The sequence below is a fragment of the Arachis ipaensis genome, chromosome B10, assembly GCF_059453495.1.
Source record: "Arachis ipaensis isolate K30076 ecotype BB chromosome B10, ASM5945349v1, whole genome shotgun sequence".
Lineage (NCBI taxonomy): Eukaryota > Viridiplantae > Streptophyta > Magnoliopsida > Fabales > Fabaceae > Arachis > Arachis ipaensis.
The window spans coordinates 19107375-19179463 of NC_142435.1; the positions used below are offsets into that span (position 1 = coordinate 19107375).

The 72089-nt window shown below is 35.5% G+C and overlaps 1 protein-coding gene and 2 non-coding genes across 4 annotated transcripts; 1 reads left to right on the plus strand and 2 right to left on the minus strand.

The window, feature by feature from the left end:
* The first annotated feature begins 1212 nt into the window (after window positions 1-1212).
* TRNAY-GUA (transfer RNA tyrosine (anticodon GUA)) lies at window positions 1213-1309 on the plus strand. The gene is made up of 2 exons: window positions 1213-1249; window positions 1274-1309. It is a non-coding gene; the product is annotated as a tRNA-Tyr (tRNA).
* Window positions 1310-1702: 393 nt separating this feature from the next.
* Window positions 1703-5022, minus strand: LOC107624143 (uncharacterized). Of its 2 annotated transcripts, none has more exons than XM_016326608.3 (5): window positions 4352-5022; window positions 3378-3693; window positions 2600-2692; window positions 2413-2480; window positions 1703-2142 (listed from the first exon to the last, which is right to left on the minus strand). In XM_016326608.3, the coding sequence occupies exons 1-5, from the start codon at window positions 4669-4671 to the stop codon at window positions 1977-1979; spliced, it is 963 nt and encodes a 320-aa protein (XP_016182094.1). In that variant the 5' UTR covers window positions 4672-5022; the 3' UTR covers window positions 1703-1976. The 2 variants fall into 2 exon arrangements, with proteins under 2 accessions (XP_016182094.1, XP_088362733.1); XM_088506607.1 differs by having other exon boundaries at window positions 1761-2142; window positions 3444-3693; window positions 4352-4810.
* A 20966-nt stretch (window positions 5023-25988) lies between these two features.
* On the minus strand, window positions 25989-26096 carry LOC148579321 (small nucleolar RNA R71). Its single transcript, XR_015895638.1, has one exon. It is a non-coding gene; the product is annotated as a small nucleolar RNA R71 (small nucleolar RNA).
* Window positions 26097-72089: the final 45993 nt, after the last annotated feature.

Below are 72089 nucleotides of genomic sequence, written 5' to 3' on the forward strand. Positions count from 1 at the left end.
TTCAGGAAATGGGGCAGCGCCAGCTGGGCGCGCTTCATGATTTTTTAATAACAACTCATTGTTGCGTTCAGCAACAAGAAGGCAAGAAATTAACTCAGAATATTTTTTAAACCCTTTCTCTCGATACTGCTGCTGCAGGAGCACATTCGAGGCATGGAAGGTTGAGAAAGTTTTCTCCAACATATCATGATCAGTTATTTTTTTCCCACACAATTTCATTCGTGAGGTGATTCGAAACATTGCAGAATTATATTCATTTATAGATTTAAAATCTTGTAAACGCAAATGCGTCCATTCATATCGGGCTTGAGGAAGTATTACCGTTTTTTGATGATTATACCTTTCTTCAAGGTCTTTCCAAAGATCTGCAGGATCTTTTAATGTAAGATATTCATTTTTCAATCCTTCGTCAAGGTGACGACGAAGAAAAATCATGGCTTTGGCTTTATCCTTTTGGGATGCATTATTTTCAGCCTTAATGGTATCTCCAAGATCCATTGAATCAAGATGGATTTCAGCATCTAATATCCATGATAAATAATTGTTTCCAGATATATCAAGAGCATTGAATTCAAGATGAGAGAGTTTTGACATAATGAAAAATTTGTTACCTGAGTCTTCCTAAAGATTTGATCAGAGTCTCGTGCTGATAACGTGTTGTAAAATAAAAGATATATAAAATAAAGATGTATAAATAGAAGACTCTAGTATTAAAATAATTAGCTCAATAATAATTTATATATATATAATAAAATTATATGTTGTAATGTGTATATATATATATATATATATATATATATATATATATATACAAAGATAGAAAGGAGTATAAAAAGTAAAGAGAGAGAGAATTGCATAAATATATATATAAAGATAGAAAGGAGTATGAAAAGTAGAGAGAGATAATAGCATTTGTTTATAGTAAGAGAAAGAAAGAGAATATTATTATATTGCTGTTGTTTTTGTATGTACGAATGTAAACAACATTCTGCTATTTATAATGGTAACATACTTTACTTTTTCAACATTTCTTTAATGCCATTTACCATTGAGAAGCTGAGCCGCCCAGACATTAATGGGCATCCAACTCAACTTTTATACTTATCACAACAAAACAATCAATAAAGCCCAGTAATAAATGGACAATTAGCACCAAATAAAATGGGATATATATATATATATAAACTTGTTTATGAATTAAATTTACTACAACCGACCTTAGCTCAGTTGGTAGAGCGGAGGACTGTAGTGGGGTTTCCTAGCTGGTATCCTTATCCTTAGGTCGCTGGTTCGAATCCGGCAGGTCGGAGTATTTTTCTTTATTTTCCCCCTTGCTTTATACGCCAACTGCGCTGGTTCAGAGAGGCTAAAATAGTCCAATTAATATTATTATTAATTTATTAGGTTACTTATTGTGGTCTATGGAAACATAGAGAGGCTAAAATAGTCCAATTAATATTATTATTAATTTATTAGGTTACTTATTGTGGTCTATGGAAACATAGGCACTGATCAACACTTAACTATTAAAAGAAATTGTGCTCCTAGACTTTCTCTTATTTTATATTATCATTATGGAACATTCTCCTTCATTTCTTCTCGTCTCAGTTATTCTATCTGAATTATTTCCCTCTCAAGTCTCAATTATACTATTTTCCCATAGTCATGGTTTCAACATTGTTTCAAACAGCCAGCCAAAAACTGAAAGGGAAAACATTTCAATAAATAAACATTGTGTTGTAGGTGAACCATGATGGGCAGATACATAATTGACCCATGATATCATATGGCCGTAAGTCATTCATATATATCCATGGAATCTGATTGTCCATATATATAATCCTTAACCTACATCCTACATATTCATAGTGAATGATCCGCACAGATTAGATTGGCGCAGAAATAGTAAGACAAAAATATCTACAACGTTGAAAGGTCTCTTTCTTAGGCCAGGGGTCAAACTCTCCTTCTAGTTTCTAGTCCACTTTATGACCATTGCTGTGGTTTTCTTGATTAGATGGTGGAGTTAGGGGATCAATGAGGAAGGACTTTATGTTTTTGTACGTTTCCTTGGGCTTCTCCACATTGATTGCATGCCCTGCATTCTTAAGTACCACCAGATTCGCCTTCTCTCCGATATGCCTACAGAGAAGTAACAATAATGTATAACCCGAAATTCAGATCAATGGGGAACAAACTGAAAATAACAAAGCTAGTTACAACTTACAAGAATGAATTGTATTAGCTTCATCTTAATGGTTTGATTCTACATAGGGTCCAATTGTAGAGTCGAGTCTAAACTATAGAGGACAAATGGTTTTGCTAAGGGCATGGGTTAAACGTAACCCGTTCCTTTTGGTTGACAAAACCCAAGATAAAATTATCAGAAGACTTGGTTTCTTAAAACTTTACCGTTTGAGTCTGTGAGCTAATTCCAGTGGGAATATCTGGTCTTGCTCCCCCCAGATAATTTGTGTGGGCTGCATCAATATTGAAAAGTCATGATTTCTAACAAGTATTTGGAATGCAAAATTGCCATGTGGTAAAAATAAAACTGAGCATACAAAATCAGTTTCAGAAGCAAACAAATTAACCAAACCTTGGAGATTTTAGGAAGATTAGACATCTTTCTATCCTTATGCAGTGCTTGGATTAGTTCTTTCCTCTCTTGGCGGTATTCAGTACACATCACCTGCAAGTACATAAGGCCATTTTCAGATGAGTTTTGGGAGGCAACAAAATTTTACTTTAGTTGCCACAAGCCTAACACAACCCTAAATATATCCAAAGAGTCATTGCAGCCATGCAAAGGGATGTGGCTAAGTTTTACATGGATGTTGCAAGCCTAACATGACCCTACATAGATCCAAAGACGTCACGTCGTGGCCATGTATTAGAATGTGAAGAAGTATTACATATCTGTCGCAAGCCTAACACAATCTTCCTTGTTTTTCAGGGATTAGGACAGATTATGTAAACATAGCCGAGTTAATTTATCAGTTATTGTTTATTACACAAGAGCTAGCTGATTGATGTTGCAAATAATCAATGCAACATTAATGAGGCAAGTATAAATATGTATACGCAGTTATGCACATGCCTATGAAAGTATGAATCATGATTGGCCTGCTATTATTCAGTCCAATACTCGAAACAAAATTGTAAACTTTACAAAGTCAGTGAGATTTCTTACAAACAATTCCAAGTAAACCATTCCGGAAATTATTTAAAATCAGAGCAACCTGTAACTATAAACCAAAGGATAAGATTACAATAAATAAAAAAAAAAAAAAAGTATAGGTAGACAATGAGAATACTAAATAATGTGAACAATGGATATGTCGGATGTTTAAAAAACAGGAAACTAAGCCACTTACATCAATGAAATCATTGAGGAAGCAACTAGGCAAAACTTTGATAGGCTTCACAAAAGTAAGCTTTACCAGCTCCCTAATCTTCTCCGGCGTCTGCGGCAGCAAGAGGTTCACGGCTTCATCCACAGTCCTCACCTTGAACATCCCTTCATCCATGTCCTTTTCCTCCAAGCACACACCAGCACAGCATAACACCAGCCTGTCTACACTCTCCGGAAACTGCGCTGCCATGCTGTACGCCACAAATCCGCCATAGCTCAACCCAACAATGTTCAATCTGCTGTGAACACCATGAGCCTCCAGCATTGCCATCACACACCTGGTATTACAACTCAAACAATTGGGGAACAAATGAGTTTCTTGATCTCCATTTATAGCGATTCATCGTTTCAACTAAATATAGACAACAGATCATCACATATATCAGCTGTTACCAAGAGAAAATCTTATACATTTTCAGAGAAATTCTTATACGCGCTCAAAAACAAGAAAGTAGAAAATAAATATACGATCCTGCCTTACACCATTTATACTATTCATGACAAAACACATCTATGATATTCTCCCACTTCTTGTGTTAAGCTTTTCAATATATACACCAGAATTTTAGCTATTATTTTGTCATTTCTTGTATAAGAGTTAACTTTATGAGCTCCAATATGCAACATAGCTGTTGCAAACAATTTTTTAAAATAGACGTGCTATTGACGCTGGCCAATAAAAATTCGAACGAACACACTTCCTTAAGCGACTTGCGAGCGAGCTAACCACGAGTTGGTCGTATAAATCTCGTACTTGCTCTTGGAAAACATAATTTCTAGTGTCATCAATTCTTTTGTAATCTGCACAACTGAATAACTAACTCTTTGGAGGGAAGTAACTAACTTACAACTAACTGAGTTAAGCGTAACTGTCATACGAGCTGTTTTAGTCTTTACAGTTATCAAAACAAAAAGAAAAAAGGAAAAAGTAGGAACCTGGCTTGGAAGGACTCGGATCTCTCGGGTTTGGTGGTGTAGGAGTCACCGAAGAAGACGAGGTCAGGGACGAAGACATTGAATCGAGACGTCAGAGACGAAACGAAGTCGTTCCACTGCCACATTGCATTGGCGCCGATGCCGTGGATCAACACCAGGAAAGGCTTCGAAGCTGCCATGCTCTTCGGCACCCAGCAGTGCATCACTGTGCCGCCGTCGCCGAGGTCGGTGGTCGCTGATTTCAGCCCTGCCGCAGAGAACGACCGCCGGAAGCAGCGGTCCTGGAAAGCCGTGAAGCTGAAGCATCTAGCGCCAGTCATTGAGCCTTTCTTTTTTCTGTTTTTTTTTTTTAATTATTATTATTATTTGACCTTTGTGTGTGTTAGAGCGGAGAAATTAAAAGTGCGTTGAGGAAGAGGAATAGGAAGTAGTATTGGAGTTTCAAGTTTCAACAATGTGTGCGCGTTGCAGAGTGTGGAAGTGGAGATTGATATTGCAGAGAGCCAGAGATATAGTTCACTTGTTCTCTTCTTCATTGGCTAAAAGAAAACGCTGAAGAAAGAGAAACTAACCCGTGATGGAAATGGAAGCAATAATTTTAGCATCATCTTTTTTTTCTTATTATTATTATTATTTTTTTCCGTTATGCAATGACAACGAAGTTTGAGTTTAGAATTGAAATTGATGCATATATGTATATATAAAAAAATTCAATCAATATTGTCTAAATCAACTGTTATTTATTTCTATAAACAAAATTTGTCATTAGATTAATTATATAAAATATATGTTAAAATATCAAATATTTAATATTGAATTTTAATATGCACTTAACGATTTTCTTTTAACTAAATATTTTGTTCACGTTGTGAACGAATTATAACTCAAACTTCAAATAGCATAATTTCTTCATGCTCATTTAGAGATTATGAGTTCGAATTTTTCTATCTTGAGTAAAAAAAAATGAATGTTTAGACTCAATGAGTACAATAAAGAGCACATTCAATAATAAATTAAAAAAATAATAATTATAACTAATTCCTATAAATTATTAAAAAAATTCATTATAAATTATAAATAATTATTTATTAACTAATTTAATCAAAATATATTTTTTCCTTTTTTGTAAAAAAAATATAAGTAATTAATTATTAACTAATTTTAGTTATGTATTTTTCATAAATAACACACATATAATTTATATAATTTTTGTGTATACATTATGTAATTATTTTTATAATGTATCTTTTATTTTATAATAATAACATTTAAAAGATAAATAAAATCAGTTAAAATAGTTTAAATTTATTTTATTTAATATTTATTAATTATCGTTACAATTAATAAATATTAAATAAAGTAAATTTGGTAAAGTTAAAATTTTTAATTAGAAAATTTTTTTGGTAAAGTTATAAAGTTGAATTTTTAACGATTTGTTGAGTATTTATTAAAATAAAAAATTTAAAATTTTTATTAATAACAATTTTAGTATGTATTCTTAAAAATTAGAACACATAATAATTAAATTTAAAATTAATTGATGTTTTACCAAAATTAAATATTAAATAGAATAAGAATATTTTTATATAAAAATAAATCAATGACTTGACATTATGGTTAGGGGTGACAAGTGGGGAAGCTCGTCCCGCCCCACCAGAAGCCCGCCCTTTGGTCTCAGAATCCCAACATGCCCTGCTTAACGGCGGGCTGGCGGGCCGGCGGGCTAAGGCCACTAAATATCTTTTTTTTTTTTACTTTTAACTATTAAATAATATATATAAAGGTATAAAAAAATCTCTTCTGTTTTTTTATTTTTACCTATTATAATTTCTAAAAGTATAAACAAATTATAATTTTTATATTCACAAACATTAAAGTGTTTGTAATTATAAATATCTAATAAACATAATTATAAACCAAGTTTTCATCCAAAACATAATTATAAAATTGTTCCCAAAGCAAAATAAACATAATCCAAAACATAATTATAAATATTGTCTCTAAAACAAAATAAACATAATCCAAAACACTCAAATTTCATCTTCATTCTCTTGTAAGTTGGGTTAGGGGAAGTTGAGTTTTGACAAAAAAAGGGTAAAAATACCGCTTGCCAAAAAATACTAAGTTCGATGGAAAAGCCCGCCCCGCCCCGCTAAAGCCCGCGAAGCGGTGCGGGTTAGGTGGGCTTTTGCTATTTGGTGATCCCAATTTTCCAGCCCAACCCGCCTTTTTTGGCGGGTTACACGGGCCGGGCTGGCGGATTTAGGCCTGTTTGCCACCCCTAATTATGGTGGTCAATGGATTTAATGCTAACTGACCAACAAAATGTAATATTTTTGGAAAATATTTTACTAATTTTAAATATTAAAGACTAAATTTTAAATCTTAAATTTTAAAATATAAATTTTAGGACTTGTTTGGGTGAGCTTTTAAGAAAAGATATTTTTGGAGTTATTTTTTTTAAAGATCTTATGAAAAAATAAAAATAATTTAATGTTTAGGTATTTCATGCAAAAAGATCTTTTTATCTATCAATTATGTTTGTGTATAATAATATAAAAGTACTTTTTTGCCTATTTAATACATGAAAAATATCTTTTTTTTAAAAAGAAAAAATATCTTTTAAAAAAATATGTAAATTACAGCTTCTCAAAAAAGATATTTTTTTTAATTTTTCTAATACTTTTACTTTCACTACTAGAAATTTGTCCAGCATACTAAAAAAAATTTCATTGAAAAAAAGATTTTTTTTATCAAGATAATGGCGCCCAAACAAGCATTTAATAATATAAAAATAAGGGCTGCACATGGATCGGATAATATCCGCATCCGATCCGAATTTTGCGGATATTAACCGATTCGCACTATGGTAGGATTGGATTGCGGATTTGACAGTGATATCTGCATATTCAATCCGCATATCCGCATATCTCATATAAATAGCATAGTTTGAAAAAGTAAATCCTAATGTGATATCAATTTTAGTGCGTTGTTTTATGAATTTTATGATATTTTGTTTTTAATTTTTTATGTTGTACTTCAACTTAGAACTTTTATTGATAATATTTTACGAGTAAATAGGTTTAAACAGGTAAAAAAAATGACTTTTTTGACATTTTTTATAAAAACAACCAAATAGGATCTTAAAACAGTTTTTTTTTTAATTATGAGGATATATCCAATATCCGATCTGATCCGATACGTAAGTAGGCGGATCGGATCGGATAAGATCCGGCCTAAAAAAATGTGGATATCTTATCCAATCCGATGAATGTAGTGCGGATCGGATAGAATTATAAGCTAATTCGATCCGATCTGTGTGCAGCCCTAAGATTAAAATTAAGTTATTAACTCAAAATATTAACTAATATTGATAAAAAGTGTTAACTCTTAGTAATTTTTTTTGAGGATGCTAAAAGATCAATAGAACTATAAATAATTATTTATAATTTATAATAACATTTTTTAATAATTTATAAGAAATATTTATAATTATTTTTTTAATTTATTACTGAATATACTTTTTATTGTATTTATTATGGATATTATTAAATGTACTCTTTATTATACTCTTTATATATGTTTGTACCATAGTAAATCAAATTAACATACATCCATTTATATATCTTAGTGAATACATAGTAAATCGAATTGCATTGTGTCGATTTATTAATGGTTTATGTGCATGTAAATCGAAGCAATCTCAATCGATTTATTTAGTTAATAATAACAGAGTAAATCGAATTATATTTATTTGATTTACTAGGGGTATAAGCATTCATGCATAAATCAAAGCAATTTGAATCGTTTTACCATATTCTCTACTAAATTGCCTCATTTGATTTATATAGAAATACGAAGATTGACATGCGTAATATTTTTAGTTTTGGGTGATATATGTAATATTTATCATGCTTTAGTTAATTTATTGGAGTGATTTACCCTTAAAATTTGTTAAAAATTTAACAAAATAATGTTATGTATTATTCTTTTATTTTTCACACAAAATCTCTGATTTCTAGCAAAAACTAAATAACAATTCAGACTTTCATAAAAAAAATAATTGCAAACTAACTACATTAATTTTTATAAAACAAGATATAAAGTGTTTCAATTTTTTCTTTTTTCTTTTTATATAACTCAAAACCAAATTGTATAGAATAAATTTTCAAATTTAAAGATCTACGTGACACGATAAACTTTTCAAATTGAAAATCACCACACAAAAAACGGCAGATTGCGGCGGTTTTTTGGCGGCAGTTACCAAAAACTGCCGCCAAATAAAATATTGTGGCGTTTCATGCGGCGGATAAGAGAAGGGCTGCTATTGTTTATAATTTTGCGACGGTTTTGGTATAACCGCCGCAAAATGGATTATTGTGGTGCTAAATAAGTTATTAGCGGTGGTTTTTTAACCGCCGCAAAATACATCTAGCTCTTTTTAAAAAAAATAACCGGGTATGATCTACTTACATTTTTATTATTTTATTTGAGAAATATGTTTGAATCACTGTTACTTAAATCGTTATACTGTTTTTATATTTGTTTTACGAAAAAAAATTTTAATCACTTACAAAAAATATATTTTGATTAAGGTAATCAACCTAAGAGTTAAAATAAAGGAGGCAAACAAAGTTCAATCAACCATTAAATTCTTAAAATTTTTTATTTTAATTAATTAAATTATGTATAAATTATATATATATATATATATATATATTATAATCCATGCCTTTATATATATATATATGTAATATATAAGGGCAAAATATACAATTAAACCAAAGAGATGACCAAATTATACAATTTTATCAAACTGAAAAACGTTACCTGGATCTCTTAAAAGAACATTCTTATATAATTCGAATCAGTCTCATTCGAATTAGACAAACTAACACTAATTTAAATTAGTCCTATTCAAATTAGTAGTGATGTTTGTAATTCGAATTTGAACAATTCGAATTATGTTTGCATCATTGCATGCAGTCTTAGGATAGTTCGAATAAGGATGATTCGAATTATGCATGTTAGGACGTCCTTAGTAATTCGAATGGGTCTGTTTCGAATTAATTTACATCTATTTATATATGGTCTAAAAGTATATAAAGATTACAATAAAGAGTACATTTAATAATACCTATAATGAATACAATAAACAGTACATTCAATAATAAATAAAAAAATATTAATTATAAATATTTTTTATTAATTATTAAAAATCAAACATTTTCCAAAAATAATAATTATAAATATTTTCTATAAATTATTAAAAATAATAATTAAAAATATTTTTTACAAATCATTAAAAATTAAAAATTTTATAATTTTACTAAAATTATAATTTTACATTTTAAATTTTTTATTATAATGATTTGTTGAGCATTTATTAAAATAAAAAATTTAAAATTTTTATTAATAACAATCTTAACCTGTATTTTTAGATATAAGAATTCATAATAACTAAATTCAAAATTAATTAATATTTTACCAAAATTAAATACTAAATAGAATAAAAATATTTTTAAATGAAAATCAATTAATGATATGTGTATTATTGTGGTTAATAGATTCAATAATGCTAACTGACTAACAATTATAATATTTTTGGCAAATACTTCACTCATTTTGAATATTAAAGACTAAATTCTAAATCTTAATAAATATTTTTAGAAAATGTTATATTTTTAAAAATTTATAAAAAATATTTATAATTATTATTTTTTTATTTATTATTGAATGTACTCTTTATTGAATTCATTATGGATATTATTAAATATACTCTTTATTGTACTCTTTATATACGCTTGGATCATATATAAATACATGTAAATTAATTCGATCTTCTATGGTCCAAAATTAATTCGAAATAGACCGATTCGAATTACTAGGGACGTCCTAGCATGCATAATTCGAATCACCCTAATTCGAACTCCCCTAAGAATGCATGCAAGCATAATTCGAATTGGATAAATTCGAATTACAAGCATCACTACTAATTCGAATAGGACTAATTCGAATTAATGTTGGTTTGTCTCATTCGAATGTGACTGATTCGAATTATATAAAAATGTGCTTTTAGGATATCCTGGTAATTTTTTAATTTGGTAGAATTGTGTAATTTGGTCCTTCATTTGGTTAATTATGCATTTTGCCTAATATATAAGGTGTCTATAATAATTACGATCAGATATAAAGTATATAACAAAAAATTGTGTGGCAATCAAATGTGTTCATATGATATATATAATTATTAGAGCTATATATATCGAAGAGTCATTTGGCTTGGTAGTAACATGACATTATTAAAGCTTTTCCTTCTTCCACTAAATACTGAAATTTGGTGGCGGGTTAGAACCGCCGCAAAACAAGTGTTATTTTCGTTTATTTGCTATTTAGCAGCGGTTGCAAATCGCCGCAAAATTGATAGACATTTAGCGACGGTTATTCCAGCGATTAGCATAAACCGCCGCTAACCGTTTGCTCGCGACCCATCTTTCAGCGTTTGGTTTAACTGCCGCAATATGTTTAGCGACGGTTAAAAACCGCCGCAATATAAGCCCCACAACTGCCACAATATGCCATTTGTGTTGTAGTGGATTTACATGTTGACGCTAATTTGTGTTTTTATTTTTAATTTGTCACATCAATATTTTAGTTTAGAATTTTAGTTAATATAAAAAAATTTTTTAATTAATATTTTAATAAATATAAATCAAATGTATTAAAAACTTAAAATTTATATTTTTATTAAAACATCTTAATTAATGACTTGAATATATGTACTAAAAACATATATTCACTAAATACTTTAATTTATTATATTGCCATTAAGTTGTTTCATTATCATTTTTTTTGGTGAACTGTTTCATTATCATTTAACATAAAACTAATAGCAATTATTAAAATAAATAATTTTTAGGTTTTACGTATAGAATCAAAATCTAAAAATAAATAAGTTATAAAAACAAAAAATGTATGTAAATCAGACATTTTATTTTTGTATGAATTATTAATAATAAAGTATGTATAAGATGCAGATTCCGATAAGATAAATAAAATATTTTCTTTCCTCAATAAAATAAGAACTTAAAAATGATTATAAATTGAAAATTGAAAAGCGGGGCGCGGCACGAGTCAAGGTGGCAATTATTTTATGTTCCTACCTTTATTGGTTGACACCTTTAGACTTTAGGACGGACAAATCTTGATTAATTAAATAAAGTTATAGTTAAAATCTTCTAACTAATGACAAATTACTCAAGGACTAAAGTCCAAATGAACCCGAAGAGTCGAAGACAATGTGAGGAATGAGAAATGTTTTCACTTTTCTGTGACATATTTTCTTAATCAATGTATCATTTTGTTATTGTAAGGATGAGCACGAGTAGCGGGTACCCGATTACCCGTTTGAATCCGAATCGAACTAATTAAATTGGTTCTGAAATCAACAAGTAATTGGGTTTAATCCGAACCAAATCGATAATTTTTGTTAGTGATTGGTTCGGGTATCGATTTTGGGGGTGTAAAACCCGAACCAATTCGCGAATCTGATTATATATTAATTAAATAAAAAAATAAAAATATATATATATGACTTTTTTATTAGACAATGATTATTTATTATTAATATGTTTGGATTTTAATGAATTTAGTTTTTAATGTATTTGGTGTTTAACATGTTTGGATTATTTCTATTGATGTTACATGTTTATTGTACTTGTTGAATTTTTAAGATAAAAATTTGTTTTTATGAATTTCAAAGTCATCGGGTATCCAATTATCCGAACCGAACCAATCCATTCTTAATCGGTTTGGTTTAGTTCGAATACATGTACAAAAAAATACAAATCCAAACCAAACCGAACCAATTATATTTTGATCGGTTCGGTTCTAATTTTACCATAAACTCGAACCAAATCGATCCGTGCTCAACCCTAGTTATTGTTACAAGACGGAATGCGTATTTATTTTGAAGATTAAGGCTCAGTTTGGGTAAAAATAGTTTAATTAAGTTTTTTTTAAAAAAAAAAGTTTAAATAATAAATAATTATATTAAAAATAATTTATAAATAAGTTATTTTGTATTTGAATTTTTAGTTCTAATAGTTCTTATTTTATAGAAATATAATAAAAAGTAGTAGTATTATGAGAGAAATTATTTTTTTAATTTCTCTATAAGCTCCTAAATAGCTGCTTAGAAAGCTATAATTTAGTTTTAAAAATTACACCAGACATTATACTACTACTTTTCATAAATCAAAGCTAAAAAAAATTACTTTTAAAACTTCTCAAACAGACCCTAAACCACATACAACTTTCACATTTGAGTTATTAGAATACTCACAAAAAAATATTTTTATTAACAATAAAAATATTTTAAAATAAAATAAAAATATCTAATATTAAATATATTTTTAAAAATTATTTTAAAAATTAGGGGTGTACATAGCCGAGTGAAACTGAGTTCGTGTTGATCCGAATCTGATCCTAAATAATGATTGGGTTTATTTTTTAGACCTTTATTCGGGTCTAAATCCGATGAAATCTTATTACTTTCGGTTTCACACTAAAGCTGAATTTAAGTCAGTGAAGTCCGAATTTTGATAAACTTTATGTCAAAAAATTATGATGCATTTATTTATAAAGAAGAAAAAACTTGTTATTGAGAAGTTGATATCCATATTTGAACTAAAATTTGTCCATAAATTTTAATTTCATCTTCTTTGATCTATTTTCTAATCAACACGTGTGATTAAAAATAAAATAATAAGCTTATAATTAATATAATGTATTTAAAATATATATACATTTTTTAGTCCCCTTATGATGCACATGGGTCAGGTGAAGCCGGGTTCGCCTTGACCGGGACCCAACCCTAAATAATAACCGTGTCTATTTTTGAGACCTTTACTCGATCCTAGATCCGGTAAAATTACACCAAATTAGCTCTCAAAGTGTTCAAGTCTATGTAGGATTTTCGAGTCGGATCGGACCATGTACACCTCTATTAAAAGCATAAGACAATTTTATTTTTAAAATTTAATAATTTTATGCTAAGTAAATTTTTTTATATTACGATTTTTTATTAATGATCAAGAATCTTTTTAAAAATAAAAAATTATAAAGATCAAATTTTTATCCAATTTTTTATATGTAATTTCTAAATAATTATTCAAATACTTTTACAAAATTTTGAATCAAATGCATAAGCAATTTGTAAAATATAAAAATTGTTTGTCACTTATAAAAAATTATTTTGGTTATTTTTATGTATTTTATAATATTTTAAAGACATTTTGTTGTTATTAAAAGTGTGAGTTATTTTTGTCAAGATCTCTATAAAAGTAAAAATTGAGTAATTTACCCTATTTTAAATTTGGGTAAAACATTTATATAAACCAAAGGAAACTCAATATTATATGAATCACCCAAAACAGAAAACGTTATGTTAATGTCTTCATCCATATTACTATATAAATCGAATTCACTAAATTCGAATTACAAATTATAGTAGTAAATCGAATTAAAGTGTATCGAATTAGTAGGGTTTCATATAAATCGAAGTAAGTATCTACGATTTACTAAGAAATGCACATGGTATTAGACATCATCCATAATAAATCAATACAGCCTATCTCGATTTAGCCCATGGTATTTGTACATAGTAAATCGACACACCTTGATTTGATTTATGCATATTCGCGTTCCAATGTAATTCGACACATCTTGATTCGATTTACATACATACCTCTATATATAGAATGAATTCGAATTGACTTGTTTCGAATTATATTTCATCATACCATACCCAACCAAAACAAAAAATCCAGAGCAATTAAGGGAATCTATAGTAGAAGATTGAAACTGCGGAGATGAAAGACGCTCCAAATCGAATCTATCGGTTGGATGGAGTCACCCATATTGTTGGTAACGTGCATAAAGAGGTTAATAAATGAAATTTATCTTTTTTTTTATTTTCTTAAAGAAATAAAGAACTGTTAGTGATATTAAATTGCTTAAAACTTGATTATTAGAATTATTAGAATCTTTAAATTTTAAATAGTAGTCAGAGTATTGATTTACAGATTTAAGGTGTTAGAAGATTGAAATCACAAATGCATGTTGGATGAGGGGTAACTAAGTATGTTGACGAGTAGATTTAACATGTTTGGTTAGAGTTTGTACATTTTTATTGTTAGAAGTTTAACGAGGTTAGAAATTTTGTTGGAGTTTAATTTAATTTAATTTAATTTAATTTAGACTTCAAGTGTTGGATTAACTAGGCAGTAGAAGATTAGCAAGAATTTAGAATTATTTAATTTATTTAAAAAATTGAATTATTAAATGTTAGATTAACGAGGAACTATAATTTTAGTTATATACTAAAGGTTTTAGCTTTCCGTCGTGAGTTATCAAATGTTAGATTAACGAGGCACTACCCGGCATCATCATCTGCACACCTTGTATCTATCGTTGCAACTCATTATATGACTTTTTTCAATCTTTGTAAATTTGAGCCACGGCCTTCTGCTTAGCCAACCAAACCCTCCTGTAAGTCGGTCTAAAATCAAAATGTGCTCACCAAATAGTCGGATATCACCTATTTCTCCGTTATGATTGTGGTTTAGATCAGCTGCAAAGGACGAGGAGGCAACTAAAACTGCCTCAGGTGCAATCACGGGCATAGATGAAGAGGCACCAAAAGGCATTGAACTAGAGCAGGCTGCTATTGCTGAAGATTGAGTATTCCGGTTCGAACCTTCTGAACCTCAGACCACATCTACAAGCTTGGCCAATAGTTCAGGGGTCCTCACCTCGAAAAACTGCCGATAACAATGGAACAGAACTTACAAATTCTTGTCACTGCTTATGACGAAGGAATCGTACTTCACATCATTCTGCAACACTAAAATCGAAATTCTATAGAATACTTCTCCACCCGTTTCACGCCTTTCATCCCCAGTTTATAGATTATAATATTATGAAACTCGTTAAAAGTTTGAGAAAAACACTAAGCGGATCATTATTAGTTAATTTAATTCGAGAACGCATTTTGTTTTAATCGACCCTCTATAGTGCACCAGAACTAAAAAACTATCATCACTAGCCATTGTGACTTCTACTATCATGAAGAATTCACGTTCAGCTCTTATTTATATACATTGATTTCATACTAAATCGAATTCTTTAAATTCGATATACATACTAATTTGAGAATAGTAGATTTGATTTATCCCTAACTACTATTGAGTATAAATCGAATTTGTTACATTCAATTTAATAAGGGAATGCAAATTGAATTGACTTAAATCAGGTTGATTTGATTTAGTGCCATTTAGTGCCACGTAAAGTAATTTAAATTAGGTCAATTTGATTTATACTTAAAATAATGTTCTCATGAAATTCGAACCCGTATGTTTTGATTTACTACTATAATGTGTAATTCAAATTAGTTTAATTTGATTTATATAAAAGTATGATTGGAGACATCCACATATTTTTTTTTTTATTTTGGGTGATTTATGTAATATTGAGTTGTCTTTGATTTATATAAGTATTTTACCCTTACTTGAGTCCATATTCAATTCTATAATAATTTAGTGAAAACTCATGAACATATCTAACACTTTTTAATTAGAATAGGATAAATGTATCATTTTAAATAATTTTCTATTTATTATTATTATATATATTTTATTTAATTTTTTTAACAGTATTTGAATAACTATTAAAAGATATATTAAAAAATAAAATAAATTTCGATTTCTAAACTTACTTTTTTAAGTTTCAAAAAAATTTGTCAATCACAAAAAAAATTGTAAAAAAATTCAATTGAAATAATCTCAGCAAATTTTAAAGGATAAAAATGTCAACTTTTTTAATCATACTTATAAAATTATATTAAAATCTAATCTTTAAAATTATTTTTGATAATATTTGATCTTTTTATTTTTTTAAAATATTTTGAGAATATTTTTTGTTTTGATTTTTTAAAAATATTTTTGTTAATGCTTAAATTTTAATGAAACGATCAATATTTTTTGTTATTCATTTTTAAATGATATTACGATTATGATTTTAAATACATTGTGATTAAAAAAAAAAACTTACTTTCTAAAGCTCACTAATTTACTATATATAAATTGTTGGCGCATCTTACGCAAATCATCTAACTTTATCAAATATTAAAAGCTAAAATTTGTTGTCCGAAATGTTTTTTAGAAAAATGATATTTGTATTATTTGTGTTGTATTCTTTTTGTATAATTTTTTTCGTAATATAAAAAAATTATTTTTTCTCTTTTTTATTAGTTATTTTTAATTCTATATATATATATATATATATATATATATATATATATATATATATATATAAAATGTGTACAAAAGTTTTGTTTTAATTTTTTTATTGTGTTCCAGTTGGTAAAGCACATACTTATCGGTCAAAACGGAATTTTACAGGACTATGGGACATTGGTGACACAAATTCATGACAGTAGTTTCTTCCCTTCTCCTCTTCATGTAATCTCGTGATCATAGTTATTTTTCAATTTATACATATTTTAAAAAAAAATTAAAATTTATTTTAATAAAGGTACCTAATTAAAAACATACAATTAATTTAAAGAAGAATGGATATTAAAGTATTAATTGATGTATAAAATAATAAAAAATAACTTAGCATAATTATTATGGTAAATTTTTTAGAAGGTTAAATTTCACGGTGTTTATATAATTTTCTGGAGTTTTGAAAATGCTTTAAATGGTTTCGGAACGTTTTAAAATATCTTGAAAGGTTCCGGAATATCCTAAAAGATTCTAGAAGGCTTTGGAAGGTCATACAGTATTCTAGAAGAGTGTGGATTTATATAGAAGAATGAAGAGTAATATGAAATAATCTATAAGTATTTAGAAAGTTGTGATACGATAGATAGTTGTAGAGAAAGTTTTGGATGATAAATCTGGAACGTCAATTAGATTTAATCCTAACCATCCATTTAGGAGGTGGATGACTATAAATAGGGGGTGAGAGTTAGAGCTTGGGTGTATGAGTCATTTGTAACAAACTCTTGAGTAATAAAGTGTTCTTTCCATTAAAGCTTTCTTTCTTTTATGTTCTCTTGTGTTCTTATCTTTCTTGCTAAGTATTGAAGATTAGGCTGACTTGGTCTTAGCTCAAGAGGTTGAGTAAGTTCGAGTGCCGGCACGGTAGCGTTAGAGTGTGTCCAAGGCTGTGACAATTTGGTATCAGAGCAAGGTTCGAGAGAGAGCACAAGTGATTTGTGGGTATGCCTTCTAGTGTAACCGTGGAGCATGTTGAATCTCAACGAAAAAGGGATACTATTCCTTCTCAATGGGGAAGCAAGAAGGTGCACTCTTCAAGTGAGTCTAGAGGTAAAAACTCTAACTTCTTAGAAGAGAGAGTTTCAATATTGGAGAATGTTCTATCCTCTATGGATGAGCGCTTCTAAAAGATAGAACATGACAAGGAGACCCTTGAGGCTCACGTATTGGAAGAACTAGATGCTTTCAAAGAATGAATGCTCCAAATCGAAGAGAAGTTTGTGAATCCTTTAAAGCTATTTAAGAAAGTTCGAGGAGGCAAAATCTCGACCAACCATTATAAGGGAGAAGACAAAGATTGATCTCCTAAAGTCGAAGGATTTCAAGGGCGTGAGGGATGCTCGAGAGGTGGAGAACTTTCCATGGTAAATGGAGAGGTACTTCGAAGGCCAAGGGGTGGTCAAAGAAGCAATAAAGATACACACTACAGCTTTCTACCTTTTTGATAATGCTACTTTATGGTGGAGGAGAAAATGTGTAGATATGGAGAATGGTACTTGTAACATACGCACATGGAAAGATTTCAAAAGGGATTTGAAAAGACAATTCTTTTATGAGAATGTAGTCTATAAAGTAAGAAAGAAGTTAAAGCACAAGAGTACGATTAGCGACTACGTAAAGGAGTTCACTACTCTCACGCTTTAAATTCCTAACTTAGCATCAGAGGATGTGTTGTTCTTCTTCATTGATGGACTCCAACCTTGGACAAAGCAAGAATTACAAAGGAGAAATGTTAAGAATGTCGAGAGGCCATCGTAGTGGCCGAATCGCTCACCGAGTATTATCGGGGAGACTCTAAACTCAAGTCTTCCTCCAAACCTAGTTTCACTAAGGGTGGAGAGACAAGAAAAAAGTTTTTCAACCAAGAAAGAAAGAAAGTACTCTTCAAAGAAAGAATATGAGGAAAAGAAGAAAGCTTTCGTGCCTAAACGAAGATGTTTCGTGTGCAAGAGACCACACCAAAAGAAGGACTGTCTTAAGCTAAGGACTCTGGCGTCTATTGCCAAAGAACGAGAGGCTCAATCGTAAGTGACTGAGTGTGTTAAATCTGTCCAACTCATGAATGGTGTGAATGGAAAAGAGGCAAGTCCTGTAGAAAAGAAAGGCTTGATATATGTCAAAGTCTTTATCAAAGAAAAATCCGTCATGGCTATGATCGACATCGATACTATACACAACTTTATCACGCCTGATGAAGCAAAGAGGCTTGGGTTGAAGATCACCGAAAAGAATGGCTGGTTCAAACCCATGAATACTAAGGGTAAACCTTTTAAGAGAGTAACAAAAGAGGTAGAGATGACTCTTGGTTCTTGGAAGGGTCTTGTGGATTTTTAGTAGCACCCATGGATGATTTTAAGATAATCATTGGACTCAACTTGTAAAGGAAGGAAAATATAATACTGATGTCATACTACGACATAGTATGCGTCATAGAGAAAGGGTCTCCATGCATGGTCCCTACAGTCTCTACAGCTAGAGGACTACCTATGCTCTCTGCTATGCAACTCAAGAAAGGATTCAAGAAGGGAGAGATTACATGTTTATCTCTATTACGAAAAGAGTCAACATCTGAAAGAGAAGACGTCTCTCCCGAAATCAAGGAAGTCCTTGAAGAAAATAAGGATGTGATGCCTTTCGAGTTTCCAAAACAACTACCACCTAGGAAGAAGGTGGACCACAAGATTGAATTAGAGTCAAGAGCAAAGTTGTTTGCCTCAGCACCTTATAGGATGGCACCGACAGAAATTGAGGAGTTGAAAAAGTAACTCAAGGATTTGATAGATGCTGGATTTATCAAGGCACCCTATGGTGCACCAGTCCTATTCCAAAGGAAGCATGATGGTCCGTTGAGACTATGCATCGACTATCGTGCACTTAACAAAGTCTTGCGACAGAATAATCTATATGTGAAGAAAGAAAAATATTCATTTGCAAGGGACGAAGTCCACTTCTTAGGACACATCGTAAAAGTGGAACTCTCTGCATGGATCAAGAGAGGGTGAAGGCTATCAAAGAACGGGAGCTACCAAATAAGGTAAATTGAGATCATTCCTCAAGTTGGCTAACTACTATTGGAGGTTTATCAAGGGATACTCTGCCAAGGCTTCACCATTAACTGAATCTTGGGAATGGTCAAAGGAATGTTAAAAGGCCTTTGATGAATTGAAGGCTGCTATCACAGAAGGACCAATACTAGCATTGTCCGACTACTCAAAGGTGTTTGAAGTCCACAATGATGCTTCTGACTATGCTATTGGAGGAGTTTTGATGCAAAAAGGACATCCCATTACCTTTAAGAGTCGCACATTGAATGATACAGAGAGGTGATACACTATCCAAAAGAAGGAGATGACTGCGGTGGTGCATTATTTGAGAACTTGGTGCCACTACTTGTTTGGTTTATACTTCATCGTCAAGACAAATAATATGGTTATAAGCTACTTCTAAACTCAGAAGAAGTTATCCCCTAAACAAGCTAAGTGGAAAGATTTCTTAGATGAGTTTGATTTTAAATTTGAATACAAGTCATGTAAGACTAATGTGGTAGCAGATGTGCTGAGCTGCAAGGTTGAGTTGGCAGCCATTTCCATGGACGAAGGAGATATTGTGCATGCCATCAAATAAGGGTTGCAACATGATCCATTGGCCAAGAAGTGATTGGATTTGTCTAGAGAAGGTAAGACAAAAGATTTTGGCTAGAAGACGACCTTCTCTACACTAGAGAGAGAAGACTATACATTCCTAAGTGGGAAAATCTAAGGAGAAAATTAGTGAAGGAATGCCACGACATTAAGTGGGTTGGTCATCAAGGACAACGAAGGACCTTGGCGCTCATTGAATCTTCCTATTATTGACCTCAAATGAGAAATGAAGTGGAGAGATATGTGAAGACTTGTCTCATATGCCAATAAGATAAGATTGAAAACAAGACATCAAGTGGTTTGTTGAAACCTCTGCCTCTGCTAGAGCAACCGTGGAAAAGTGTCTCTCTAGATTTCATCTTTGCCTTACTAAAGTCTGAGGGGTTTGGATCTATCCTTGTAATAGTGGATCTATTCTCGAAATATGCTACCTTTATACCTGCCCCTACTGACTGCTCTGCAGAGGAAGCAGCACAACTATTCTTTAAGAATGTGGTGAAGTACTGGGGATTTCCTAAGAGAATCATTAGTGATCGAGATCCACGCTTCACAGGACGACTATGGACAGTGCTATTCAAACTCCATGGGTCGGAGCTTCATTTCTCAACAAGCTTCCATCCTCAAACTGATGGGTAGATGGAGAGAGTGAATGATTTAATCGAGTGTTACTTGAAGCATTTCGTAAGTGCTAATAAGAAGGACTGGGCAAAACTCCTAGACGTTGCGCAGTTCTCATACAATCTTCAAAGGAGTGAGTCCACAGGGAAGAGTCCATTCGAGATTGTGACTGGACAACAGCCGCTTACATCACACTCTCTTTCTTCCTCTTACTCAGAGAAGAGCCTTGGAGCTTATCATATGATTAAGTCTTGGAAAGAACAAGCAGATATCACTCGTTCTTACCTTGACAAAGCTGCAAAGAGGATGAAGGAATGGGCAGATAAGAAGAGGAGGCCTGTAAGTTATCAAGTGGGAGATAAGGTAATGATTAAACTTCTTTCACAATAATTCAAAGCCTTTCGCAAGGTTCATAAGGGCTTGATCCGCAAATATGAAGGGTCATTTGAGATCATTAGATGTGTTGGGAAGATTGCTTACAAAGTACAACTCCCTCCCTCTATAAAGATCCATCCCGTGTTTCATGTGAGTATACTTGAGACGAAGAGGAACTGAGTAGGGGTGACTCGAATCAAGCTCCGCCCGTGGTAATTAGGTCATTCGACAAAGAGATTGAGGAGATACTAACTAATCGGATTGTGCGTCGAAGAGGAGTACCACTAAGAATTCAATACTTGATCAAGTGAAAAGTACTTCCGATAACCGAGTCTAGATGGGAAGCTCCTGAAGATCTGTGGCAATTTCAAGAACACCTAGAGCGCTATCATGAATAGAACACGACGGGGATGTCTGCACAATAGGTGGGTGAGAATGTCACGGTAAATTTTAGAAGGTTAAATTTAACAGTGTTTGTATAGTTTTTTAGAGTTTTTGAGAATGCTATAGATGATTTCAAAATATTCTAGAATATCCTAGAAGGTCTCCTGATGAGCGGATAATTTATACGCTTTTTGACATTGTTTTTAGTATGTTTTTAGTAGGATCTAGTTACTTTTAGGGATGTTTTCATTAGTTTTTATGTTAAATTCACATTTCTGGACTTTACTATGAGTTTGTGTGTTTTTCTGTGATTTCAGGTATTTTCTGGCTGAAATTGAGGGACTTGAACAGAAATCAGATTCAGAGGTTGAAAAAGGACTGCTGATGCTGTTGGATTCTGACCTCCCTGCACTCAAAGTGGATTTTCTGGAGCTATAGAACTCGAAATGGCGCGCTTCTAATTGCGTTGGAAAGTAGACATCCAGGGCTTTCCAGCAATATATAATAGTCCATACTTTGGCCAAGAATAGATGACGTAAACTGGCGTTCAACGCCAGCCTTCTGCCCAAATCTGGCGTCCAGCGCCAGAAAAGGATCCAAAACCAGAGTTGAACGCCCAAACTGGCACAAAAACTGGCGTTCAACTCCACAAATGGCCTCTGCACGTGCAACACTCAGGCTCAGCCCAAACACACACCAAGTGGGCCCAGGAAGTGGATTTATGCATCAATTACTTACTCATGTAAACCCTAGTGACTAGTTTATTATAAATAGGACCTTTTACTAGTCTTTTTGACCATCTTTGGATTACCTTATGATCCTTTGATCACGTTTTAGGGGGCTGGCCATCTCGGCCATGCTTGGACCTTCACTTATGTATTTTCATACGGTAGAGTTTCTACACTCCATAGATTAAGGTGTGGAGCTTTGCTATTCCTCAAAGATTAATGCAAGTACTACTGTTTTCTATTCAATCCATCTTATTTCGCTTCTAAGATATTCATTTGCACCCAAGAACGTGATGAAGGTGATGATTATGTGTGACGCTCATCACCATCTCCCCTATGAACACGTGCCTGACAAACACTTCCGTTCTACATGAAATAAGCTAGAATGAATATCTCTTAGATCTCCTAACCAGAGTCTTCGTGGCGTAAGCTAGAATGATGGCGGCATTCAAGAGAATCCGGAAGGTCTAAACCTTGTCTGTGGTATTCTGAGTAGGATTCAATGATTGAATGACTGTGACGAGCTTCAAACTCGCGAGTGCTGGGCGTTAGTGACAGACGCAAAAGGAGGGTGAATCCTATTCCAGCATGATCGAGAACCGACAGATGAATAGCCGTGCCGTGACAGGGTGCGTGAGCATATTATTCACTGAGAGGAGGGGATGTAGCCACTGACAATGGTGATGCCCTTGCATACAGCCAGCCATGGAAAGGAGTAAGACCGATTGGATGAAGATAGCAGGAAAGCAGAGGTTCAGAGGAACGAAAAGCATCTCCATTCGCTTATCTGAAATTCTCACCAATGAATTACATAAGTATCTCTATCCCTATTCTATTATTGAATTTCGAAAACTCCATTATCACTTTATATCTGCCTGACTGAGATTTACAAGGTGACCATAGCTTGCTTCATACCAACAATCTCCGTGGGATTCGACCCTTACTCACGTAAGGTATTACTTGGACGACCCAGTGCACTTGATGGTTAGTTGTATCGAAGTTGTGACAATTATGAATTAAGATCAAAGCACCAAGCCTTGGAGCCATTACCAGGGATTGTTCGAGCCTGGACATCACAATTTCGTGCACCAAGTTTTTGGCGCCGTTGCCGGGGATTGTTTGTGTTTGGACAACTGACGGTTCATCTTGTTGCTCAGATTGGGTAACTTTCTTTTCGTTTTCTTTTCAAAAATCTTTCAAAAATATTTTCAAAAAAATTTTCTCTTTTGTTTTTGAAAAATATAAAAATGTTTTCAAAAATTTTATTCAAGATTTTTAAGAATGAATTCTAGTGTTTCATGAAGCATGTGAAGCCTGGCTGGCTGTAAAGCCATGTCTAAATTCATTTGGACTGAGGCTTGCAATTTGTTATCAAGAGCAAATTAGTTGCTGCTCATCCACCTGCTGCTGATCCATGATCACCTGCTGAAGCTTGGCTGGCCATTGGCCATGTCTAGTGTTTTGGACTGGAGCTTTCTTTGAAAGCTTGGCTGGCTAGTGAGCCATGTCTAATTCCTGGACTGAAGCTTTAGACTAACAATGCAAGATTCCTAGAATTCATATTAAAAATTTTGGAATCCTTATTTTTCTTTTTCATATAATTTTCGAAAAATATAAAATAAAAATCCAAAAAAAAATTAGAAAATCATAAAAATCAAAAATATTTTCTGTTTCTTGTTTGAGTCTTGAGTCACATTATAAGTTTGGTGTCACTTGCATATGCATCTTGCATTTTTCGAAAATATCATGCATTCATAGTGTTCTTCATGATCTTCAAGTTGTTCTTGGTAAGTCTTCTTGTTTGATCTTGATGATTTTTTGTTTTGTATCTTTTCATGTTTATCATATGCATTCTTGAATTCTTAGTGCGTAAGCATTAAAGAATTCTAAGTTTGGTGTCTTGCATGTTTTCTTTGCATTAAAGGTTTTTCAAAATTGTGTCTATGATGTTCATCTTGGCATTCAAAGTGTTCTTGGTGTTCATCTTGACATTCATAGCATTCTTTCATGCATCACATGTTTTGATCTAAAAATTTCATGCATTGCATAATTTTCATATTTTTCATAAAAATTTCAAAAATCAAAAAAATATCTTTCCCTTTTTCTCTCATCAAATTCGAAAATTGAGTTGACTTTTTCAAAAATTTTTAAAATCAAATTGTTTCTCATGAGTCAAATCAAATTTTCAATTTGAAAATCTTATCTTTTTCAAAATCTTTTTCAAAAATCAAATCTTTTTCAAAATTCTTAGTTATTTTCGAAAATTTCAAAAAAATATTTTTCAAAAATATTTTTCTTATTTTTATACCAAATTTTCGAAAATAACATAAACAATTAATGTTTTGATTCAAAAATTTGAAGTTTGTTACTTGCTTGTTAAGAAAGATTCAAACTTTAAGTTCTAGAATCATATCTTGTGATTTCTTATGAATCAAGTCATTAATTGAGATTTTAAAAATCAAATCTTTTTCAAAACTAATTTCAATCATATCTTTTCAAAAATATCTTCTTATCTTATCTTTTTCAAAAATATCTTTTCAAAATATCTTTTCTAACTTCCTAACTTCTTATCTTTTCAAAATTTGTTTCAACTAACTAACTAACTTTTTGTTTGTTTCTTAACTTTTTCAAAACCACCTAACTAACTCTCTCTCTCTCATTTTCGAAAATATCTTCCCTCTTTTTCAAAAATTTCTTTTTAATTAACTAATTATTTTTATTTTTTATTTTTGATTTCAAAAATTTTCGAAAATTACTAACATTTTTCAAAAACCATTTTCAAAAATCACTAACTCCTTTTCAAAATTAATTTTCGAAAATTCCCTCCTTCTCTCTCATCCTATTCTATTTATTCATTCATTAACTAACATCTCTTCCTCACATCATCACCAAATTCGAACCCCCTCTTCTATCTGTGTTCGAATTTCTTCTTCTTTTCTTCTACTAACAATAAGGATCCTCTTTACTGTGACATAGAGGATTCCTCTTCTTTTCTTTTTCTCTCCTCTTTCTTATGAGCAGGGACAGAGAAAAAGGCATTCTTGTTGAAGCTGATCCAGAACCTGAAAGGACTCTGAAGAGAAAACTAAGAGAAGCTAAATTACAACAATCCAGAGACAACTTGATTGAAAATTTCGAACAAGTAAAGGAGATGGCAGCCGAACCCAACAATAATGCAAGGAGAATGCTTGGTGACTTTACTGCACCTAATTCCAATTTACATGGAAGAAGCATCTCCATTCCTGCCATTGGAGCAAACAACTTTGAGCTGAAACCTCAGTTAGTTTCTCTGATGCAGCAGAACTGCAAGTTTCATGGACTTCCATCTGAAGATCCTTTTCAGTTCTTAACTGAATTCTTGCAGATATGTGATACTGTTAAGACTAATGGAGTAGATCCTGAAGTCTACAGGCTCATGCTTTTCCCTTTTGCTGTAAGAGACAGAGCTAGATTGTGGTTGGATTCTCAACCTAAAGACAGCCTGAACTCTTGGGATAAGCTGGTCACGACTTTCTTAGCCAAGTACTTTCCTCCTCAAAAGCTGAGCAAGCTTAGAGCTGATGTTCAAACCTTCAGACAGAAAGAAGGTGAATCCCTCTATGAAGCTTGGGAAAGATACAAACAATTGACCAAAAAGTGTCCTTCTGACATGCTTTCAGAATGGACCATCCTGGATATATTCTATGATGGTTTATCTGAACTATCAAAGATGTCACTGGACACTTCTGCAGGCGGATCCATTCACCTAAAGAAAACGCCTGCAGAAGCTCAAGAACTCATTGACATGGTTGCTAATAACCAGTTCATGTACACTTCTGAAAGGAATCCTGTGAGTAATGGGACGCCTATGAAGAAGGGAGTTCTTGAGGTTGATACTCTGAATGCCATATTGGCTCAGAATAAAATATTGACTCAGCAAGTCAATATGATCTCTCAGAGTCTGCATGGAATGCAAGCTGCATCCAACAGTACTCAAGAGGCATCCTCTGAAGAAGAAGCTTATGATCCTGAGAACCCTGCAATAGCAGAGGTAAATTACTTAGGTGAACCTTATGGAAACACCTATAACTCAACATGGAGAAATCATCCAAATTTCTCATGGAAGGATCAAAAGCCCCAACAAGGCTTTAATAATGGTGGAAGAAACAGGTTTAGTAATAATAAACTTTTTCCATCATCCACTCAGCAACAGACAGAGAACTCTGAACAGAATACTTCTAATTTAACAAACTTAGTCTCTGATCTATCTAAGGCCACTGTAAGTTTCATGAATGAAACAAGATCTTCCATTAGAAATCTGGAAGCACAAGTGGGCCAGCTGAGTAAAAGGATCACTGAAATCCCTCCTAGTACTCTCCCAAGCAATACAGAAGAGAATCCAAAAGGAGAGTGCAAGGCCATTGACATAAGCGCCATGGCCGAACCTGTGAGGAGAGGAGAGGACGTGAATCCCAAGGAGGAAGACCTCCTGGGACGTCCAGTGATCAATAAGGAGCTTCCCTCTGAGGAACCAAAGGACTCTGAGGCTCATCTAGAGACCATAGAGATTCCATTAAGCCTCCTTATGCCCTTCATGAGCTCTGATGAGTATTCCTCTTCTGAAGAGAATGAGGATGTTACTGAAGAGCAAACTGCCAAGTTTCTTGGTGCAATCATGAAGCTGAATGCCAAATTGTTTGGCATTGATACTTGGGAAGTTGAACCTCCCTTGTTCATCAATGAACTAAGTGATCTGGATCAACTGACATTGCCTCAGAAGAGACAGGATCCTGGAAAGTTCATAATCCCTTGTACCATAGGCACCATGATCTTTAAGGCTCTGTGTGACCTTGGTTCAGGAATAAACCTCATGCCCCTCTCTGTAATAGAGAAACTGGGAATCTATGGGGTGCAAGCTGCTAAAATCTCACTAGAGATGGCAGACAGCTCAAGAAGACAGGCTTATGGACAAGTAGAAGATGTATTAGTAAAGGTTGAGGGCCTTTACATACCTACTGATTTCATAGTCCTGGATACTGGAAAGGAAGAGGATGAATCTATCATCCTAGGAAGACCTTTCCTGGCCACAGCAAGAGCTGTGATTGATGTTGACAGAGGTGAAATATTCCTTAAATGGAATGAGAAATCCCTTGCATTCAAAACTCAAGGATCTCCCTCTGCAACCATGGAGAGGAAGCAGGAAAAGCTTCTCTCCAAGCAGAGTCAACCAGAGCCCCCACAGTCAAACTCTAAGTTTGGTGTTGGGAGGCCACAACCAAACTCTAAGTTTGGTGTTGAACTCCCATATCCAAACTCTAAGTTTGGTGTTGGAGAGTCTCAACAAAGCTCTGCACATCTGTGAGGCTCCATGAGAGCTCACTGTCAAGCTATTGACATTAAAGAAGCGCTTGTTGGGAGGCAACCCAATGTTTATCTAATTCTTATTGTTTTTCATGTTTTCTTAGGTTCATGATCATGTGGAGTCACAAAATAAATATAAAAATTGAAAACGGAGTCAAAAACAACAGAAGAAAAATCACACCCTGGAGGAGCATCTGTCTGGCGTTCAACGCCAGAACAGAGCATGGTTCTGGCGCTGAACGCCCAAAATGGGCAGCTTCTGGGCGCTGAACGCCAGAACAGGCATGGTTCTGGCGTTCAACGCCAGAAATGGCACACAAATGGGCGTTGAACGCCCAAAATGGCCACCAACCTGGCGCTGAACGCCCAGAGTTGGGTACAAAGGCAGTTTTACATGCCTAATGGGTGCAGGGATGTAAATCCTTGAACACCTCAGGATCTGTGGACCCCACAGGATCCACTCAGGATCTGTGGACCCCACAGGATCCCCACCTACCTCCACTCACTTCTTCTCACCACTCTCTTTCACACAACCCCACAAACACTCTTCCCTAAAAACCCCTCACCAATCACCTCAATCTCTATTCCCCACTAAACCTTCACCACTCACATCCATCTCCTCTTCCCCATAAACCTACCTCATAAACTCCACCTACCATCAAAATTCAAAACCAATTTCCCACCCAAACCCACCCATATGGCCGAACCTTAACCCCCCCTCCCTTCCCTATATAAAGACCTCCATTCTTCATCAAATTCACACAACACACCCCTCTACACTTCTCTTGGCCGAAACCTCATCTCCCTCTCCCTCTCCATATTTCTTCTTCTTCTTCTTCTATTTCTTTTGTTTATTGCTCGAGGGCGAGCAATATTCTAAGTTTGGTGTGGTAAAAGCATAGCTTTTTTGTTTTTCCATTACCATTGATGGCATCTAAGACCGGAGAATCCTCTAGAAGAGGGAAAGGGAAGACAAAAGCTTCCACATCCGAGTCATAGGAGATGGAAAGGTTCATCTCCAAAGCCCATCAAGACCACTTCTATGATGTTGTGGCCAAGAAAAAGGTGATCCCTGAGGTCCCTTTTAAACTCAAAAGAAATGAGTATCCGGAGATCCGACATGAAATTCAAAGAAGAGGTTGGGAAGTTCTAACAAATCCCATCCAACAAGTCGGCATCCTAATGGTTCAAGAGTTCTATGCCAATGCATGGATCACCAAGAACCATGATCAAAGTAAGAACCCGGATCCAAAGAACTATGTTACAATGGTTCGGGGGAAATACTTAGATTTTAGTCCGGAGAATGTGAGGTTGGCGTTCAACTTGCCATACATGGAAGAAAACGCACGCCCCTACACAAGGAGAGTCAACTTTGATCAAAGGTTGGACCAAGTCCTTATGGACATATGTGTAGAAGGAGCTCAATGGAAGATTGACTCCAAAGGCAAGCCGGTTCAACTAAGAAGATTGGACCTCAAGCCTATTGCTAGAGGATGGTTGGAGTTTATTCAATGCTCAATCATTCCCACTAGCAACCGGTCTGAAGTCACTATAGACCGGGCCATCATGATCCATAGCATCATGATTGGAGAAGAGGTGGAAGTTCATGAGATTATACCTCAAGAACTCTACAAGGTGGCTGACAAGTCCTCCACTATGGCAAGGTTAGCCTTCCCTCACCTCATTTGCCACCTATGCAATTCAGCTGGGATTGACATAGAGGGAGATATCCTCATTAAAGAGGACAAGCCCATCACTAAGAAAAAGATGGAGCAAGCAAGAGAGCCCAGTCATGGAGCTCAAGAGGCGCAAGAAGCTCACTTCCATGAGATCCCTGAGATGCCTCAAATGCACTTTCCTCCACAAAACTATTGGGAGCAAATCAACACCTCCCTAGGAGAATTGAGTTCCAATATGGGACAACTAAGGGTGGAACATCAAGAGCACTCCATCATGCTCCATGAAATAAGAGAAGATCAAAAAGCAATGAGGGAGGAGCAACAAAGACAAGGAAGAGACATAGAAGAGCTCAAGGACATCATTGGTTCCTCAAGAAGGAAACGCCACCATCACTAAGGTGGATTCATTCCTTGTTCTTGCTTTCTCTGTTTTTCATTTTCTATGTTATGTGCTTATCTATGTTTGTGTCTTCATTACATGATCATTAGTAGTTAGTAACTTTGTCTTCAAGATATGAATGTCCTATGAATCCATCACCTCTCTTAAATAAAAAATGTTTTAATTCAAAAGAACAAGAAGTACATGAGTTTCGAATTTATCCTTGAACTTAGCTTAATTATATTGATGTGGTGACAATGCTTCTTGTTTTCTGAATGTATGCTTGAACAGTGCATATGTCTTTTGAAGTTGTTGTTTAAGAATGTTAAATATGTTGGCTCTTGAAAGAATGATGACTAGGAGACATGTTATTCGATAATCTGAAAAATCATAAAAATGATTCTTGAAGCAAGAAAAAGCAGCAAAGAACAAAGCTTGCAGAAAAAAAAAAGAAAAAGAAAAAAAAAAGGGCGAAAAAAAAATAAATAGAAAGAAAAAGAAAAAGCAAGCAGGAAAAGCCAATAACCCTTAAAACCAAAAGGCAAGGGCAAATAAAAAGGATCCCAAGGCTTTGAGCATCAGTGGATAGGAGGGCCTAAAGGAATAAAATCCTGGTCTAAGCGGCTAAACCAAGCTGTCCCTAACCATGTACTTGTGGCGTGTAGGTGTCAAGTGAAAACTTGAGACTGAGCGGTTAAAGTCAAGGTCCAAAGCAAAAGAAGAGTGTGCTTAAGAACCCTGGACACCTCTAATTGGGGACTTTAGCAAAGCTGAGTCACAATCTGAAAAGGTTCACCCAATTATGTGTCTGTGGCATTTATGTATCTGGTGGTAACACTGGAAAACAAAGTGCTTAGGGCCACGGCCAAGACTCATAAAGAAGCTGTGTTCAAGAATCATCATTCTGAACTAGGAGAATCAATAACACTGTCTAAACTCTGAGTTCCTATAGATGCCAATCATTATGAACCTCAATGGATAAAGTGAGATGCCAAAACTATTCAAGAGGCAAAAAGCTATAAGTCCCGCTCATTTGATTGAAGCTATGTTTCATTGATAGTTTGGAATTTATAGTATATTCTCTTCTTTTTATCCTATTTTGATTTTCAGTTGCTTGGGGACAAGCAACAATTTAAGTTTGGTGTTGTGATGAGCGGATAATTTATACGCTTTTTGACATTGTTTTTAGTATGTTTTTAGTAGGATCTAGTTACTTTTAGGGATGTTTTCATTAGTTTTTATGTTAAATTCACATTTCTGGACTTTACTATGAGTTTGTGTGTTTTTCTGTGATTTCAGGTATTTTCTGGCTGAAATTGAGGGACTTGAACAGAAATCAGATTCAGAGGTTGAAAAAGGACTGCTGATGCTGTTGGATTCTGACCTCCCTACACTCAAAGTGGATTTTCTGGAGCTACAGAACTCGAAATGGCGCGCTTCCAATTCCGTTGGAAAGTAGACATCCAGGGCTTTCCAGCAATATATAATAGTCCATACTTTGGCCAAGAATAGACGACGTAAACTGGCGTTCAACGCCAGCCTTCTGCCCAAATCTGGCGTCCAGCGCCAGAAAAGGATCCAAAACCAGAGTTGAACGCCCAAACTGGCACAAAAACTGGCGTTCAACTCCACAAATGGCCTCTGCACGTGCAACACTCAGGCTCAGCCCAAACACACACCAAGTGGGCCCAGGAAGTGAATTTATGCATCAATTACTTACTCATGTAAACCCTAGTGACTAGTTTATTATAAATAGGACCTTTTACTAGTCTTTTTGACCATCTTTGGATTACCTTATGATCCTTTGATCACGTTTTAGGGGGCTGGCCATCTCGGCCATGCCTGGACCTTCACTTATGTATTTTCATACGGTAGAGTTTCTACACTCCATAGATTAAGGTGTGGAGCTTTGCTGTTCCTCAAAGATTAATGCAAGTACTACTGTTTTCTATTCAATCCATCTTATTTCGCTTCTAAGATATCCATTTGCACCCAAGAACGTGATGAAGGTGATGATTATGTGTGACGCCCATCACCATCTCCCCTATGAACACGTGCCTGACAAACACTTCCGTTCTACATGAAATAAGCTAGAATGAATATCTCTTAGATCTCCTAACCAGAGTCTTCGTGGCGTAAGCTAGAATGATGGCGGCATTCAAGAGAATCCGGAAGGTCTAAACCTTGTCTGTGGTATTCTGAGTAGGATTCAATGATTGAATGACTGTGACGAGCTTCAAACTCGCGAGTGCTGGGCGTTAGTGACAGATGCAAAAGGAGGGTGAATCCTATTCCAGCATGATCGAGAACCGACAGATGAATAGCCGTGCCGTGACAGGGTGCGTGAGCATATTATTCACTGAGAGGAGGGGATGTAGCCACTGACAACGGTGATGCCCTTGCATACAGCCAGCCATGGAAAGGAGTAAGACCGATTGGATGAAGATAGCAGGAAAGCAGAGGTTCAGAGGAACGAAAAGCATCTCCATTCGCTTATCTGAAATTCTCACCAATGAATTACATAAGTATCTCTATCCCTATTCTATTATTGAATTTCGAAAACTCCATTATCACTTTATATCTGCCTGACTGAGATTTACAAGGTGACCATAGCTTGCTTCATACCAACAATCTCCGTGGGATTCGACCCTTACTCACGTAAGGTATTACTTGGACGACCCAGTGCACTTGCTGGTTAGTTGTATCGAAGTTGTGACAATTATGAATTAAGATCAAAGCACCAAGCTTTGGAGCCATTACCAGGGATTGTTCGAGCCTGGACATCACAATTTCGTGCACCATCTCCGAATATCCTAGAAGGTTCTAAAAGACCTGAAAGGTCATAGAGTATTCTAAAAGAGTGTGGATGTATATAGAAGTATGAAGAGTAATATGAAATAATCTAAAAGTATTTAGAAAGTTGTGGTAGGATAGATATTTGTAGAGAAGGTTCTAGATGATCAATCTAAAATATTGATTAGATTCAATCCTAACCATCCATTAAGGAGGTGGATAGCTATAAATAGGGGGTGAAAGTTAGAGTTTGGGTGTGTGAGTCATTTGTAACATACTCTTGAGTAGTAAAGTGTTCTTTCTACCAAAGCTTCTTTTTTCTTGTATTCTCTTGTGTTCTTAGCTTTCTTGCTAAGTATTGAGGATTAGGCTGACTTGATCTTAGCTCAACAGGTTGAGTAAGTTCGAGTGCCGCACAGTAGCATTGGAGTGTGTCCAAAGCCTTGACATAATGGTCATTCTTCGTGGCTTGTAGTCTGATGGACTTAGGTTCAAATTTTCTCTTTTATTTTGGAGTAATTCCAAAATCTCCTTAATTCTTTAGTCTAGTGTCCCACATCGATCACTAGAGAAAAGCCTTTATAAGGCTTATGTGAAAAGAGATTGGTAACTCGGATCACCTATACCGCTATTCTATTGTATATGTGGTTTTTAGCAAATCGGTTCTGATCTAGTATGGTTTGAGTTGAACTGTAAATTTTTACCAAGTTTGACTAAGTTAAACTGATTTGATCGGTTCAATTACATAATGATTATAGACCTACATTAGACCTATTTAGAGTCGAATTTACTAGTTTTTCAGTTGAAACGATCAGTCTATCTCGGATTTTGTAACACTACCCGCGACACTCTTTCTTTTCTCTCTCTTTATTTGTTATTTCTACGCTCTTCAGAAAACACACACACTCTTTACGTTTTGCTTTCACACACACTTTACCTCTTCTCTCTTTCAATTTTTAGTTTTTTTCTCTTTCAAACACACTCTCAAGTCTCTCTTTCAATTCTCGGCTTCTTTTCTCTAGATTACACACATACAAGCTTCCTCCAAAAACAAACTATTTATATTAAAATATATTAAATATAGAATCTTCATCTTCATCTACAGTTAAACCAATGATATTTTAATTTTTGAGTATGAGATTATGTTAATTATGAATTTGGGGGGTTGAAATTGATGAAATTGTGTATTGATGGGTTATGGATTGAATGAGAAGGGCTGAGATAGAGTTTAGCTTGTTATGGTGTTGTTTAAAAACTTGGAATGTTGATTTGGAGTTGGAAAATTTGGTAAAATTAGAGGTTGATGTTTTGGATGAAAAATCTAATTTTTGACCGAACTTCGGCGAGCCATAACTTGGCTTTCGGACCCCCAAACATTTCCAACTTGTCTTAAATAAAATTGGGTTCGTGAAGTTTACGTAGTTCGAGAATTGAGGAAAAATAAATTTTAACGAAAAAGTTATGCACGTCGGAAGTTCAGTGTGTAAAATGAAATTCTGCAGCATCTAACAGCTTTTTGGCATTTTTGGGAGGCTCGCATACGCGAGTGTACACGCAGCTGTTTGGTTCGGCTAGTTGTGCTCACGTACACGAGAGTATGCAGCGTATGCGAGATAGTGAAAATTTATATGCTCGCATATGCTAGCACATGCACGCGATGCGAGCAAACCATTCGGGCCAAGGAGACTTGCGTACGCGGGCAGGTGTTGCATACGCGAGCTGGAAAAAATCACATTTCCGTGTACGCGAGACATGGTTCGTGTATGCAGGGCCCTATTTTACAACAACTTGAGTTTTATGATTTAAACATGATTTTGAACCTCTAAATCTCTATTTTTTCCCTCTAAGACCCTAAAACTTAATCCTAAATCATAGTGTGGGGGTTTGATCCTTGAGAGGGTGGTAACTTAGGAGTAAGAAAAATTCTGAAGTAATGAATTATGGTTGAGGAAGTGCGGAATCAATGAAGATGTATGAAATGTAACTGAATTGAGATGTGAATGTTGAGATTGGCGATGAGTGAGTATGGCCGGAATGGCCGAGATGGCAAGGTCTGGGTGTGATCCTGCTTGCGTGTTAACTTGAAAATTTTATCGAGTGACAAGTTGAGGATGGAGGATTCCCTCTCTTTTTGTGATGTGGATGTGGGGAAGGTAGAAAGACACTCTCCTTCATATTGTTTCTCTCACATTCTTCTCTGGTTGCAAGGTGGAAAGGCACACTCCTTCGATGTGAAAAGGCACCTTCCTTCGTTAAAGTTCCTCCTGGGGATGCGCAACCTAGAGACAATATCCGGGTTAGCTGCCGGATATGTTGGGTTCTAGCGATTTAACCGACATGTGAGCTCACGGCCAATAGGATAGACATACATCATGTGCATATGTGTGTTTTGTTTGATTGTGCATTAATTGGGCTTGCCTATATGATTATTATTCCTAACTGCTATATTTGCTACTTGCTGTATCTGTATCTTACCTGTGTTTGCTTTGTCTATATTGCTTGTCTGTGCACAAGAGTTTGGAAGGTTGGAGGAAGGCAAAAAATCAGGGCTTAAGTTAGCAAGTAGAATTGGGTTAGACTTAAGAACCTTAGATAACCTTCCCTGTTTATGGTTTTCAAATTTATAAAATTTAATATTTGAATCTGTGTGTCGGAGTCTTGGTCACAGTGGAGCTGGGATGTTATGTTTTAGGTTACTCTGATATATATATATATATTGTGTAGACTTCTCCTTATTTTGTTTAGCTCTTGTACCTCGCAGAGGCTTGTAATAAAGAACTAGGGTATTTTGAGTACTTCGATCTTGGGTTGTATGTATATATATATGTGTATGATATTCTCCGGCCAGCCTTGCCTTCACGGGTTGAGTCTGGAACTCGAGATTTTGTACCTTTGGCACTCTCTATTTTTTTATGCTTATGTCTTTTCTTTTTTTCGTACGCAAGTTAACATTGTTTTTTAGTGTTGCGCTTTTATTTTCATGTCTTTGCTTTAACCAACCTTCAAGGCTCCTCGAATATTATATTCTTTCAACTATATTATGTATGTATATTTTATTTTAGAGGTCGTAATACCACACCATCTCTGTTTTACGGCTTAAGCATAAAGCTTTGTGTGGTAGGGTATTACATTTCTCCATTTTTTATGAGTGAAACACGCTGAATTGAAGAAGAGAGGAAAAAGAGAGAAACCCCAACCCTATTTAATCTTCAAAACTCCATAACTTTTGATCCGGAGCTTCAATTTGACGTGTCATTTGCGGCCACGCGTAGCTCTTCTCATCTTCTTTGATTCTATCTAGGTATTGTGGTAAGTATCTAATTGTCCTCTGTCTAGTTTTGTTTTTCCTCTAATTTTAAGTTTTAGTTTGGGTTTTGAGAAAATCTTGTGATTTTGGTTGTTTAGGGGTGCTCAAGTATGAGCTATTGATGAGTTTCATCAACTATTTCCATGGGTTAAGGTAAGAGATCCTCAAACCCTTGTGATTTATGAGATTTTATAAACCCTAGGTTGATGTATGTATGAAATTATGTATATTAGAGTATTGAGTGCTTTTGACTACACATTTGGAACTTAGAATTAGCTTGTGAAGCTTTTAGGTGAGCCTTGAAGTGGAGAATTCAAGTGTTGGGTATGAACTGCCGTCACTAAAAAGGTATGGTTTAAGTTTCATTTAATTACCGTGTGATGTGATGAGACTTTATAGGTTAGATGCTCCTAGGATTACGTTTGAATTGTATATTTGGATGGATTTAGTATGTGTAGAAGATATGTTGTGATAATTGATGATTTGGATGATGCATAGTTGTTGTGTTGATTGTAATTGGTGTTGGATGATGAATTATGCATTTATGAGTTATATATGCATTGAATTAATGAATATTGGGCCAGAGGCCATGAATTTTGGGCCGGAGGTAAAAAAAATGTAAGGACGGTAAGTGATGATTGAATTGTGTGATAGTGTATGAGATTGAATAAAGAATTGGTATGGAATGTATGAGAATTTAATTGATTGATGGAATAGCGAAAAATGAGATTTTTGAAATGTTAAATGGATGTATTTGATTGGAATGTATAGATGGAGTATGTTTGGATTTGGTTGAGGGTGATATGTGAATTGAGTTAGTTTGGGTTCATTTTGTTGGTTGAAAATTATTGAGGCTTGTGAACCTTTGAAAAATTGGTAAATATGTGTTTTTAGTAAAAATAGATTTTTGGCCAACTTCAGTGGGTCGTAACTCAGTCCTCGGAGTTGGAAAATTTTCAAAATTGAATTTTTATGAAAATTAGATCTTTCCAACGATTCAAGAATGGTTAAAAAATAAATTTTGTACAAAAAGATATGAAGGTTTGAAAATTGGGTTCAAAAACTGATTTTTACACTTAACATCTTTTGGTAATTCTGTAATACTTGCATTCACGGAGGTGCCACGCGACTCGGACACTGGGCGCTGTCCAGTGGTCCCGTGTACGCGGAAGAAGACATACATATGCGGCAATGTCAAAGTTGTCTACTCGCATACGCGGACGTAGTACGCGATAAGGGGAAGCTCCTGTCTTCAACACTCGCGTATGCGAACAGGGACTCGAGTACGCGATACCCAAAATTTCAACCATTTGTACGTGAGCCACATGCATGCGTACGCACAACCCCTAGAATTTGAAAAAGTGTGTTTTTATGTCTTTTAACCGTTCTTTTGGCCTTCTAAATCTTTATAAACTTTGATAAGAGTATAGAGACGATGTCATTAAGGATGAAAGAGTTAGAGACCAAATCTAAAGGGTTGAGTTAGTGAAATTGAAAAAATTGAATGAGGTGTGAAGTGATGATGCCTGATGAGGATGAATGTGATGACGAGTAATGATTGAGTATGATGGGAATGGTGATGATAATGAATGAAATGAGCGATGAGTGTAAGTTATTGATAATTAGTGAATGATGACAGATTGGGGATGTTGAGGATTCCCTTGGAGTTATATATTGTATAAGTAAGTGAAGTTTCGAACAAGATAATGATGGTGAAGTGTGATGGGCACTATATCCCGGAAATGAATAGGCGAGTTGAGGTAGAGGATTGATAAACCCCAATTTTAGGGTTTATCTTGTGTTGAATTTTGTGGATTTTATCAACTTTTTTCATATTTATTTATTGAAATAGAATGGTTTTGTGAATTTCTCCTAATTATGCTTAATGGTCAAAAACATGCTTTGTAGGCTTTTAATTCTCTAATTTTAATTTACTTTGATTTCACTCAATGCCTTGATATATTTGTTAGTGATTTTAGGCTTATGAGGCAAGGATTGGATCAAATAAGTGAAGAAAAAGCATGCAAGATGGAGAATTCATTAAAAATAAGGGTCTGGTGAATGCAAGGCCACGCGTACGCTTGATATCCTGTGTACGCGTGACAAGCAGCACATGACCAACTTAAAGGAACACGCTAGAGGCGATTTCTGAGCTCACCCATGCCCAAATCCAACTTAATTCTGAAGTATTTGAGACCAAATTCAAGAGGGAACAAGGAGAGAGCAATTAGTGTAGTTTAGAAACCATGCTTTAGGTTAGTTCTAGAGAGAGAAGCTCCCTCTTCTCTCTAGAAATTAGGGTTTTTACTTTAATTTCTCTTAGATTTAGGTTTAAATACTTGTTTTGGTTTAGTTTCCTTTACTTTTCCTTGTTCCATTGCTTTAATTTTCTTAGTTCTTCTTGTTTATTTCTCTTTTATGCCACTTTTTAGTTTATGAACACTATTATTAGTTTCAATTTCATTTAATGCAATTTGATGTTTTATGTTTGTTTGATGTTTGTTTGAGTTATTGTTACTATTTTCTTGCATTTGGTAGTCTTATAGTTTATTATTATTGCAATTTAATATGCTTTTCTTTTATACCTTCCAAGTGTTTAATAAAATGCTTGGTTGGGTTTTAGAGTATATTTTGAGCATTCTTGGCTTGGAAAGAGAATCTTGGTAATCTTGAGTCATTAATACCCAATTTATGTTAGTGATCTATATTTGTTAGTTAATCTTGTTTCCATTGATGCTACTTATGGATTGGGATTAACTAGGCCTACTTGATCTTCTCCCAATATGGAGATAATATAATAGGATTAACTCTTGGTAATTATTGTGTTATGATTAATGACTAGGATAGAGAACCTTGATTCTTAATCCTTACCATGAATGCCTCTTTAGTAATTGTTATCTTTAGTTGTTTTCTTTATTTTCTTGTCATTTAGATTCTTGCCTTCTTATCAACCTACCCCCGTAAATCTCATAACCAATAATTGAGCATTTGATTGCAATTCCTAGGGAGAATGACCCGGGAGTAATACTCTCGGTTATTTTTATTGGGTTGAACTTGTGAAAACAAAATTAAACTTTGATGCGGGTCGATTGTTGGTTTGGAACTATACTTGCAATGAAGAGATTCTCTTATTAAGAAGAAATTTCAAACCAACGATTGTCTCCCATCAATGATTTCCTCTCTCATGTTATGATTATGATTAAAGAGACAATAAGATTTGTGTTGTGAGGACGGTGGTGTTATCCCGCTCAGGTAAAGGCAAGTTAAGATTAAGGATTCTCTCACTTGCTGTGATAAACAAGTTGAGGTTGAGGATTTTCTCTCTTGTGGTAGACGAGCTTGAGGTTTATGATTTCCTCACTTATCACACTAGAGAGTTGAATAGAAGGTCGAGAATTCTCTCCGGTTTAATTCTATAATGATTAATTTGAATTGCGGGTATGTTTGCTTGTGTTGAATTGAAAATGAGTTTCGAATTGAAATGGTGAGGATGGTGGTTGGATCTCGTCCACTGATAGGCAACTTGAAATAGAGGATTTTCTCTCTTACTGTAATGGACAAGATGAGGTTGAGGATTTCTTCTCTTGTTGCATGGGCAAGCAAGGTTGAGGATTCGTTCTCTTGCTACATCGGAAAATTGAACGGAGAAGGTTGAGGATTCCCTTCAATTCGATTCTTGGCTGTGGTGTGAATGAGTTAGGTTGAGTATTCCCTATCATTACAACACATTCTCTCTCTGAATGGGAGGTTGAGGATTCCCTCCTTGAAGGTTGAGGATTTCCTTCGTGTTGAGACACGATATCCAGGTTAGCTACCGGGTGTGTCGGGTTGGCTGTATAACGGATAGACGAACTCATTGGCCATAGGGCAGGCTTACATCATTTGCATATGTTTGATTTATTTGGGTTTGCCTAATTATATTAGTTTGCCTAATTGAATATGTTATATGACTAAATGATACTTGCCTTAATTGCCTTACTTGTGTATTACTTGTTTGTATTGCTTGTGCTTGTACAATTGAGAGGTCCTTCATGCTGGTGGCGGTTGACGCTGAGGGAAGTATTTGTTGAAATGAAATGATGAAATAATTGATTAACAATGATGAATACTAAATGAGATTATTTGAGTTTCTTGGGTAGTCATAGTGAAATGATTTCACTTGCTCCAGATGAATATGTGAGGTATTGATATATAATCACCGAGTCAAATTAGCTGGTGCTGGTTCTGGTTATGGTTCTGCAATGAATTAGAAGTTGAAAAGTTTGGAAGGTTGGGAAAGATGAAAGGTTGAATTAGACTTAGCATCCCCTAAAATAGTTGCCTAAGTTATGGATTAGTGAAAACGTAGGGTGAATAATTGATGAAAGGGAGATTAGGCTGCTTAGTGAGTTTTTATTATAGTGCATTGTATTTATTTGGTACTTTTACCGTACTGGAAACCCATGGGTCGAGGGTTCTCATTCCGTATATATTCTCTATTTTTCAAATGCAGGTCCAGGTGCGCAGCAGTGAGCTGTGATTCATCTGGGAGGTGGCAAAGTTTACTTGATTCCTGTTCTACATTTTGCTTAGATTCTCTCTCCCTTATTTTGTAAAATCTTTTATGATATATGTAATTATTTACTTTTGGGGACTTGCCTATAGAGGCTATGATATATCTTGGGAGAGATAGTAAATATTGTTGTCAACTAATTTTAAATTTTGTAACCCTAGCCGACCTAAACTTCACAGGTTGTGGCTAGTGGCTATCATATTACCTTATTATATATACTCTGCCTTATTCTGTTATTCCTTTACTACTTTAGTTAATTACCGCTTTCCAAGCACATCTTATTTCTTTTCTTCGATACAAGAGTGTTATCCGTTTGCGATTTTATTTTACTCCTTTTTAGACTTCTCGTTTAATAACTTCCTTCAATTATATATATGTATGTATTATAATCCACCTTGAGAGTCGTACCATCTTATTATCATTGACTTATGACTCGATCATAAGAATATGAATATTAGGGTGTCACACGAATAAAGAAGTACCAAATTATTCTAATTTTGAATAAGTGTACGAAAGCATTGGGATAAAGAATTAATTTAGATAAATTAGGATTAACTTTTTGACAACAGGTGTCTATTTAGAAGAATGTTAATATTAATGGAATTATGGGAATAGTTTTTCGGGATGATCTCTAAAAGTATCTGGGTATTCCATCTCAATAAGGGTGATCAAAAAATAAGACCGCTTAGATTGAAGACAAAGTCATGGCAAAATGGATGGAGGGAAAGAAAATTTTTTTAGCCAAGCAGGAAAAGAAGTCTTGATTTAATCGGTTATACAAGCTATTCTTTTTTATGCAGTGAACGTGTTGATGTTTGCAAAAAAAATTTATAAAAGAATTTGTGCTAGATTTGCTAGATTTTGATGGGTAACAATTGACAGAGACAAGGGGATACACTAGAAAAGCTTAAATAAATTATGTAATAGTAAAGTAGAAGGGAGTTTAAAATTTAAAAATCTTCATTGTCAAAATATAGCTCATTTTACCAAATAAGTTTGGAGAATTCAAGAGAATTTGAAAGCTTTATGGGTAGCAATTTTGAAGGTAAAATACTTTAAAAATCTTGATTTTTGGAATACCAAGTGTGAAAGAGAAGCCTCTTGGGTATGGAAGAGTATCCTTATAGGCATAAATTTTTTCAAGAGGAATGAAAGATGGAGCATAAGGAAAGGTTCTAAAATCAGAGATTGGGATGACAATTAGATATTAAGAATGAAGAAGATTTAAAGAACTAAAAATCTCACAGTTCAACTTGTCAGAGATTTAATAATAGAAGGCATGGAGTAGAATGAGCAAAAGAATAGTGAAATTTTTTCTAATCACATTAGAGAGAAAATCTTGCTAAGACCTTTGAGTCTTCTAAGAAGAGAAGATCAATTGATTTAACCTCACAATTGGATGAAAACAACACTGTTAAAACTGGTTATCATGTGGCCAAGAAGAAACTAACAGAGCATAAAAATGACGATCCTTTATCTATTACGGATATGAAAGAACTTTGGAAGGATATTTGGAATTTTCAAACTCCTTCGAAAATAAATTTTTTCCTATGGAGAGCTACTCATGACATTCTCCTAGTAAATTATAATTTATTCAAGAAAAAATTATTAATAGTCCTAATTGTTTGTTATGCAGGGAGGATATAGAAACAATGGAACATGTTCTTTTGCTCTGTCTGTAGACTAGAGCTGTCTAGTTTGGTGGCCTAGTACAATATAATCCTACCAAAAAATTAGTTACAAATTTTGGGTTATAGCTAATTGAAATGTTCAAAAAAGCTAAGATGCAAGGAAAAGAGACAACAGAGCTTATAATGGCTAAAATAGGATTTATGTGCTAGGAAGTTTGGAAAATAAGGAATAATGCAAATTTTAAAATACGACAATAAATCCAAAAATTATAATCATCAGAGGAAAAGTCATTGAGACAAACTTCAGAGAAGCAATTAATTCTAAGCAAACAATCACAACAACCACAAGAATTCAAAGAATATGGAATGGCAGGAAAGCTACCTAGAGGCCTCCACCAAGGAAGTTGTTCAAAGCCAACATAAATGCGACATATTGGAATGAAATGAAAGAGGGAGTTATAGCAGTGGTTGTTAGAGATTTCAATAGAACACTAATAACTGGAACAATAGAGGGAATAAAAGCCTTATCAAGCCTATCTGCGGAAGCATATGCCATTAGAAGTGCCTCAATTTTGGCTAAGAATTTTCAAATAGAAAATATTATCAATGAATCATATAGCCTCACCTTAATTCAAGCGCTAAAATTGAAACGAAGCATCGGAGAGGTAGAATCCGTGCTGCATGATATCGGGAGGTTGGCTAAATTGATTTCCACCTGTGTTTCACCAAATGAATTGGCATACCAAGTTGCAAGAAAATATTTGGATAATTTCTTGGAAGATAATTGGAGTTGGAGATTAATAGGGGATATTAGGCAACTCGCAGATAAAGATGCAACAGAGGCACGGCGGAGATAATAGAATTTGGTTCAGACCTAGCATTAACGTCAACAGAAGCTAATCAAGAGTGTAAGAACCTAGTTTGTTGGGTATCAATGCAACCTTTTCAAAGGTGATGGGTGGCACCAAATTTCCAATCTTCTCCGAGAACTCACGTTTGTGCAGTAGAAGACTAGAGTGCTCCAATTCGGCTGTGATGGGTGAAAGTTGACAGTCATGGTGGATGAAGATTAAAAACTAGCAAGGCAGAAGCATGACACGATGGACATCATGGGGAAGTGCTGGAAATTCGGGCTAAAGATGCACTAATGGTGACGCAAGGAGGAGGCTTCGATTAGGCTACAATCTTGTTAGAGAGATGGTTTCTATCGGGGCAGGTTTGGTCTTGGGTTGGGTATGTTTTTGGGCTTGAGACCATGTCCAAAAAAATTATTTGGTAATTAAGTATATGACAGAACATAGAAATTACAGCTTTATTAAAATTTTAATATTACCCTTATCATAAACCATCACAACCACCACTTCTCTAATTCCACCTCGATCTAAACCACCACCATTAACCACTCTTAACCTAAAATAAAATTTCAATCCAAATGTAACAACAAAAAACATAATATTACTAAAAAATATCAATCAAAATCGATAAATCGAAGAAGAAAAAATCTAACCATTATAATATATTTTCAAACACTAATATCAAGTCCTCTTTTTTATAATATAATTTTATTCACTGAAATAATTTTTTCCTTCACTGAGAATGCAAAACAAAGACCTCTCAAGAAAGAAGAAGACTCACACTCCTAATAAATTTCTCTCTCAATGCACTAACTGAATTCTTCACCACTTTTATATACTTTGTTTATATTTTTTAATCAGACCAATACAAAATGGGACCGTCATACTGATAATTTGCCATACCCAAACTGACATCTCTTCATCTCCTAATTAACTATTCATTATTCCCTAATAGTCTTTTATTAATAAAATAATATTTTTTATACAAAACGTCAAGTCCATTTTGTTTAAAGCAAATAAAAAATTTTCTTTCGCAATATGTCATACTCTTTTTCAGGGGCAGAGCTAGATTAAATTTTAGGGAAGGACAAAAATTAATTTTGTAATATAGAAGAGACTAAACTAAATATTTTAGGGAGGCTAAATTAAAATTTATATATATTTTATAAAAAAACCAAAATTTAGGGGGCATTGCCCCTTGCTTGACATGAGGCTTTATCTCTGCTCTTTTTGTAGAGAAATGCTATTTGTACACCAAAATCAGCCACTAAAATCAGCCACCAATGTATTTGTATATAAATACATGTGTAGTTTAATTTATTTTCAATGTGTATTTATATTTCAGTGTGTATTTTATATTGGTGGTTGACTTTGGTGGCTAATTTTAGTGTACACGTAGCATAACTCCTTTTTGTAATACCAGAAAATTAAAAAAAATTCACAATTTGTCAAGAGCGAATTCATGGTGCAGTAAAACACCCATGCACTACTGTAACTAAATTATTCAATTTTTCTAATTTGGGATGATTCACTAATCTAAGCACAATATTTAAAAGAATTAGCCTATAAAAGTACTACATATAACAATTCTTTTTATGAATCTAATCATATTTAAATTAAGATATTAGAACTCACACATGATAAAAGTTAAAAACTAATAATAATTATCTGTTACTTTATCATTTTATGATTTTTCTTACTTTAGTTAATCTTTTTTTTCTAATTTATTGGGTCGGTCACCAAAGCAGACTTTCACTTGTATATATAACTAATAACTAAATATAAGAAGAAAATTTTTTAATATAAATTAATTTTAATTATTATCTTTCAACTGAAATAAAAATAACAATATTTATAAAAATGTGTTTTTAATTTTAAATTTGGACCAAAATCAGATGGATCTACCCTAATTCGAGTGAGAACCGATTGACATTAGTCTGATTTGATCGAGACTCGACCTAGTCCAACTTGATTTGAGGGTAGATTGGTGTAGTATTCACCAAGTTGTGTGTTTGTCCTGGTTGAGAGGTGGCATCTGAAAACACATACCTTTCACATATCGTGAAAGAACTAATAAAAGAGGTTGGAACTATCAAGGTAGAGAGACGAACAACTAGGATAAATTCAAAGAAAAGATGAGCAATTGCAAAAAAGATTTGAAAAAATAGAGCAGGAACACATTTTCTAGAGCAGATAAAGAGGTTGCAAGGCTTAAGGATAAATTGGAAAAGGTTCAAAACAATGATTTCTCTAAGGAGCACATTGGCAGATTCAAGAAATAAACAAAGAGATTGCACAACTGCGAAAGAGTGAGAAAAAATTTTAGGAACAACGATAAAGAGTTAAATGACTTAAGTGGGGTGATAAGAATACCTCATTTTTTCATGCAACCACTATCTAGAGATGTGATAAAAATAGAATAGAAAGATTAAAATATTTAGAGGACCTTTGGATTAGTGAAAATAGGGAGGTAATGATGCTCATTAAGATCACTTTGCTGAGCTCATTACTACTACTGCATGGGGAACACTGAAATTACATTAATAAAGTACTGAGTCGGATAACACAAGAGATGAATGAGAGGTTAACAAAAGATGTCACTAACAAGGAGATTCAAGAGACAGTTTTCAACCTAGGGAGTATGAAGGCACCTGGACCTATGGATTGAATGAGCTCTTTTATTAGAAGCATTGGAATGTTATTAGCAATGAGATAATTGTGAAAGTCAAATATTTTTTTCAAGCCAAAAGATCCCTAAAAGAATAGGAGAAACAACTGTGGTCTTAATTCTTAAAATTAAGCATCATGAGAGCCTTAATTATCTTAGACCTATAAGTTATAATTTTGTGTATAAAATCATGTTTAAGATTTTAATAAATCGGCTCAAGAACATCCTAGATAAAATCATTTCATCAATTCAAGGTGCTTTTGTAGGAGGTAGATACATACAAGATAATATTAATATAGTATAAAAGACTTTTCATAGCCTAAAGAAAAAAGGTAAGAAAGGTTCAGAGAGTTTGATAGTTAAATTAGATATGAATAAATCATGTGGCAGATTAGAATGCGATTTATAGAAAAAGTTTTTGTGGTTTTCAGATTTCATCTTAAGTGGGTTGAGCTTTGCATGGAGTGTGTAAAGAGCATAATTTATAGGTTCTCTCAAAAGAGATTATTTCACAAAGGAATTTGAGATAATGTGATCTGCTATCACCTTACCATTTTATTCTGGCATTGGAGGTTTTCTCCATCTTTATCGAAGAGGCTTTGAGAGATGGAAGAATTTCAATATTCAAGATAGCTCCAACTGCCCCATCATTACACATCTATTGTTTGATAATGATTGTATCATCTTTACTAATGCGAATGAAGAAGAGATGTATGAAATTATTCTAATTTTGAATAAGTGCACAAAAATATTAGGGCAAAAGATTAATTTAGATAAATCAGGATTAACTTTTTGGCAACAAATGTCTATTCAAAAAAGGGTTAATATTAAAGAAATTATAGGAATAATTTTTTGGGATGATCCTAGAAAGTATTTGGGTCTTCCATCTCAATAAGGGTGATAAAAAAATAAGACCGCTTAGATTGAAGACAAAGTCATGACAAAATGAATGGAAGAAAAGAAAAATTTTTGAGCCAAGCATAGAAAAAAGTCTTGATTTAATCAGTTATACAAGCTATTCCTTTTTACGCAGTGAACGTGTTGATGTTTGCAAAAAAAATTTGTAAAAGACTTTGTGTTAGAATTACTAAATTTGGTAGGCAACAATTGACAGGGACAAGGAGATACACTAGAAAGCTAGAATAAATTATGCAATAGTAAAGCAGAAAGGATTTTGAAATTTAAAGATCTTCACTATCAAAACATAGCTCATCTTACCAAACAGGTTTAGAGAATTCAAAAGAATTCGGAGTCTTTATAGGTAACAATTTTGAAGGCAAAATACTTTAAAAATATTGATTTTTGGAATACCAAGTATGAAAGAGAAGCCTCTTGGTTATAGAAGTGTATCTTTATAGGCAGAAATTTTTTCAAGAGAAATGAAAGATGGAGCATCGAAAAAAGTTCTAAAATCAGAATTTGGGATGACAATTGTATATTAGGAATGAAGAAGATTCAAAGAACTAAAAATCCCACAGTTCAACTGGTCAGGGATTTGATAATAGAAGGCATGGAGTGAAATGAACAAAAGAGTAGTGAAATTTTTTCTAATCGCATTAGAGAGAAAATCTTGCTAATAACTTTGAGTCTAGTAAAAAGAGAAGATCGATTGATTTGGCCTCACAATTGGAATGAGAACAACACTGTTAAAATTGGTTATCATGTGGCCAAGAAAAAACTAGCAGAGCATAAAAATGAGAATCCTTCATCTAGTACAGATATGAAAGAACTTTGGAAGGATATTTAGAATTTGCAAACTCCTTCAAAAATTAATTTTTTCTATGGAGAGCTACTCATGACATTCTCCTAGTAAATTATAATTTATTCATGAAAAATTATTAATAGTCCTAATTGTTTGTTATGCAGGGAGGATATTGAAACAATGAAACATGTTCTTTTGCTCTTTTCGTGGACTAGAGCTGCCTAGTTTGGTGGCCAAGTACATTGTACTCCTACCAAAGAATTAATTACAAATTTTGGGTTATGGCTAATTGAAATGTTCAAAAAAGCTAAGATGCAAGAAAGAGAGACAACAAAGCTCATAATGGCTAAAATAGGATTTATGTGCTAGGAAGTTTGGAAAACAAAAAATAATGCATATTTTAAAATACGACAATAAACCCAGAAGCTACAATTATTAGAGGAAAAGTCATTGAGACAAACTTCAGATAAGCAATTAATTCTAGGCAAATAATCACACCACAAGCAATCAAAGAATAAGAAATGACAGGAAAGCTACCTAGAGGCCTCCACCAAGAAAATAGATCAAAGTCAATGTAAATGTGACATATTAGAATGAAACGAAAGAGGGAGCCATTCTTAAATATGACATATTCAGGAGGTTGGCTAAATTGATTCCCACCTATGTTTCACCTAGATCACGAGAGAGGGGGAACGAATTAGCATACCCAATCGCAAGAAAATATTTGGATAATTGCTTGGAAGATAATTGGAGTTGGAGATTAATAGGGAAGATTAGGCAACTCGTAGATAAAGAGGCGATAGAGGCACGGTGGAGATAATGGGATTTAGTTCGGACCTAGCATCAACGTCGGCAGAAGCTAATCAAAGGTATAAGAACCTAGTTTGTTAGGTATCAATGCAACCTTTTCAAAGGCGATGGGTGGCATCAAATTCCCAATCTTCTCTGAGAACTCACATTTGTGTGGTAGAAGACTAAAGTGCTCCGATTCGACAGTGATGTGCAAAAGTTGACAGCCATGGTGGATGATGATTAAAGACTGGCAAGGCAGAAGTGTAACACCCTAATATTTAAATCCTTATGCTCAAGTCATAAGTCAATGATATTACGGTGGTACGACTCTCAGGTGGATTTTTAATACATAAATATAAGTGTAATTGAAAGGAGTATTAATCGAGAAGCCTGAAAAGAGTAAAAATAAAATCGCGAAGTCGTATCACTCACGTATCGACAACTAAAAGATAGAGCATGAAGCCAAAAGCGATATACAGATAAAGGCATAAAGGAGAATAAGAGAAAGACAGTATATAGATATATAACATAAGTAAATAGCCACTAGTCGCCACCCGTGAAGTTTAGGCTGGCTAGGATACAGTATAACAGTAGTTGACAACAGAAACTCCTAATCTCTCCCAAAAGAAACATAAGAGCCTCTATAGGCAAGTTTAAAAGAGTTCAATACATAATAAACTTTTCAAAATAAAGGTGGAGAGATTCTAAGTAAAATATAAAGTAGAGAATATAAAGATCTTCGCTGTCTCTCAGATGAACCACCGCTCACTTCTGAGTACCTGTACCTGTATCTGAAAAACAAGAGATATATACGAAATGAGAACCCCCGACCGATGGGTTTCCAGTACGGTAAAAGTGCCAAATAAATTCAATGCATTGCAATAAAAACTCACTAAGCATCCTAAACTTCCTTTCACCAATATTCACCCTATGTTCTCGCTAATCCATAAACAGGCAACTGTCATAAGGGAATGCTAAATCTAAATCATATCTTTCATGCTTCTCAACTCTCTCTAACTCTTCAATGAATCAGAGTTAGAGTCATAAACAAAACCATCACCAGTTATTCTGTCTCAGCAATTCTATATCAATACATCATATCTTCACCTGGAGCAAGTGAAATCACTTCACTACGTCTTCCCAGGGAACTCAAATTATCTCATTTAATAGTCATCGTTATTATTCAATTACATCATCAACTCATCTCATCAAGCACAGCCCTCAGCGTCCACCGACACCAGTATAAGGGACCTCTCGACCTCTCAGTTGTACAAACACAAGCAATACAGACAAGTAATGCACAATTAAAGTACAAGTAGAACAAGTAGCACATACTCAGGTAATATAGCATATATGATATAGCAATCCAAAACAAATAGGAAAACCCAAACAATTCAAACATATGCAAATAATGTATGCCTGTCCTATGGCTGATGAGTCTCATCTGTCGGTTATAAAGCCAACCCGACAAGTCCTGGTAGCTAACCATTGGACTGTCCCTTTGTCGTGCATCCCCAACTCGAGTTATTCTCAATCATAAACATGATCATAATCATAATCATACAACACCCACGCACACTGGTGTTTATCCACGGAGGCGAGCTCATCCGGAACTTTCACAGTGTCCGGCCACACTTACGACATAGGGTCAGCAGAGTATCGAGTCTCAACCTGGAGCACGTGGTGGCTAGTCACTGCTTTCATCATGAAAAACTCGTATCTCAGATAATCATTTCACATTCATTCATAACATTCCATAATCATTCATCATGACCATATCGTCATTTATACATCACATGATTACAAATTTTATACATCACTCATCATAATCCAGGGTAAGTGGAGCGAAACCACAACCCTTGCATCTACCCGGAGAGCCTCTATACTAACTAACCTGGAGCAAGTGGGGCACAACCACAACCCTTGCATCTAACTAGGAGGTATGTTCTCATATGCCCAAGAGGAACCAAGGAGGGGATCCTAACCTCCCACCATCTCGCTGGGGGCAATTTTACAATACCAGGAGGAACAAGGAAGGGGATCCTCACCTTCCTTCATCTCTCTGGGGTCACACTTTCGAGAAAGAGAGCTTAAGATAAAACAATCATTCAAAGCCATATTTTCATTTTCAGCCATAAATCAATATTTATCATAGCCATCCGGCTCATGGCATAACCCATAACCAGCCAATAATCATTATCAAATACAGCCATTTAGATCACGGCATACCCTGCACTTCCATCATCAGCCTCAGCAACTCATACAGTCATCATTAATCATAATCATCATTAATTCTCCCCTTACTTCGTCCACAAGTTACCCCATCTCCTCGCCTCTTTCCATCGCTAGGCATACTATAAGTATTTAGCACATAAAGGGTGAGAATGGAGACTTAGAAGTCTGAAATTTGGCTTGAAAACTCAAAATCAGCTTTGGGGTGAAAACGGGGTCACGTGCACGTCGCCCATGCGCATGCGTGGAAGCAGGAAAGTTATAGTGACACGTATGCATCGCCCACGCGCACGTGTGGATGGGAGAAAAGTAAAGTGACGCCTGCACGTTAGCCACGCATACGCGTGGGTGCGGTTTGTGCCCCACGCACAAAACCAGCACAATACCCGCACAACTCTCGGGAACTTTGGCTGGGCACTTAAATCAGTAAATTGACGTGTACGCGTCGGCCAGGCGCACGCGTGGGGGAGTGAAAATTTGAAAGTGAAGCGTGCGCATCGGCCACGCGTACGCGTGGGAGTACGATCTGCCAAAAATTTTACTAAGTTAAAAAGTTGCAGAATTTCATTTTTAAACCTCAAACTTCCACCACACATAACTTCTTCTACAAAATATCTTTTTCAACCATTTCTGAACCGTTGGAAAGATCTTTAAATAAACTTTCATAAAAATCTATTTTTGAAGAATTTCAAACTTCGTGAACTAAGTTACGGACCGCCAAAGTTTGTCAAAAATCAGTTTTTACCCCAAAAATAGAAATCACCAATTTTTCTAATGTTCACAAGTCAAATTCATTTCCACTCATCCAAATGACCACAACCCAACCACATTCACATAATTACACTCAAATAAACCAAACCTACCTCCTCTACACAATTTCACCCAAAACTATCAAATTCCACACCTCAATTCCTCAAACCTTATTATTTAATAACCAAGCCAATTACTCACACATTCAATATCTAAAATCCATCCAATCTCTTATATCATCACACAATACACATATCAACTTACTTTCCTTACCTCTTTCCGGCCTCCGGCCCAAATTCACAATTTAAATGTATATTCCACAAACCAATATTCATTATTCAAATCATAAAATTTTCAACACACCAAACATACAAATTCACACAATTCTCAACTCAATCATCAATTCTCATTACATAACAACTATACATATTAGTACCAACCATTTGCACAATCTAAACTTAATTCTAGGGGTATCTAGCCTAAGAATTCTCATCACACCACACGGTACTTAAATGAAACTTAAACCGTACCTCTTGTAGCCAAAATAATTGAGCTTCTTCTTGAGAGTCTCCACCAACCCTTAGCTCCAAGTCTCACCAAGGCTCCACAAGCGACACCAACCTTCCAATTGTGCACCAAAATCACCAAATACACTAACATAACCAATTTCACATATATACATTAACCTAGGGTTCATGAAAATGATAAATCACAAGGGTTAGAGGGTTTCTTACCTTAACCCATGAAATTAGTTGATGGAACTCACCAATGGCTCATACTAGAGCACTCCTAAACAACCAAAATCATAAGATTTCCTCAAAACCCAAACCAAATTCGAATTTAAAGATAAAAACGAAAACTGGGTAGAGGACAGTGGATTACTCATCACAAACTTAGATAGAATTGTAGAGGATGAGAAGAGCGACGCGTGGCGACAAACGTCTCATCAATCGGAGTTCCGGATCAAAAGTTATGGTGATTTGAAGATTGAAATTGAAGTTGGAACCCTCACCTCTCACCTCTCTTCCATTTCAGCGCCGCTACCCTCTTTCTTTAAGGTTAATGAGCTGAAATGCTCATAACTAATATTTATATATGTTGGGTCTTGGGCCCACTTGGACCCGGTTCACTTATTTTTGTCCGTTGGCCCAATTTTGGGCCAAAACCTTCAAGATTAGAGCTTTAAATCGCATTTTAAATATTTCTACCTATCCTAATTATAAATCCTAATTTCTTAGGCTTATTCACTTATAGTTAATTTTCTCAACTGCAGTACCAGACAGATCTCAGTCGGTACTGCCGGTCAAAATTCCAGTGCGCATTTTTACGCAGAAAACTATGTTTTCTGACTCAGAAAAATTCACTGAATCCAAATATCATACTTAAATAATCAAATTCCGATTATTAAATTTTCTAACTATATTCGCTCCTATTTAATTCATTATTTAATTAATTAGAGTTTGACCGGGTTTTATAAGAAGTATGACACAACGGACATCATGGTGAAGTGCTGGAAGTTCGGGCTAAAGATGCACTAATGGTGACGCAAGGAGGAAGGCTTCAATTAGGTTACAATATGGTTGGAGAGATGGTTTATATCGGGGCCGGTTTAGTCTCGGGTTGTGTATGTTTTTGGGCTTGAGACCTTATCCAAAAAAATTCTTTGTTAATTAAACATATGATAGAACATAGAAATTACAACTTTAGCAAGATTTCAATATTACCCTTATCACAAACCATCACAACCACCACTTCTCTAATTCCATCTTGATCTAAACCACCATCATTAACAACTCTTAACCTAAAATAAAATTTCAATCCAAATCCAACAACAAAAAACATAAGATCACTAAAAATTATCAATCAAAATCGATAAATCGAAGAAGAAAAAATAGATGACCCAATAAAGACGACAACAAGGAAGAAAGACAAAGGCAAAGGATTGACATGGAAAAGAAATATAGACAAAGGAAGACAATGACATGGAAAAAAGATGTAGTCAATTTGATAGAGGAAGAAAGAGAAATGTGGATTTGGAAGATCATGGTGCCAAAGACAAAGACAAATTTGACATGAAGTAGAGGTTGCAACAGATATAGGGTAAAAACAAAGATAAAAGCGGTGCGAAGCATAGGTGTCAACAATAAATCTTGTCGAGGCAGACACGAAAGTAAGGATAAGGAAGTTGATAAACCCCTATTTTATGATTCATCTTGTGCTCAATTAATTGTTTTTATCAATTCTTCACCCACTTATTCATAAGATTGGCATGGTTTTATAATTCCTTCCTTATTCTATGATATATGTGAAAACATGTTTCCTATGCCTTAAGAATAATTATTTTAATTATCCTTTATTACCATTCGATGCCGTGATCTGTGTGTTAAGTAATTTCAGGCTTCATAAGGCAGGAATGGCTTAGAGGACAGAAAGGAAACATGCAAAAATGGAAGGAACGCACAAAATAGAGTTTTGAATAAAATGGCAGTGATGCGCATGCATGGACGACGCGGACGCGTGCCTAGGCGCAGAGCACAAACGACGCATACGCGTGGCAAGGAAAATCTCCAAATGACGCGCACGCGTGACCCACGCGCACGCGTGACGGACACCACGTGCAGAAAATTGCAAAAAAATGCTCCCAGCGATTTCTGGACCCTTTTTCGACCCAAATCCAAGCCCAGAAACATAGAATAAAGGCTGGAGAATAGGGGAATCAAAAGGAGACAATACATACAACTTTCATATTCATAATTTTAGGTTTTAGAAGTAGTTTCTAGAGAGAGAGGCTCTCTCCTCTCTCTTAGGTTTTAGGATTTAGGATTTCTCTTAGCTTTAGGATTGTTCCTTCTCAATTCCAGGTTCAATGTTCCTTTAATTTAGTTTTTCTTCTACTTTTATTTATTCTATTACTTAGTTTGTTTATTTTCTCAATATTGGTTTATGAACTCCATGTTAGAATTGATTTCTTATTTAATGCAATTTGAGGTAATTCAGATTTATGATTGCTTTCTTTAATTTATTGATGCTTCCAATTAATCTTCTCCTGGTCAAGGCATTTTTATTCGAATAGATTTTTCTCTCTTTGCTTTGGTTGAGTAATTGGTGAAACTTGAGTTATCAAACTCAGCTGTTGATTGAAAATATGAATTTGCTTATTGATTTGGATCCCTCTAAAGCTAGTCTTTCCATAGGAGTTGACTAGGACTTGAGGAATCCTATTAATTAGTCCACTTGATTTTTCTTTATTTAGTAAGGGTTAACTAAGTGGGAGAAATAATCATCACACCTGATAAGGATAACTAGGATGGGATTTCCAGTTCTTGTACCTTGCAATGGTTTTTATGATAATTAATTTACTTTCTTGTCAATTTATTTTCCTGTTCCCTATTTCAAAAACCCAAAAATATATATTTTTTCATAACCAATAATAAATCATACTTCCCTGTAATTCCTTGAGAGATGACCCGAGGTTTCAATACTTCGGTTATCAATTTTATTGGGTTTGCTTAAGTGACAAACAAGTTTTTGTATGAAAGGATTATTGCTTGGTTTAGAAACTATACTTGCAACGGGAATTTATTTACCAAATTCTTTACTGATAGAAAATCCGTTTGTCAAAATGGCGCCATTGCCGGGGAATTACAAACGTGTGCTTTGTTATTGGTTATTGTAAATATTTTATTTTGCTTGTTTATTTGTTTCTGTTTTTATTTTTGTTTTTAATTTTTATTAATTACTATGAGTTCTCACCCCCGTCGCTTTGAGTTTGGTTCTAATGTTGTTGAAAGGAATGGAAGCTATAACAAGAACATGCATCCAATCAAAGATGGAAGGAGCCACGAGGATCTGATCAACCCTTTCGGCAACAACACCTTCCAAGATACCATGGACAACGACCATTCTACAATGCATGCCCAGACAATAGTTATGGTGGACCTCTTCGTGACAAACCACCTTCACCAATTTACTAAGGTCAAGAACCATTCCGAGGTGCATACCAAGATGATAGATATGGTGGACCCCTTTGTAGTTACCAACAAGCCCCGTCATATGCCAATGAATCACCTCCTCAACATAGCTTCGAACCACCATACTCACAAGCCAATCACAACCATTCACCACCATATGACCCTAACCTTTATCCACCCCAATTTCAATCCAATTACTCCCAAAAAACACCACTTCCATATGCACCATGTCCATATCCATCAACCCAAGAATCACAGGCTCGCCTCAAGGAAACAGTAGATCAATTTCATACAACCCTTCATCAACTAGAGCAAGCGATAAATCAATTAGCTTCCCGACGTTCGGACACTCAAGGAACTCCCATATCTTCATGTGGAGAATCTAATGAAGAACGTAGTATGAAGGAGACACTAGAAACTCCAGTTGACAGTATAGAGCATGACTTTGTACTGGAACAAGTAGAGGAAGCTGAAATTATCGAAGAAGAAGAATTGGTTGAAGACTTAGGAGATGCTGAACCTCCATGGAAATCAAGAATTGTAGAGAAATCCACCCAGAAATTTGCAATTGATGCTAAGGAGGATAGTGCACAACCCCCAGAGCATGTATCTTATGAAGAACTGGACGGGATAAATCAAGAAGCAAGTTTCCTTGGTAATGATGACTACAAATCAAGCTTTCCTAGTGATGAACTTGTATCCGTAATTGAATTCTTTGAGACTGAAGAATCTGCCCCAAGTGAATATGAAGATGATGTAGAGGTAAATTTTTCTCAACCTCCAACTTATGACTTGAGTGATGAGGAAGAAATCAAAGACTTTGATCAAGACATGGTTACAATTGAAGAGGTTTGTCAGGAAGTGGAACTATTCACAGAGGAGTACAAGGGAGTGGAGCTTGCAGAACCACCGAAAACACCTCTCCCACGGCCATTACCACCTAATACAAACTTCAAGTGGGTAAAATCCTTAGCCTTTATCTTTACCTTTCCACTTGAATATGGCTTGCTTGAGACCGATGGCCAGCTCAGAGCTCTTTGTGGCTTTAAGAGTAAAAGAGAGATGGTTAGCAATAGAAATTAGCACCCAAGGTTCAATACAGTTCCACGCTTCAATTTGAAGTGCAAGGATTGGTATAGAGCTCGATTGAATGAATGTCAGAAGAAGTTTAAGTATCTCAATGGAAATTCAGGTTGTGTACCGCCCGGTTGGAATAATGAAGATAGAAGTGAAGACGGGTTCAAAAGCAAGGTTTGGGATCCTGGAATTTATCCTGACAAACAATACTCCTGGAGCCTGAAAACCTGCGTTAACTTGCTCAAATTCTTTACGTGCCTAGTATGGGATTCCGGAGGCTATTGGAATTGCAAACGTTGGTGGAGATTTTTGGATGAGTTCAAACACAAGCCACTATAACAAGGAGCTCATCAAATGTCCTACTTAAGGACTTTAACTAAAAGTGCTAGGTGGGAGACAAGCCACCACGGTGTGATCATTCCTTTTTCAATTTTAATTTTATTTCATTTTGTTTGTTTTTGTTTCATTTTATTTTATTTCATTTTCCATAGAATCATTCATAACATCTGCATCTTGCATACTGCATAATATATATATATATATATATATATATATATATATATATATATATATATATATATATATATATATATATATATATCACCCCACGCGTTCGCATGGGCCACGCGTGGGCGTTGACTCAAAATCGACGTCACAATCCAACGCTCAGAAAGTTGGGCTGGAATGGTGCGGCTGTTATGTGTTAGGCACAATTTGGACCACGCGTACGCGTCACTTTCACTTCACACACACCACACGAAAGCGTGAGCGACGCATACACGTCGCGTGGAAATCATTGCCCTCTCAATTGAAACAGAGAGTTGCGCCAAAACGACGCTGAATTTGTGCGTTTAGCACAATTCTAGTCGACGCGTACGCGTGCTCCACGCGTACGCGTCATTTCCCTTATCCACCATTCATGCGTTCGCGTCAATGACGCTTTCGCGTCGTTGCACTTTCGCCTCAGCTACGCTTTCGCGTGATCCACGTGTACGCGTGAATTTGAATCCACTTAACCCCCGACGCGAAAGCCCTAATTCCAGCGTCGCCCCTTTTTCCCCCCAACCCCTCAGCGCTTCCTCTCCCTCCTCTCCTCCCACCAACCATCCAGCCATCACTGCCACTGAAACCGTCGTGCCGCCGCCGTCACCACCCTCACCGAACCACCCTCACCCCTCCTTCTTCTCTTTTTCTCCTTCCTCTTCTTCCCCTTCTACCCTCCCACCGCCCCTGCCTCCAAACGGCGGAACCAGCACCGCCACCACCACCTAGACCGCCGGCAACACCACCACCCCCCTCCTCGCCCCCTCCCTTCTCTTCTTCTCCCTCTTTCATCCCCTGCCCCCACCCGAACCACAGCTCGCACTCCCAGCGCCGCCGTGCCGCTTTCCATCGCCGCCGTGCCGCCCACCAGCACCACCACACCACCACCCTCTCTCTGCATTCAATTTTTACTACTGCGCACACCAGGTTCCACTGCACTCCGATCCCATTCCCATTCTAGTTAGTTAGTTGCATATTTTTCAAATTCTGTTCAAATTAGGATAGTTAGAGATGCATGATCGTAGTGGATTTTAGGTGGTTAGATAGTTAGGATGTGGTTAGTGGATTTAGGTCTAACAATTGTACTGTTCTTGCTGCTTGCTTTATCTATTTCGCAATTCTGACATTGTTGTGCTGTTCATTACTGTTTAATGTTGTTTTGATTTAAATTACAATTCTTGCTGAAGCTTAAGTTTGTTTATTCTGAATTCATTTGACTTGATAATTGTTACTCTTTTCTACACTACTTGAATGTCATATGAACTGATTTCTGTTGCTGTTTATTACCCGGGAACGTCCAATTTTTAGCCGGAATGCTGCCCGATTTTTTTCGCAAATTGTTTCACTCAACCCCCATTCATGAATTGGTTCTGGTACTTTTAAATTCTGCACTAATTAGTTTCAACCAAGCTAATTCATGGATGAATGGGCTAGCATTCTTATTCTTTCTAGTTCCCTTATTAGTTAATTCGCATTATTGATGATTTTATTTTCATTTTACAATTCTTTTATTTATATGATTTATCATCAATAAACTGCAATCTTTACTTGAATGTGAGTTGCTTGATTCTTCAAGTTTATGCAATTTTTGTTAATTAGGACATACAATACCATACCACTTACTTTAACCTTACTTTTTTAACTCTTAACTGTATTAATTTTCTAACTTCTCTATTAGTTTTCAACTAACTACTTTCAAACCATTTCAAGGCATGATTACTGTTGTTCCTGATAATCAAGAATTCCGCATATCATAGATTTTGGATTGTGATTTTTATTCTCTGACTTTTAACTTGCATACAGTCCAAAATTTACATCTATCTACCTCACCTCATGCTTATACTGCTCTTTTTTATTCATCTTTTGCCCCTCTATGCTTATATCGTTCAAATCCTATTTGCTTACCTGTTTTCCTGCTTTAGTTTCTTAAACTGTATCCTGGAACTTCTACTTTTCAGGATGTCTGACCCCAAAAGCAAAGAAAAGGGCAAGGCAAGCACAGGCAAAAGAAAAAGAGGAGAATCCTCTACCACTATTTTGGATATCCTCCATGATGATTCCTGGCAGAAAAAGAATTTTACTCCGCAGAAAAAGGCTGATCAGCTTCTGCCTACCACAGACCCAGTCAAGTTTGCCAACTGATACTGTGAACTCAAGTATCCGATCTTTGCAACTTCAAGGAACCTATACCTGGAAAAGACCCTCAAAATTCCAGAAGAACAACAATAATACACTACAGAACAGATAAAACAGAGAGGCTGGTTCTTTCTGGAGAGGAACTTGACTGAGGTCAATGCATCTTGGGTTAGAGAATTTTACTGCAACTACTTTAAAATGACCCTGGATGCAGTACAACTCAGAGGGAAGCAGATTCTGGTTACTGAGGAAGCAATTGAAGACATCCTCCAACTCCAGCCTAAGTCAGATGAACCAGATGGTTACCAAAAGGCTGAAGAGGATATGAGATTTATGAGGTTTGACTGGGACGTAGTGAAGCGGACTATAGCTCTTGATCCTACTGTCCCATGGGTCATAGGTAAAACAACAACAACCCCAAAGGGAATAAAGCTTATCTATCTGAATGATGAGGCTCGGCTTTGGCAGCAAATTCTGAGCAATTATGTGATGCCGAGCACTCATGAGACTGAAGTGCCAACTGCCATGATTACCCTCATTTGGTGTGTGATGGAGGGCAATGACCTATATTTTTCCCGCTTTATCCGGTACTACATGGCTAGGGTCCATGTCAGAGGCACTCTGCCCTTCTTATATTTGATCACTCAGCTGGGCCACCGAGTTGAGGTGCCCTGGGAGCTTGCAGATGAGAAGCCAACCGCCGCCGACTGCAAGAAGATTATCCCACACAGCAAGAAGTTCCAGGCTTTGGGCTATAGGCCGCCCTTTTTTACTACCTCCGCTGAGGCAGCCACATCTTCTGCTGCCCCTTCAGCTCCTGCTGCACCAGCCACATCTTCTGCTGCCCCTTCAGCTCCTGCTGCACCAGCCACCACCACAGCACCTCCACCTGCTTCAGAGCCCATCTACCACCTCATGCACCGCCTATTTGACCGGTTGGATCAGATGGAGCGCTACAACCAGCGGCGATATGAGAGATCTGAGCGTCGTAGCAAGCGACGCTATGAGCATTTAAAGTTGATGATCCGATCTAGCCACCATGACATCCCCTACGAGCCTGACACACCATCAAAGCCATCTGAGGAGGAGGCGGATGATCATGAGGAGAAGGCACGTGCAGAGCACTAGTAGGCAGCATCCTAGTAGGCAGAGCCCCAACATGAGGAGCCTCCGCAGACACAGCCATCAGACCCACAGGCACCGATACAGGCAGAGCCACAGGCACTCTCACTACCAGAGCCCACAGAGGCACCAGCAGCACATCTTTTCGGAGATAACGCTTCTTCACACCCAGCTTGATTGAGCATCGGGGATGATGCTATTATTTAAGTGTGGGGAGGTCACCATCTCTGGCGAACTTTATTTTTGGTGAACTACTTTCAGACTCTTTTTATCCTATTTTGTTTATTTTCTGTTTTTTTTATTTTATTTTATCTTATTTGTCTTTCAGTACTTGCACATTTTTCTTTTACTGTATTTCTGTTTATTTTATTATACTTTGTACTTTGGTTTATATATATCTTAAATATTTAGCTTAATTTGCACTTTTAGCTTATTAGTTGTGATATAGAAAATATGGATTAATTAGTTTAGTTTACCCTCTTAGCATATGATAATTTGGTTTAATTGAAAATAAAAGAGTAAACTAGAAATTTTAGTTTTTCAGAATCACAACAATACACACACACACACACACACATATATATATAGCAATAAATGTTGGATAATTGACAACATTTTTCAAGGAAAATACTTATTTCTATAAGAGCCATTCAATGACTCACATTGAGTTAAATGGAAACTTTTGATTTCTACTTGCATGATATACATAACTGATATATGGTTTTTGAGCCAAAGAACACACAACCCGTGAGTTTTTGAGCTTAATTGCATGGTTACATTTAACCATAGTTTTCATTCTTGTGTGTTTCGCCCTTCTTTTCTATGCTTGCAATCTTTACTTTGTTTCAGTCTATATGTCCAATATAGAATGTATTTACATACTTGCATATGATTGAGGCCATTACTTGTTTTTGCTCACTTATCCCAAATAAGCCTACCCTTTTTATGTCACCCTTGTTAGCTCCCTTGAGCCTTTTTAATCCCCTTCTGTTCTATAACTACATCACTAGCCTTAAGCAGAAAAACAATTTAAAAATTCAAAATTAAATCTTTGGTTAGCTTAAGATAGAGATTATGTATCAACTAAGTGTGGGGAAACTGTGGGAACTTGGGTTGATAGGAAGGTATTAACTCTATAAATCATTTGAAATTTGGGAGCATGCTCATGTGAAACCAAAATAATTAAAATACCATGTGCATTGAAATGTTGTGTTTATGAAAAAAAATCCCTTTTAATTAAATAAATAAATAAGGGAACAAAATTACCCCATTATTAAGTTTAATAGAAAAATCAATGCACATAGGATAAAATCAAAAATAAAATTGGTACATGAGTATGTGATATAAAAGTGAAAAAATTGGGTAGCCAGGCAAATTTTAAAATTGTATAGAGTATGTATGTGTTAGGTGAGATCTTAGACTAATCAAGGATTCAATTTATAGCTCACTTAGCCTTAATATATACCCCCACCTTTACCTTAGCCCCATTACAACCTTGAAAAAGACCTCATGATGTTTGCATGTATACATTATATATTTGTTAATTGGTTAGATGAAGAACAAAGTTTTAGAAAGCATGACTAGAGAAGAATAGAGTGATTAACCCCAAACACTGAGTGACTAGAGTGTATACACAAATCCAGTGAGGGTTCAATAGCTCATTTCCATATATCCATGTTTAATTATTAATTGTCTTGCAAGTTTGTGAAATCTTTTAACTCAACTCAATTGTGAATGTGTTTTAATATGGTTTGGCCTTAGTCGTACATATATGATTCCTTGAAAATATGAATTAATTTAACCACATGTAAGCTATATATATATATATATATATATATATAAGTGGATAGTAATTAGAATTGCATGATTTATTTAGGTAGCTTGCATTTAGAATAGATTGCATTGCATAAGATTCCACCATTCTACCTTCACTCTTTTCTCTTGGATTTAGCATGAGGACATGCTAATGTTTAAGTGTGGGGAGGTTGATAAACCCCTATTTTATAATTCATCTTGTGCTCAATTAATTATTTTTATCAATTCTTCACCCACTTATTCATAAGATTGGCATGGTTTTACAATTTCTTCCTTATTCTATGATATATGTGAAAACATGTTTCCTATGCCTTAAGAATAATTATTTTAATTATCCTTTATTACCATTCGATGCTGTGATCTGTGTGTTAAGTAATTTCAGACTTCATAGGGCAGGAATGGCTTAGAGGACAGAAAGAAAACATGCAAAAATGGAAGAAACGCACAAAATGGATCGGAGTTTTGAAGAAAATGGCAGCGACGCACACGCATGGACGACGCGGACGCGTGCCTAGGCGCAGAGCACAAACGACGCGTACGCGTGACTGACGCGTACGCGTGGCAAGGAAAATCTCCAAACGACGCGCACGCGTGACAGACGCCACGTGCAGAAAATTGCAGAAAACTCTCCCAACGATTTCTGGACCCTTTTTCGGCCCAAATCCAAGCCCAGAAACACAGAATAAAGGCTAGAGAATGGGAGAATCAAAGGGAGACAATACATACAACTTTCATATTCATAATTTTAGGTTTTAGATGTAGTTTCTAGAGAGAGAGGATTTAGGATTTCTCTTAGCTTTATGATTGTTTCTTCTCAATTCCAGGTTCAATGTTCCTTTAATTTAGTTTTTCTTCTACTTTTATTTATTCTATTACTTAGTTTGTTTATTTTCTTAATATTGGTTTATGAACTCCATGTTAGAATTGATTTCTTATTTAATGCAATTTGAGATAATTCAGATTTATGATTGCTTTCTTTAATTTATTGATGCTTCCAATTAATCTTCTCCTGGTCAAGGCATTTTTATTCGAATAGATTTTTTTCCCTTTGCTTTGGTTGAGTAATTGGTGACACTTGAGTTATCAAACTCAGCTGTTGATTGAAAATTAGAATTTGCTGATTGATTTGGATCCCTCTAAAGCTAGTCTTTCCATAGGAGTTGACTAGGACTTGAGGAATCCCATTAATTAGTCCACTTGACTTTCCTTTATTTAGTAAGGGTTAACTAAGTGGGAGCAATAAAAAATTCTCATCACACCTGATAAGAATAACTAGGATGGAATTTCCAGTTCTTGTACCTTGCAATGGTTTTATGATAATTAATTTACTTTCTTGTCAATTTATTTTCCTGTTCCCTATTTCAAAAATCCAAAAATATACCTTTTTCCATAACCAATAATAAATTATACTTCCCTGCAATTCCTTGAGAGATGACCCGAGGTTTCAATACTTCAGTTATCAATTTTATTGGGTTTGCTTAAGTGACAAACAAGTTTTTGTATGAAAGGATTATTGCTTGGTTTAGAAATTATACTTGCAACGAGAATTTATTGTGAATTCTAAACCATCAATCTTCTGTTCATCAGAAGTCAAAGAGAAAGATGGAGTAAAGAAAAGTGAAGGAAGAGACAACAATGTGCAAAACGAGGATAGAAAAGAGAGACAACGAACACAAATGTACAATTGTAACAAATGAAAACAACAATAATGATGGCGCAGATGATAGAGGCACTGAGGTAGTGAAGATTAGGATGAAGAGAGAAGGAGAGACAACAATGATCTGTGTTGTAAGGATGGAGGAGGAGAGACGATGATGGTTTAGGTGGAAGGAAGGAAAGAGGAGAAAATGGTGATACATGAGAGATATAGAGAAAGAAGAAGAACATATTTAGAATTATGACAAAAGTAATTTCAAGTTTAAGAATTTAGTATGGAAAAAGTTAAAAAAAAATTATTGCTAAAAAAATTATAATCCATGTCTTTGAATTAGTATTCTACCTTTCAGTGCAAGACACAAATTTTGTATCTTTGTGTGCTATTATGCAGCATTTGTTTTGTGATACATGTTCATCAAGACATAGATACAGTGGTACATGTCTCTCGTTTGGTTCATAAGACACAAATTTTTTATAAATACGATAGTACACAAGTGCACACAAAATATGTGTCTTTAGTGTCTCTCCTTTATCCTGAGGCACTAAGACATAACTCTTAAAACACAAAATTTTTCACTCTTGTCCCTTCATTTTTTATTAAATTCTAATTTTATCCTTGTGGTAACTTTAACCTTAATTCTCTTATTCCTTCTAACCTTTTTCTTTTTCTGATTTGTTCCACCGTCACCTGTCCTTCTTACCTTGTGGTAACTTTATCCCCTGTCCTTCCTTCTATTTCATTCCCTCCCAGTTCCTCATTTTCAGAGCCTCATCTCTTCCATCTCTCCTTCTTTTAAATCAAGATCCTCCCTCGCAGCTATTGTCGTCATCATCACTATTCACGATTGCATCTGCCCTTATTTTTAGATCCGCTGTCGTCTCTGCTTCAGGTCGCATTGTCATCATTTTTGGCGTTGCTAGCTGATGCATGAGCATCTTTCCTATCTTTTCCTAGTGAATTTGCATTTAATTTGTTGAGTTTAATCAAGAATTAATTATCTTTTAGCCACTATGGATGTTACTTTGAGTCATGTGCAATACTGTTTATTTTAGGTAGCATTTGGCTGGATTTGATGGAGTCTCCGTAGAAAAAGAGAAGAAGGCGAATAATGCTGTCAACCATAACCTCTCTGCACTCAAACATGAATAACTCAAGCTACAGAGGTTCAATGGACGTGATTCTAGTGGCGTTGGAAAGCTAACTTCCAGAGCTTTCAAACGATATATAATAGTTCACACTTCTCTCCCACCAATTCGGCCAAGGCTGCACCTAACTTGAGATTTCTCAAGTTAGGCGCAAGACAACAACAACAACACGTAACCATAGGCGTGACTCCTCAAGTAAGGCGCACGAATTCTCCAAGTAAGGCGCAAAATCATTCAAGTGAACTCAAAACCATACGGCCAAGCTCAAATAAGGCGCAAGGTATCCTTGAGTTAGGCGCAACACATGAGCTTGGATAGCCATTCCTCACTGCACCCTTCAAGTAAGGCGTAATGTCAAGCCAAGTTAGGCGTGCCTTCCTACGAAGCAAGTGGTCCCCATTCATCAATTGAAGACGCGCGGATTGTTTAATTAATTCTGATTTAAACTTTATTTTTATTTTAAAATAGGAAAAGATATTATTTTAGTTTTAGAAAATAGATTTTAAATTAATTAGGATTAGATATAAAAGAGAAAAGAAACTTCTCTTCGGGGATTATTCCACCTCATTTCAAATTTACAGTTTAAGAGAATCCTAGTTTCCACTCTGAACCATGAGCAACTAAACCTCCACTGTTAAGGTTAGGAGCTCTGTCTATTTATGGATTGATTCTATTGTTTTTCTATTTTAATTCATGTATTGATTCATATAATTCAAGAATTGTTTTCGTTCTTTATTTTATGAAATTGGGTGGAACGGAAGTATGACCCTCTTTCTAATTGAGTTCTTGTATAACTTGGAAAAGCTCTTTACTTGAACAAAAACTTGAAAACATATTCTCCTAAATTTCTAATTATCAGGACTTAACGGGATACGTGACATATAATCCTCTTATATTTGGGTAATTAGGATTTCTGTGGCATATAACTAGAATTGAACTTCACCCTCTAATTGAAATTAATTGACTAAGGAATTGGCAGTTGATGAAAGTTAGAGGAGACTAAAAAGGTCTAAGGAATTAGGGTTTAGTCACATATGGTTTGCCATGAATTAAATCGTGCATGATTAAAATAGTTAGCAAGAAAAGTCAATCAGGAAAATAGATAACTCTGAAGCCTTAACTGTTTCTCCATATATTATTCTCAACTTATTTACTGCTTGCCTTCTAATATTCTGAATCTACTGTTTAATGCTTTTGAACTCTCAAACACCATTTTCTGTTTGTCTGACTAAGCCAATTACTCAATCATTATTGCTTGATCCATCAATCCTCGTGGGATCAACCCTCACTCACCTGAGGTATTACTTGGTACGACCCGGTGCACTTGCCGGTTAGTTTGGGGTTATAAATTTCGCACCAAGTTTTTGGCACCGTTGCCGGAGATTGATAGTGATTAACAACTATTAGTTGTTTGATTGCTTAGATTAGGCGTTTTAATTTAATTTTATTTAAATTTTGCTTTAGTATCTTCGAAAATAAATAAATAAATAGCACTAATATTTTTTCTTAATTTCTGAAATTAAGTTTGGTGTTCCCTAGTTAATCTTATTTTAATTTTTCTTATTTAATTTGCCTAATAATTTCAAAATTTTTTGTCTTAATTTCAATAGTAATTTTTGAATTTTAGTGTTTATTTTATTCAGTATTTTTTATTTTATCTCTTTACACAAGTTACCTCATTGGGAATTCTCTGCACTCTGACGTGGAGAGTTCCATCTTTTCTTGTCTTCTGTCTGTTTATGCGCCAGAATAGAGACAATGAACCTCTCTTAGACTTTGATCCTGAACCTGAAAGGACTTTCAGGCGGCGTTTGCAACTAGCAAGACTTTACAAGGCTGCAGAATCCACTATGGATCATAATAATGCTGCTAATGCCAATATGGCCGAATGGGAATGAGCAACCGAGGATAGTGCTTGGCTCTTACTCTGCTCCTACTGCAGATCTTTATGGAAAAAGCATTGTGGTGCCTCCTATAGCTGCGAACAACTTTGAGTTGAAGCCACAATTGGTCGCCCTGATGCAACAAAACTGCCAGTATCATGGCCTTCCCCAAGAAGACCCAAATCAATTTATTTCTAATTTTCTGCAGATTTGTGATACTGTGAAGACAAATGGAGTGAACCCTGAGGTGTACAAACTCATGCTCTTCCCATTTGCTCTGAGGGATAGAGCAAAGCTATGGCTAGATTCACAACCCAAGGAGAGTTTGGATACTTGGGACAAGGTTGTTACTGAGTTTCTTACTAAATTTTTCCCACCAAAGAAGCTGACTAAGCTTAGGGTGGAGGTTCAGACCTTCAGGCAGAAGGATGGTGAAACTCTTTATGAAGCTTGGGAGAGATACAAGCTACTGACTAGGCAATACCCTCCGGACATGTTCTCCAATGGACCCAACTAGATATCTTTTATGAAGGCTTGGGTGAAATGTCCAAGATGTGCTTAAATAATTATGCATGTGGTTCATTGCACAAGAAGAAGACACCGGAGGAGACTATTGAGCTTATTGAATTGGTTGCTAGCAACCAATATTTATATTCATCTGACAGGAATCCTGTGAACTCTGAGACCCCTCAAAAGAAAGGCGTTATAGAAGTAGAAGCTCTTGATGCTATCCTTGCTCAGAATAAAATTTTGAGTTAGCAGATGAGTTTAATTTTTCAACAATTGAGTAGGATACAGGTTTCAGCTGTCAACACTCAGAATGCACCTTAAGAGATCCCTTATGACATGACAGGTAATTTTGTGCAAAATGAAAATTATGATTATACTCAATTTTCTTCTGAACAGGTCAATTACATGGGGAATGCTCCTAGAAACCCCAATAATGAGCCATACTCTAAGACCTATAATCAGGAGTAGAGAAACCACCCAAATTTTGGGTAGAGAGAACTACCTCAGGGATCACAGAATTTTAACAATAATTCTCAGGGCGGTTTTCAGCAGAATAATCATAATAACCACCAATTTCAATCTCATCATCAACCATCACCTCAGCAGGAAAATTCTCAGTCCCAAGAGAACACTGATATGGAGCGATAATGACTCGTTTTATGCAGGAAACTAGAGCTTCTCTCAGAAACTTGGAGGTACAGGTAGGCCAGTTGAGCAAGCAAATACCTGAGAGGCCTCCAAGTACGTTCCCTGGTGATACAGTGGTGAATCCAAGAGAGGAATGCAAGGCTATCACCTTGATAAGTGGACAAGTGGCAAGTACGAAAGCACAAGTTAATGAGGAGCCAGTTGAAAAAGAAGCTCCAAAGGAGAAGAAGGAAGAAGTAGAGCACGCCCCTTCAAAGCGTGCGAACAACCCGTTCCCAGACTCTCTTAACACTTATCCTACATTACCAAAGGCTCCTGAGTACAAGCCTAAAATGCCATATCCTCAGAGACTTCAAAAGGAGACCAAGGACAAGTAGTTTTCAAAGTTCTTGGAAGTCTTCAAAAAGTTGGAAATCAATATTCCTTTTGCTAAGGTTTTGGAGCAAATGCCTCTCTATGTCAAATTCATGAAGGAGTTGTTGTCAAAGAAGAAGCCTTTAAAGGGAGATGAGACAGTGGTCCTGACTAAGGAATACAGTGCTATAATTCAGAATAACTTGCCAAGGAAGATGCCAGATCCAGGGAGCTTTCAAATTCCATGCACCATTGGGAACACAACCTTTGAGAAAGCGTTATGTGATCTGGGAGCAAGCATCAATTTAATGCCCTTGTCTGTGATGAAGAAGCTCCAAATCCAAGAGGCACAACCCACACGGATAGCATTATAGATGGCAGACAAATCTATAAAGCCTGCATACGGATTAGTGAAAAATATCTTGGTCAAAGTGGGTAAGTTCTTCCTCCCAGCAGATTTTGTGATTCTTGACACAGGGGAGGATGAGAATGCCTCTATAATCCTAGGAAGACCTTTTCTAGCCACTGGAAGAGCTCTAATTGATGTAGAAGTGGGTGAATTAGTGCTTAGAGTGCATAATGAGCAACTGGTCTTTCATGTCTTCAAAGATATACATTCAGCGGGTAGAGAAGAGAGGTGCATGCAGACTGATCTTATTACTCCAAACCTTCAAGAACCCCCTGATAATGCACAGCAGAATCTGCAGTTCAAACCTCCTTTGGTGACAATCAATAAAATTCCTCCTGACATCAAACCTAAGTTTGGTATTGGGAATGCATCATCCACCAAGGAGGAGGGTCCTAAAAAGAAAGTACCCAGAGGATGGAGAAACAAAAAGATCCCCACTGAAGGTTTCTCCCCAGGAATGAAGGTGGTGTTGACTAGAAATCCAGTGTTGACTTATATAGTAAACCGAATCCTCTCTCTGGAGCATATTGAGCTACTTTATGGAGACACAGGAAAGAAGTTCAAAGTAAGGGGTGAAGAGCTGAGCCCCTATGATTCTCCTCCCTAGAGGAGCTGACCGTCAAGCTAGTGACGGTAAAGAAGCGCTTGTCGGGAGGCAACCCGATGTTTTCGTATCCTTTAGTTTGATTTCTGTTGGTTTAATTTTGTTCTTTATTTATTTTTCATTGAGTTCTTCCTGTTTTTCCTTTGTTTTACGTGTGTTTAGATCATGCAGAGTTATTGAAACAGAAACAGGTTCCTGAATACAGAGCTACGAACGTTAGGAGATGAGTATATTGATTCCGAAGAGTTGACGCCTAACTTGACAATTTCAAGTTATGCGCCACATACTACGCGCAGTGGAAAATTCTGTTCTGGAAGGTCTGCGCCTAACTTGAGAATCTTCAAGTTAGGCGCAGCAGGATACGCATCAAGAACGATTTCCCTCTGGAGGGTCTGCGCCTAAATTGATAATTCTCAAGTTAGGCGTAAGATATGACAACTCAAGGCGAGTTAGGCGCAAAGGAAACCAAGTTAGGCGCCGTGCACGTTAGTCCGCTCGGGAGGCTCTGAGTTAGGCGCAACGTTTTCCAAGTAAGGCGCAGCAAGAAAGGGGTGTGACATTAAGTTAGGCGCAATGCCTTATTCATTGATCCAAGTTGGGCACACAGTGTGGCTTCCTGCCTCAAGTAAGGCACAAGGAAACCTTAAGTAAGGCGCAGAACACGCCTCTCACCATCCCCATATATTCCCCTTCCCAAACTCCAACCAAACCCTAGCCTTGAAACCTCCCTAATTCCCGTGATCACCCCCACCTACCCCCTTATTCATTAACCATTAGACCCAACCCTCTCTCTTTCCCAACTCCAACCCAAACCTTCTATATAAATCCCACTCCTTCAAGCCTTACTCACAACAAACACTACCCTTCACCGCATTCCCAGCCTTCTCTCTTCATTCCCTTCCCGACCCAAGTTCCTTCTTTCCTTCTTCCCGACCAAAGCCAGCCCATGCCTTCTTCAATCACTAGACCCCCATATCTTCATATCCTTCCCCTCCCTTAAACACAGACCACCCTCTTCCCTCTGCCCCCTCGTCCCCCTTTTCTTTTTCTGTTTTAGTTTTTTTCTGATTCAAAAAAATAAAAAATAAAAAAATAAAAAAATAAAGTTCTCTATTTTCAGTATTTTCTTGCTTGAGGACAAGCAAACTTTTAAGTTTGGTGTTGTCGCTTCGCTTGTGACTTTTCTGTTTATTTTAATGGCACCAAAGGGAGGCGAATCATCTTCATGGAGGAGCACAGCCTGAAGAATGAGACGGCCACTAGGATAACTGAGGTGGTTGAATTCCTTTCATTCTATATTTTCTCCCGTTCTTATTATGTTATATTCCTGTTTTATGCTATTTTACTTGGTTTCTGCATGATCCTTTGTTATTTCGATTTCTAGGTTCCAGTTTATTTTGCTATTTTTTATTCTGTTATTTTCTTTTAATTCTTGAAGGGTGTCTCATGTATTGCCCACTAAGCTTGAAATCAAAAAGAAAGAAGAAAAGATGTAGTGCATGAGAAATTGAGTTTAATTTTAAGAGTAGTCTCATTCATCCAAATGTGGTGGTATTTTCTGTGACTCTGAATGCATGACATGAACAGTGCATATTTAAATTTGAATCAAAGAATGTTGATGTACAAGGAACAGAAATTTAGAGAACTATTATGAATTCTCTACAATAAGTGAAAGTTTAATCCTTGAAGCAGAAGAAAAAGTAAAAGAAAAATAAAAGCAAGGTCCAAGGCTCTGAGCATCAACGACTAGGGAGGTCAGACATGATTAAAAGCTCAAAGAGTTGTTTCCCTGGTCATATGCTTGTGGTGTGATTGTGTCAAGTAATCCTTGAGACAGAACACTAAGAGTCGAGATCAAATGCATTTAACAGAGTATGCCAAAGGCTTTGAGCACCACTGTCTGGGAGTAACTGAAAAGAAAATCAGAACTTAAAGAGAGTTCCCCACTTAAGTGCTTGTGGTGTTTTTGTGTCAGTGAAGCTTGAGACAAAACATTTAAAGTCACGGCTAGGCTCAAGGTGCAAAGCACCAAAGAAAAGAGAATCAAAGGAAATTTGCTGTGTTCAAGGATTAAATTGAAGTACAAAAGATCAGAGAATTCATAATATTATCCAGATTCTAATTCCGAATGATAAAGACATCCTTCTAATTCAAAGGAGAATGGGATGCCAGAACTATTCAGGATTGCAGTTGTAAACCCCACTATAAGAAGATACATGAGCTTAATCGAACTCTTATTCTCATGCAAATTCACATCCTAAGCCTATATTAGTTTGGTTGCTTGAGGACAAATAACAATTCAAGTTTGGTGTTGTGATGCGTGAGCATCTTTCCTAGTGAATTTGTATTTAATTTGTTGAGTTTAATCAAGAATTAATTATCTTTTAGCCACTATGGATATTACTTTGAGTCGTGTGCAATTATGTTTATTTTAGGTAGCATTTGGCTAGATTTGATGGAGTCTCCGCAGAAAAAGAGAAGAAGGCGAATGATGTCGTCAACCCTGACCTCTCTGCACTCAAACCTGAATAACTCAAGCTACAGAGGTTCAATGGACGTGATTCTAGTGGCGTTGAAAAGCTAACTTCCAGTGCTTTCCAACGATATATAATAGTTCACACTTCTCTCCCACCAATTTGGCCAAGGATGCGCCTAACTTGAGATTTCTCAAGTTAGGTGCAAGACAACAACAACAACACGCAACCATAGGCATGACTCCTCAAGTAAGGCGCACGAATTCTCCAAGTAAGGCGCCGAATCATTCAAGTGAACTCAAAACCATGCGGCCAAGCTCAAATAAGGCGCAAGGTATCCTTGAGTTAGGCGCAACGCATGAGCTTGGATAGCCATTCCTCACTGCACCCTTCAAGTAAGGCGCAATGTCAAGCCAAGTTAGGCGTGCCTTCCTACGAAGCAAGTGATCCCCCATTCATCAATTGAAGACGCGCAAATTATTTAATTAATTCTGATTTAAACTTTATTTTTATTTTAAAATAGGAAAAGATATTATTTTAGTTTTAGAAAATAGATTTTAAATTAATTAGGATTAGATATAAAAGAGAAAAGAAACTTCTCTTCGGGGATTATTCCACCTC

What these genes read in the sequence shown, in the direction of transcription:
- LOC107624143 (XM_016326608.3), bottom strand. Translation starts at nt 4,671, where the DNA reads ATGACTGGCGCTAGATGCTTCAGCTTCACGGCTTTCCAGGACCGCTGC. An exon ending in TCCGAGTCCTTCCAAGCCAG is followed by an intron (nt 3,694 to 4,351) that starts GTTCCTACTTTT and finishes TTGTAATACCAG; the next exon opens with GTGTGTGATGGCAATGCTGG. An exon ending in TTAGCTCACAGACTCAAACG is followed by an intron (nt 2,143 to 2,412) that starts GTAAAGTTTTAA and finishes ACTTCTCTGTAG; the next exon opens with GCATATCGGAGAGAAGGCGA.